The 69,417-nt window shown below is 45.0% G+C and overlaps 4 protein-coding genes and 1 long non-coding RNA gene across 10 annotated transcripts in view; 1 reads left to right on the top strand and 4 right to left on the bottom strand.

Moving 5' to 3' along the window:
• LOC115503060 (cytochrome c oxidase subunit 6B1) overlaps positions 1-6,962 on the bottom strand; it is a 9,052-nt gene extending 2,090 nt beyond the window's left edge. The window contains exons 1-3 of the mRNA XM_030299049.1: positions 6,856-6,962; positions 4,884-5,000; positions 2,995-3,095 (exon numbers count right to left, since the gene is read on the bottom strand). Coding sequence (XP_030154909.1) covers positions 2,995-3,095; positions 4,884-4,989 — 207 coding nt within the window. The 5' untranslated portion in view covers positions 4,990-5,000; positions 6,856-6,962. The remainder of the gene's footprint in view (positions 1-2,994; positions 3,096-4,883; positions 5,001-6,855) is intronic.
• Positions 6,963-8,698: 1,736 nt separating this feature from the next.
• Positions 8,699-11,098, bottom strand: ETV2 (ETS variant transcription factor 2). 3 transcript variants are annotated; one of them, XM_030298495.1, is made up of 6 exons: positions 11,029-11,098; positions 10,821-10,958; positions 10,497-10,556; positions 9,777-10,256; positions 9,176-9,288; positions 8,699-8,917 (listed from the first exon to the last, which is right to left on the bottom strand). In XM_030298495.1, the coding sequence occupies exons 1-6, from the start codon at positions 11,096-11,098 to the stop codon at positions 8,717-8,719; spliced, it is 1,062 nt and encodes a 353-aa protein (XP_030154355.1). In that variant the 3' UTR covers positions 8,699-8,716. The 3 variants fall into 3 exon arrangements, with proteins under 3 accessions (XP_030154355.1, XP_030154356.1, XP_030154357.1); XM_030298496.1 differs by having other exon boundaries at positions 10,497-10,571; positions 10,854-10,934; XM_030298497.1 differs by lacking the exons at positions 9,777-10,256; positions 10,497-10,556 and having other exon boundaries at positions 10,857-10,934.
• Positions 11,099-14,707: 3,609 nt separating this feature from the next.
• On the bottom strand, positions 14,708-22,852 carry RBM42 (RNA binding motif protein 42). Of its 4 annotated transcripts, none has more exons than XM_030298064.1 (10): positions 22,629-22,852; positions 22,250-22,394; positions 20,941-21,025; positions 20,758-20,832; positions 18,899-18,964; positions 18,644-18,819; positions 17,881-18,213; positions 17,432-17,549; positions 15,044-15,238; positions 14,708-14,951 (listed from the first exon to the last, which is right to left on the bottom strand). In XM_030298064.1, exons 1-10 carry the CDS (start codon positions 22,754-22,756, stop codon positions 14,839-14,841), a joined length of 1,434 nt encoding a protein of 477 aa, XP_030153924.1. In that variant the 5' UTR covers positions 22,757-22,852; the 3' UTR covers positions 14,708-14,838. The 4 variants fall into 4 exon arrangements, with proteins under 4 accessions (XP_030153924.1, XP_030153925.1, XP_030153926.1 ...); XM_030298065.1 differs by having other exon boundaries at positions 18,644-18,798; XM_030298066.1 differs by lacking the exon at positions 18,899-18,964.
• Positions 22,853-23,127: 275 nt separating this feature from the next.
• On the top strand, positions 23,128-40,347 carry LOC118517778. The gene is made up of 5 exons (XR_004908363.1): positions 23,128-23,362; positions 33,570-33,700; positions 35,866-36,014; positions 39,204-39,383; positions 40,128-40,347. It is a non-coding gene; the product is annotated as an uncharacterized LOC118517778 (long non-coding RNA).
• Positions 24,997-35,484, bottom strand: HAUS5 (HAUS augmin like complex subunit 5). Its single transcript, XM_030298063.2, has 19 exons — positions 35,330-35,484; positions 34,502-34,564; positions 34,377-34,409; positions 34,219-34,243; positions 33,503-33,608; positions 33,218-33,377; positions 32,059-32,128; positions 31,875-31,957; positions 31,292-31,349; positions 31,016-31,140; positions 30,750-30,813; positions 30,508-30,638; positions 30,123-30,285; positions 29,826-29,906; positions 29,579-29,724; positions 29,207-29,318; positions 28,997-29,129; positions 26,866-26,998; positions 24,997-26,707 (listed from the first exon to the last, which is right to left on the bottom strand). Exons 1-19 carry the CDS (start codon positions 35,425-35,427, stop codon positions 26,590-26,592), a joined length of 1,902 nt encoding a protein of 633 aa, XP_030153923.1. The 5' UTR covers positions 35,428-35,484; the 3' UTR covers positions 24,997-26,589.
• Positions 40,348-69,417: the final 29,070 nt, after the last annotated feature.

The raw sequence follows: 69,417 nt of genomic DNA, 5'->3' as shown, positions 1-69,417 counted from the left end.
ACTTCTCAGTTGCTGGGATTGACCCTCTCTCCACCTCTCTCTTTTTAAAAAATGTTTATTTTTGAGAGACAGAGATAGAGCTCGAGTGGGCAAGGGGCAGAGAGAGAGAGGGAGACACAGAATCCGAAGCAGGCTCCAGGCTCTGCACTGTCAGCACAGAGCCCGATGCAGGGCTCGAGCCCAGGAACCATGAGATCATGCATGACTTGAGTCAAAGTTGAATGCTTAACCAACTGAGTCATCCAGGCGCCCCTCTCCATCTCCTTCTTTTTTTTTTTAATTTTATTATATTTTTTAAAAATTTACATCCAAATTAGTTAGCATATGAAACAATGATTTCAGGAGTAGATTCCTTAATGCCCTTTACCCTCCTCTCCATCTCTTTTTAAAGGATCAGGTTGGTCTGATAACTTGGAAATTTCACTTTGCCCAATAATCCCACTTCATGGAAAGGAAACTAAGGGAACCATTCAAATAGAGGAGAAAACATTTCCCGGAATGGAAATGTACACTGAAGTATCATTTAAAATAGTGAAAAGATGTGAATCCAGCTAAAAGGGAAGGAAATATTTTATAACTATTAAGATGATGGCTGCCCAATAAGTGAGCAGATTGTACTGACATGGAAGTAGGTACACAATGCATGTTAAGTAAAAAAAAGCAAAGCACAAAACAGTGTCACGAGTATGACCCATATTAGTATTAAAAAGTACATAACCACGTATCTACACATACACACACATTAGCACACAGAAAAGGAAGTAAAAGATTTGTGCCAAATGACTAAGGAAAGTTAACTTTAGGATCAGAAGGGAATGGCTCGGGGGCTTTCACTTTCTACATTACATAAATCTCCTGTTTTGAAGATTCCACAAAAGTCAGTGCTATTTTTTCATAGAGAAACTCAAGATTTTTTAACCTGGAAAATAAAACATGGTTGGAAAAAATGTTTTAAATGCCCTTCCAAAATACACATACTGGGATTAGAGACTAATTGAAAATAATACACAGGAAACACCTGGAAATGCGACAGTATTATTAGGGAGGTCAGGAGGATGGGGAACATTTTTCTGCCCTTTCTCTATTTTTTAAGTTTTTGTGAAGTGGTTATATTTTTCATAAAAAACAAAACAGGGGTGCCTGGGAGGCTCAGTCGGTTAAGTGTCCGACTTCAGCTCAGGTCATGATCTCACAGGTCATGAGTTTGAGCCCCTCATCGGGCTCTGTGCTGAGAGCTCGTAACCTGGAGGCTACTTCAGATTCTGGGTCTCCCTCTCTCTCTGACCCTCCCTGGTTCATGCTCTGTCTCTGTCTCAAAAATGAATAAACATGAAAAAAAAAATTTAACAACAACGGCAGCAATAACAAAACACTTGTTTTTACTTCACCAAGTTTTTAAAATAAAGAAGCCAGGGCAGCCAGGTTTAAAAGGGACTTGGCAGAATACATTTATATTCAGCCCTAATAGGGCAGACACAGCAGGCACCTGAGGGTAGGAACCACACAATCTGCTGCTCCCAAGGTAAGGGCAGGCCCAGGTCCTGGAGAATGGGGCATAGGGCAGCACTGGGGCCGGAAGCATGCTTCCCAGGCCTCTGTCCAGCATGCACCCAATGGAGGCTCTGAGGCTGGAGGAGGGATGTTATGAATTCACAACATCATGCTACCCAAGATCACCCAGTGACAAGGAGAAATCCTGGAAGGGCACAGGGCACTCAAAGACACATGAGACACTGTGGCCAGAGAGGTGGGAGGAGAGCCAAGCAAGCTGAGGAAGACTGCATTAAGGCAATCTGTTCTCAAGAAATAAGCCCCAAAGGCGTATATCAAGGATGCTTCATATATACTGAAAAATTAGAACATAATCTCCATCAAAAGGGAATCAGTTAAATAAAAGCATCTGAAAGTTACTAAAACCTAAAACGGCAGATCTGTATGCATTATTATAAAAAAAGGCCTCAAGACACACTGAGAAGTCAAAGCAATTTGAAGACTACATCGTGTGACTCATCCATACAGAGGCTCCACAGGAAAAAGGGAATGAGTTAACACTAGTTACCTCAGGGAAGGAGCACTGGGGAGCACAAGACGGCTTCTACTTTTTATTTTACTGTACTGCTCACATTTGGCTTTTTTTTTAATAAGCACTATGACTTTTGTAATACTACCATATTTTGATCCTAAAACACAAGGTTTTTGCATTTTAACATCTCTGAAATTAGCATTAATTGCATTCCTTTCTGGCATTTAAAAAAAAGATTTCTCAATGTTTCTTGCAGTCAAGAGGATCTTTGATTTGAGGAAATAGTACAATGTTAAACATAAATATTTGGGAGGTGGGGGGCTCAATCAGAAGGACTTGGGCCCCTAAAGATAAATTCTTTATTTAAAGAAGTGTGTGACAGAGTATTAAATAGTGACAAAAGGTCTGGTCAATCAGGGCTAGCCAGATTGCCTCACTGTGTCCGCATCTTCTAGAGAAGCACACGGAAGTAGGTAGGGGTAAAAAGACATGTTTGAGATTTCCTTCAGAATACTACAGCAAAGAAAAGGGGACAGAAGAAGGGAATGTGGAAAAATCTTGAAAATACTCAATTTGGGGAGTGGGTATACGTGGAAGGTCACTGAATTATTCTCTCTACTTTTATGTATAATTTGAATGTGTTCATAATAAAAGGCACAGAACTGCACAAGATGGCGAGCCCCACAGGGACAGGGAGCCGGCCATACGCATATTTGTGGGCTCCGTGAGCAAGATGGATGTAGCATGGAGACGGCCCCAGCTGCCCCAGCTGAGAGTCCTGACTGGCTGAGAGTATCATTAAAAAGAGAGAAGGAGGGCAATTCCACAAAGCAAAGGTCAAGTCCCATGGACAGTGCGATGCCCTATGCTTCCTCTGCCTCTCACAGATGAGCCCCCACCGAGTTACTACACTCCCTTCTGCTAAGACCCCATCCAGCGAAGTTCCAAGGGCCCCAGCAGGCAGTACATACCCAGGATATGGGGCAGAGGGACTTGTACACACGCCGGTACCATTCACACACGGAGACATCACCCCCTTTAGCAGTCATCGCCTTCTCACAGCGGTGGAAGTCTGTGAAGAAAGGGGCTCAGGTTCAGCCCAGACCAAGGACTGGAACACATTTTTAAAAAATGTTTATTTTTGAGAGAGAGAGAGAGAGAGAGAGAGAGAGAGAACAAGTGGGGGAGGGGGAGCATGCAGAGAGAGAGAGAGAGAGAGAGAGACACAGAATCCCAAGCAGGCTCTGCGAGGTCAGTGAAGAGCCCAACTCAGGGCTCCAACTCACAAACTGTGTGATCATGACCTGAGCCAAAATCAAGAGCCCAACACTTAACCAACTGAGCCACCCAGTTGCCCCTGGAACCCATTTTTGATCAAAACTCAGAGAAATATTTTTCACTTCACAGCAGTTATGCATGTATACACACACACACACACACACACACACACACACACACACACACGTTTGACAAAGAATGTACATTCCTACAAATGTGCTGAAAAAGGCTAGACATGCCTCGCCAAATTGATCTCGTGGCCCTTAGAGAACTACTGTTTGACATGAAAATTCTGGGGTCAGGAATGAGGAGGTAACATGAGGGACATGTGCAGGGACTACGGAAGTCCAAAACCAGGGCAAGGGAAAGGGAAGATGATCTTGATGCTAAGATGCTGGCATCCTAAGACGGGAAGGGGATAATCTTGTTTTTAAAAGTAGGAAATTAGGGGTGCCTGGATGGCTCATTCATTCAACTATAGGTTTCAGCTCAGGTCCTGATCTTATGGTTTGTGAGTCTGAGCCTCCCCTTTCTCCCACCAGGATCTGTGCTGAACTGTGGGGAGGCTGCCTGGGATCCTCTCTCTTGGCCCTCCCATGTTGGGGCTCTCTCTCTCAAAATAAATAAATAAACTAAAAATAAAAACACCTTTAAAAGTAGGCAATTAAGGGGTGCCTGGCTGGCTCTGTCGGTAGAGCATGCAACTCTTTATCTCGAAGCTGTGAGTTTGAGCCCCACAGTGTGTGCAAAGATTACTTAAAAATAAAATCTTTAAAATAAATAAATAAAATAAAAGTAGAAAATTAATTTAAAAAAAAGAAAAATACTCCAAGTATTCTACTCCTGGGCACATTCTCTACATAACAAAAAACATTCATATGCACATCAAATTACACAGAACATTCATAGCATCATCATCCATAAAAGCCCCCAACTGGAAACCATGCAAGGGTCCAGAAATAAATTATGGAAAATTATACACGATGAAAATGACCAAACCATACATCATAGCATGGATGAATCTTCAAAACTGCCAAATGAAGAAATTAAAAAACTGAGACTATGTATAATGTCTATAAAGTTCATCAAGAGGCAAACCTAAAAGCAGTGATAAAACCAAAATGTGATTGCCTTAAGTCGGCAAAGTTACATCTCTAGTGGGCAGAGTAGGATGCTGTATTCAAGGCAAGGCATGCAGTAGGCAGGGAAGCTCAGAATGCTGGCCAGTATCTAATTTTTTATCCAGGTTATAGTTACACAGGGGAATCACTTTAGTATTATTCATTTAGGTGTACATTATGCTTTACATATTTCCTTTATGTATGTTACATCTGTCAAATATACACACAAATAGTCTTCAAAAAAAAAAAAAAATCATTATAGGAACCAAAGTTTGTGATCCTGACCTAGATCCTGGAACACAGCTGTGATGAGGGGCATGGGCCCTGCAAGGTGGGATGCCCACAACAACAAAAAAAGAGGCCTGGGATGTACAGATCCGGTAGGAGACAACAGATAAGTGACATGAGGTGAGGGACCAGGAAAAGGTCTGCATCCCCTCCCACGTCTGCGCCCTGCTTACCCAGGTAGTTCTGCCAGCAGTTCCTGGTCTGGTTCTGGTTGGGGAAGCGGCTGTCAAAAGGGGCAGTCTGGTAGTTCTTGATTTTGGTCTTGATGTCTTCTGCCATGGTGCTGAGTCCTGGAGGCATAGGCAGTGGAGGTTGGCAAAAGTTCTAAGGGACCTGGGCATGGGGAGGTCAGCCCACCCAGACACAGAATAATGGGGTAGGTTAGGTGTGAATCAGCCACCACCTTCTACCTCTCAGCATATACAAACAGAGGTAAAGTGTGGGGCAAATCCACACATCTAAGTGTGGAAGTCACAGCAGGGCTTGGCAGGGCGGGGGGATGGGACTCCTTAGCAAAATCGGGCCTTATTCGTCCCAAAATAACACTGGCTAACATTCACTGAGTACTCAGTATAGGCCAAGCACTGTTCTACACACTTTACTCCTGCAGCCACTCTAAAAGGTAGGAACTATTACTTATTACTATCACTGTTTCACAGACAAGGGACAGGGTGTCCAAGTGACTTCCCAAGGTCACACAAGTGGAGGAGCCACACTCCATCACTGACAGATCTACACGGTAGAGGTTCTTAATCTCCTTGGTACCATGAACTCCTCAGGGATCTAATGAACCCTTTCTCAGAATATTTTTTAATGCATTAAAAGATTGCATAGGACGATAAAGAAAACCAGTTGTATGTAGCAGAGGATTTATTAACTACCACAATTCTGAAGTAGTCACGAGTGAAGATGTATTCTGTGACATCGCAACCATAATGTGATATAAGATGACCTGTGATTTTGATTGCTGACAAAGCGACAGATGGATGCTAATATTACCAAGATTGATGCCTCCATTCTTAAAAGGAAATGCTACATTTAAATTAGAGATTAAGAAGAATAAAGGGGTGCCTGGATGGCTCAGTCTGTTAAGCCTCCAGCTCTTGATTTCAGCTCAGTTTGTATCTCATAGTTGGTGAGTTGGAACCCCGCATCAGGCTCTGTGCTGACACTCCAGGAGCCTGCTTGGGACTCTGTCTCCCTCTCTGCCCCTCCCCGCTCGCTTCTCTCAAAAATAAACAAACAGTTAAAAAGAAAGAAATTTTAAAAAAGGTTAGGAAAAATACATATGTAATTTTCCCCCCTTCAAGTACTAGCACCCCTTGCATTCTATGGACTTTGCAGACTGAGAATCAAAAAGCTCTGCTGTATCTCTTATGAGGTGACACACAGTTTTCTCCATGGAATGTGAAACTGCCTCTATTCCAGAGAATTCAAAGAGTAATGGGGTTACAAAGGCCCATGTAAATTCAAGGGACCCAAGGTAGTGAGCAGGCCAGTGTTAAATTCAAGGGACCCAAGGTAGTGGTGGGGATCTGGGGCACCACAGCAGAATCTCGGGGGGGAAAGGGTAGAGGCGCATGGGGAGGAGACGTAGAATACCAGCGCTGGGACACAGAAGAAGAGTTGTTCTGAAGTGTTGTTTTGGGGGGAGACCTGGGAGGGAGGGTGGTTCAGGAATGACTCTTAGGCCCTCTAACATTCAAGAGGGAGGAGGAACCAGAAACCTGGGTGCAAGGCCAGGCCGCGGCCCGGCAAGCCACGGGAGCCACGCCTGCCTACGGCCTGCTGATTGAGGGCACTACAGTCCTAACTACGGAATCCAAACCCCGGTCGCCGGCTAAGTAGCTTAATATCGCTGATCCTCAGTTGCTTCACTGTCAAAAAGGGATAATTGCGGGCCTTTCCTCATAGGGCTGGAGTGAAGATTAAATGAATTAATAAAGTCGCGTGAAACGTTACCTGGCATTAATTAAGGAAGACCGAAATAATCGTTAGCTACGAATACTGACAGAACAGGACCCTAGGAACCAGGGGGGGCCAGACGCCGCGGGCCGGAAACTCACTTCGTCCTCGGGGAAACGAGGGTCCGGTTCCTCAGTTCCCCAGGATAGGGTCCCAGCTTCCCAAGCCCTGGACACTCACCTAAAGACACCCCCGAAGCACCTCGCAGCTCAATGTGACCCTCAGCAAAGACGCCAGAGTCGGACCGGAAGCGGAATTGAGGCCGGCCGGAAGCGGAGCGAGTCAGAGTGTGTGAGAGTTTTCCGCGAGGCTAGAACGCCCGCGGAAAAGCCGTCTCTGGAGCCATTAAGGCCACGCCCATCCGGGAGAACTCCGAAATCCTATTGGGCTGAATGCCTGTTGATCATCACTTCCGGCCCAATCGTGAGCTAGCGTGCGCTTTTCAAAGGTCCGACCTGGGGCTTGAGACGCCTGGTTACAGTTTCTCATCTCTTGTTTTTACCTAGGGAAAGGCGTTTCGAGTCCTGGGACTATCTGTAGAGTGGTCCGAGGGAAAAGTATCCCAGCGGAAGTATCCTTATTCATGCAGGTATTGCTTGTTTAACGCTTACCCAATGCCAGGTTCTTCGATAAGGGTTGGGGATGCATCACTGAACAAACACGAGTCCCTACCCTCTTCATGATTATTACGGGATCAATTGTTAGGGGTTTGAAATCGAACCAGTCTTTCTCCCAGGGTCATTTGTCATATTGTGAGGAATATCCAGACTCCCACCTCCCTGTTCTTTACCGTCTTTCCCCAAACTCCAGAAGGCACAAATTAACACAGATTTGGGTGCCTGAAGGCTCAAACCAAAGTCCTGCATCACAGAGAGGAGGGGTTAAGAACATAAAAGCTTGGGTCTGGCAGAAATTAGTCCATCTTGGAAAGTGACACATCTATTCTAGTCACAGAGGTATCCCTGACTCTTTCTCTCACACCTCACAGCTAGCTGATCAAGAAATCTTGTCTTTGCCTGAAGCAATATATCCAGAATCTTCGACATCTGGTTCAAGCCACAGGCACAGCCAGCCTAGGCTATAGAAGCAGCCCACACCCTAGCCTCCTGGTTTTCCCACTGCCCTCCACAATCATCCACTCAGCCAGAGAGGCCCCGTTAACACCTCAGTCATCACTTCCCTTTGGCTTAGAACCCTCCCATTGGGTCTTGTCTGACTCTTTCAGTCAAAAGCCAAAGTCCTTATAAATGACCTACACAGTTTGGTCCCTCTTATACCCTCATTTCTTATCCTTTTCTCTTTATTCCCACTGCTCCAGCCATACTGGCCTCTTCCTGTTTAAACACGCAGTCTGGCTTCCCTCTAAGGGCCTTTTGTATTTGCTCTCCCCTTGGCCTGGAATGCTTTTTGTGAAGCTGGCTCCCTTCCTCACTTCCTTCAGGTCTTTGCTTTAATGTCACCTTCCTGGTGAGTCCTCCTCAGACCAAATATTTAAAATTGTCATTTTGTCAGTCCATAGGAGGACCACTCTTTAGGGACTCAGTGGTTCCCAGAATGGGGTAGGCTCTCCTTGGGATCTAGATCCAAGTTCAACCACCCTCAACTTGGGAGTGGTGAGACAGTAGGTGGTTTGGGGGATCTAGCACTAAGTCTAATTACTTAATGGTCCCAAGCACTGGAAGAACACACATAAGTCCTCTTTTGGAGTTTTGAGTCTTCTCTTCAGAAGGGACACAGCAGGTAAACTCAAACGTTAGTGATTGGGTCCGATTCCTTTACAAGTCCCAGCACGGGCAGGCACACAGTAGGCCCTAAAGGGACTGAGTTGATTCCTTTGAATATCCCATCACACAGTGAACACACAAGTAGGTCCCCTAAGGGTCTGGGTGTGTTTTAGTCACCGCGCGTCTTAAGATCACACAGGCCGGGGGTGGGGGTGGGATGTGAGTGTGGTGGTGCACACTTAGGGTCCTTAGTGGGTTTAGTCAGTGTCAGTGGGAAGGACGCAGGCAGCACACACGACTAATTTGACGGGGTATTTTTATTGGGTCGCTCCTCCCGGTCCACCTCCCGCGCAGTCGGTATGGACCAGGCCGGGTACGCGGCCCCCAAAACGGTACGTGTACTTGCGCCCACCGCTCTTGCGCACGATGTCGCGGCGGTAGTAGTAGCGCAGGCCTCGGCTCAGCTTTTCGTAGTTCATGCCGGGCTTCCTCTTGCGCTCACCCCAGAGCCGCGCCACCTAGGACGGAGGCTGGGATTAGTCTGAGAGTCAGGAGGGAGCCTGGCTAGGCAACAGACGCGCGGGGCTGGGGACGCGGTTTCGGGTACGTTTTGGGCAAGAGTTAGTCCCTTTAACTCCTGCGGGGGTAGAGATGAGTACGAGCTGGGGTGGGGTGGGGGAGGTCAAGTGCTAGGCAAACTGCCTCGGCTAAATTGAACTGAAGGAGACTGGGGCGAGACTGGGGCGGGACTTGGCCGGTCTGGGAAGCTGCCCCACCTCTCTGGGGTCACACAGCTGGAACTCGCGGCTGTTGCCCGTCCAGCGGATGCAGTTGCTACGCTCCCCGTCTCGGAGCAGCTCCAGGAGGAACTGCCACAGCTGAATGGGACCTGCGGAGTGCAGGCAGGTGAACACTCAGGCTTCCTAGCCCCGGACCAAGTCGCTTCGATGACCCATGTGTCCGGGCTCCCTCGCCTCGAAGGTCCATGTGTCCGGTTTTCCCAACTCGGGGCCCAGAAGTCCATCCCCTTCGGGCCCAGCGAGTCCGGATCCCCCCATATAAGGATCCCCAGCATCTGCCTCAGGGACCCAGGCAGCCGGGGCCCCCATCTCTGAAACCTAGGAGTTTGGGTGCCACATCTTGGAGACCCAGATATCCAGACCCTCACCTCTTTCCTCTCAACTAATCCAGGAGCCTAGGTCTCTTGCTCCCTGGAAGACTACCAGTGTCTTAGTCCTCTCCTCCCCCAGGACTCACCATCACCACCTCTCTCGGACTCTTAGGTAACAGCCTCGCCCCCTCACTTCCAGTTTCCTGGGTCCCGCCCCTACGCGCCTAGGCCCCGCCTCATTAGATTCGGGTCTTCGGACCCCTCACCTCGATGGTTACTTTTGGGGTAACAAGCCAAGGTTAGGTGGTCCGCCTGCTGGCTGGGTTCAGAGGACGTGGTGAGATCTGAAGCCTGGTATCCCTTTGAAGAAGTGGTGCAGTCCGTATGCAGCCCCGAGACCCAGGAGGTGGTAGAGTCTGAGACCGCAGGTCCAACCCACGAAATGGTAGAGTCCGCGTGAGGCTCCCCGCGGAGGCCCTTGCCCCAGTAGGTGGCGCCGTCGAGACCAATAGAACTGTCCCAGTTGGTGGAGCTGGGGGCGGCCTGGGCACAAGACCACGAATTGGTCCCTCCCCCGGAGGTGGCACAGTTCTGATCCGTTGTCCCCGCAGAACCGGCGAAGGGGGCGGGGCCCAGGCCGGGAGGGGCGGGGCCCGGGGCCTGGGAGAAGCCGTTCCAGTGGTCCGAGCCGTTGCACGTCAAGTCCGTCCAGTCTCCCGACCACGGAAGAGCCTGACGGGCGGGATCTGTGAGGAGCAACAGATCTCAAGTGAGGGGAGCCTAGGTGTCCCGGTCTCTGGCCCGGGGGTTCTTGGAGTCTAAGCTCTAAGCCCTGGGGCCCTGGGCTCCCGGATCTAGGCCATGCCACCTCGAGGACACAGGTGTTTCCCGTCCTAGCCCCGTTCCCCTCAACGATCGAGTAGTTTAAACCTCCAGCTACGGAGGAGGACCCCAGTCCCTTCCCCCGCCTCTGTGTACACACTCACCCGCCCCCCATGTAGCTTCTGGATGCGTTAACGTGGAGCCCCAGTCCAGCGGTGAGAGCCCTGCGAGGGATAAGAACGAACAGAGTTTAGGGAAGGTGTGAGCAATGACTAGAGACGTCCCCTCGACCACTCACGCAGCAGTCTTTATTCTTCAGGGAATGAGTTATTACCTCCAGCCCCTACTCACGCATACCTAGAACTCAGGACCCTGGCCTCGTCCTCTTTCAACCTCAGGACTTCAAGCCCGCAGCCCTCCCCCCATTTTGCCTCCGGAGTCCAGGAACACACCCTTCCTCCCTCAGTCCCAGCAGCCCAGTCTCTCACCTTCCTCAGCTCCCAGGGGTCCCAGCCCACAACCACCTTTCCAGCGTGTCTCCACTGTCAGCGTGTCCCCTGGGAACGCCAGCTCAGGGAAATAGAAGCCGAGCTCAGCTCCTTCTGCAGGCAATGAGGAGGTTAGGGCTGGGTCGGGGTCAGCAGAGACCCCCACCTGTGCACCCTCCCCATACAGTGACTCAGTGCAGCAGCCTACCCAGCCCTGAAAGCCTGTTCCCTGGGGGCACTTCCTGCGGTGAAGCTTCATCCCAGTTCCACAAGTCCATGGATGCTCCTTGTGAATGTTCTGGGCAGGGGAAAAAAGGGGAAGGGGTGAGCTGGTGACACTTAGGGACCTTGGAGTCTGGCTGGAGACTCCCTCAGACCCAGAAGTCCAGGCCTTTTGTTCCCTTCTTCCCCGAGACCCTGGAATCTTGGCCTCCAGTGTCCTTTTTTCTCAGACTAGGAGTAAGGGACCTCAGCCCTCTCCCTCCCTCAGACCCAAGAGTCCAGACCCCCAGACATCCAGTCCCCAGTTCATGGCTCACCTCTGGCGGGTTTCTCTGTCCCCAGCCAGGGGTCTCAGCCCCATTTCATACCATGCACCCCCTCCCCTGGGGGCCGGGGCAGGGGGGGAATTTTCCGAGACGTCAGAGCTGGGGGTCGCAGCTGGGTCGAGTTGCAGGGACAGAGGCGGGGCCAAGCGTCGTCCCCCCCCCCCCCCCCCCCCCCCCAGGGATGGCCGTCCGCCACCTCCTGACAGCTCCGGCTATCCTGTTGCGGGGATGGCTTGGACTTGGATAGGAGCTTGGGGAACAGCGGGCTGCGCGAGACCCGGGGTGCCGAGGGGAGTTTACGGGGTGATGGGGGTGGGGCGGGGGGCTTGCTGGACAGGTTCTCCGTCTTGGGTCTTGATCCTGCGACATGGGGGGGGGGGGAAAGGGGGGAGGGTCTGGGGTCAGTTGGGTTGCGCCAGGCTTATCTACAACAGGAAGGGGGATTTCCGGCCAGACCCCAGGTCGGCCTACGTCACAATCTGCAGGGGGACTGCGTGGGGGGTGGGGAGGAAGGATATGGTTGGGGGAAGCTGACCCAGAATCCCCAACTGGGCAGAGTTCTCCCCTTCGAGGGCTTTGAGGACGACATTCTGGGGCTGCTCTTGAGGAGTGTCAATCATGGTAACAGCATCAACGATACAAATAATGACGACAGTACTTCTAATAGCTAACATTTATTGAGGGCTCATTGCCTGCCACCAACTGTGTCACTGGGTTTTCACTTAATCCTTTTATGAGGTAGGTACTAGTCTTCATTTTATGAAAGGGGAAATTGAAACAGACTTCCTTCCACTTCTCTTCATGTCCAGAATCCATGCCTTTCCATGCTATAATAGTTTGAGACAAATGGGGAAAATTTGAGTATGAACTGAATATAAGATATAGAATTATTCATTTTCTTAGATGTGATCATGGTATTATAACATGAAAGATGTCTCTATAAGGAAATGGACACATATTTAGGGGCGAAGTGTTATGATGTCTGTAACTTACTTCAAATGATTCGGCATCCCCCCCCCCCCGCCCCCCACGTATACATATACATATACATCTAAACATGCAATAGTTGGGACATACTTATACTAAAAAATTATTTGTTTATTTGAGCTTCAAATTTAACTAGGTGTCCTGTATTTTTATTTCCTAAATCTGGTAACCCTAAACCCAGGTAGCTTGGCTTCAGAGCCTGTGGTTGTACCCATTATGCTGTATTAGTAAGTGTTTACCATTAAAAATAACCTCCTTAATAATGGGCATTTTTCAATACTCACCCTGCTTGACCATTAACCATTTACCATTCTGAGGGTAGGAGGATGGAGGTGTGAGCACTACTCTTCTGTTGGTGTTACATGAGGAAACTGGGCTTGAAAGGGGAGAGCCACTTCCCAGGGCACATGGTGGGTGGGTGGTGTTGGGATTGGCTTCAGCTTTGGGTGAGCAAAGAGCTCCCAGGCCACTGCTCCACCATCTATCTAACCCAAGGACCTGAAGGGTACCCTAACCTAGTGTTCCCCACCATGCCCCAGGCCTCCTCCCCCTGAAGCTGGTCTCTCTCCTGTGTGTCAGTCTCCGTGACTCCCTACTCTAGGTTGGTGTCCCTGGCTCTGGGTCTCTGTTGCACCAGGCTTGATCCAGTGAGGCCTTGTCACCCAGTCTCTCCTGCTGAATCTCAGTCCCTTCCCTTCTCTCTCCTTACTTCCTTATCTCTCAAGTCTCCATCTCTCTCTCTCTCTGCGTTTTCTCCCCATCTTCCCTCCCATTGTACTGCCTTGACCTGCCATTCTCGCCTCTCCATCTGTCTCTCTCATCTCTGCTTGCCACATCCTCTCCATCTCTGTCCATCTGTCTCCCAACCCCACCGAGCTTTCTTTCCCTTTCCTCAGGAAGACTTAAACACACACATTTAAAACTTCATTTTTGGAATCATTCCCTCTTCCCATCTCCTCCCTTGTTGCCCTCCCTGACTGAAGTGAGCAGAAGGGGGTCAGGAGCAGGGAGGGCTAGTGATGTGGGGATAGGGTCTGAGGGTCCTGGGGCTGGGTTGTCTGGCCCAGGTGACAGGGGGCTGAAGGACACTTCCTGTGAGGGAGGGAGACCCTCACCCTTCTAACCAGACTGGAAAATGTGACGTCAGAGAGGGAGCAGTAAGGGAGGAAGGCGGGAACAGAGGAAATTTGACACCTCTCCTGGGTAATCAGCTTCCTGAGAGGCCTTGGCATTGTTTCCTTCCTCCTCTGAGTGCCCCTTCTCAACCCAGGGTTCTGCTGGCTTTGGCCCTGGGAGACCCTCATCCCCTCCCCATGCTTGAATCATGGAGTATCCCTCTTCTGCCTGGTCCCTGCCCTAGCCCCTTTCAGACCTCCAGTCCACAGCACGGCAGTGTCAGGGCTGTTTGTAAAGTGCAAATCTGATGCCAGTCCCCGCGTGAACTTGGTTTCAACTACTTAGGGCTTGCTGCTGCCTTCAAGGCAAAGTCTAAGCTCTTAGCCTAGTGTTCAAGATTCTGCTTGGACACTTCAGACAGGCAGAGTCAAGCTTGGGGCTGGGAAAAGAGAGACCTGCAGATGCAGAGAATAGAAACTCAGAGAGATACAGACACTTAGAGACAAGAAACAGAGGGGCACTCACAGAGACATTCAGGGAAATAGACACAGAGAAACACTCGAGGACGCCCACACAGATGTACGGCAAGAGAAGTTGGCTGGGGTTTGGCAGAGTGAAGAAACTGGAAAACAGTCTGAGATCCAGAGGATGAGAACTGCAGAAACTGGGAGAGAATGACACGAAGAGCATGAGACAGACGCAGAAGTGGCGAGTTCCTTCAGGAAGCCCTTCCTGACTGCCAGGTCAGCACCCTGGGCTCCACTATCCCAGTCCCGACCACTCTGGGCTCTCACTGTGTGGCAGTGGGCCTATCTTCTGCCACTGGACCATGTGCTCTGAGGGAACAGGGCCTGAGACTGCTTCAGTCACCATGTCCCCAGCACTGGCTAGGCCTTCGGTGAGGCTGCTGAATGGATGAAAGCCTGGAAGGCTGTGGGCTCCAGAAGGCCTGGCCCAGAAGACCCCCTACCTTGGTGCTGAGAACACAAGCTGGAGTGAGAAGACAACGGGTCTGAGTCGCAGCTTGGCTTTGGCCTTGCTAAAAGCCTCTGCTTCCTCCTTTGTGGAATGGGCTGTACTCAGCACACACTTAGGAGGTTTCAGGAAGATGTGACGGGCACTGAAAATGCCCATTTACATGTTTGGCTAGGTAAACTTATAAAGCTCCCCACTATTTCCAGGTCTGGGGATGTCAAGCCCTGCTCCCCAAAGAGTGCTTCTAAGCCCAGCCAGGGATGGAAATAACGTAAATTTATTGAAACTGGTTTTGGGGAGGGTGGATGGGTGGATAGTTGGGGATCTTCCAAAGAGAACTGGGGGAAGAGCCAGCGCCCGGCCAGGTGGGAGCGGGTGCCTGGCCACAGACCCTATCTTAGGCCCAGTTTCTTCTTCTCCTTCTGCTTCTTGCGCACCACATCCAGGTTCCGGTCCTTCCACATACTCTTGCGCAGCTTGATGGGGCGCGAGCCCACATACTTCCCTGTGGGAATGGAGGGTTCAAGGTCAGGCTTGGGGTCAGGCTTAGGCCAGATGCTGGTCACACCCACTGTCCCTAAGAGAGGCTTCACCTACCATTCATCTCACGCATGGCGCGCACATAGTCACTGGGGTCCTTAAAGCTGACGAAGCCATAGCCCTTGGTCTTGCCTGTGCGCTTGTCTCGGATCACCTTAGCCTTAAGGAAGGATGGGAAGCGGCTGAAGGCGCGTGCCAAGATGTCATCGTTCACTTCATTGCCCAAATCCCCACAGAAGATCCGGAAATCATCTGGGGTTGGGAGAGAGGAGGTCAGAAGATGCAGATGCCTGGCCCCATGTCTGCCTTATTTAGATAGCCCCACCTTCTCTGAAGGCATCCCCCAAACCCTCCTCCCTCTATCCCCAGCGGTCTCTGCCTGGGGCCCTCTCAGTAACAACAGCCAACACCTATATGCTATTTACCCTGTGCTAGACTCTGCTAAGCACTCGTGAGGTTTTAACACATCCGGCACTCCCAACACCCTTTAACACAGAGGCACAGAGAGGTCATGTCACCGGCCCAATGTTACTCAACTAGGAAGTGGCAGAGCTGGAAAAAGAACTCTGGTACCTGACTCCAGAGTCCTCGCCTTTACCTCCCCACCCCAGAGCCATGTTCTCCATTCCCATGAATTAAGGCTCCAACTTTGTCCTAGCCAGGCTTCTCCTCTGAGCCCCTAGCATCCCTTGGTCCCCATGGATATCCCCTGGGCCCCTCACACCCATTTGCTTTAGAGAAAGCCCATTCTAATTCCCCCTTGAGTCTCTGAAACGTGAACACACTGTCAGATCCTTCTCCAAGGCTGACCTCAGCTTCCATTCCTGGGCATACCCTCTGGGCTGGACCTGAGCCAGACTGAATGTACTCAAGCCCAAAGAATCCCTTCTGCCACAAGGCACATACTATTATTATCCCCTTGTTGGAGTGAGGAAAGGATAGAAAGGCTAAGTGACTTGCTCAAGATCACAGAACTAGGGGCTACAGCCCGCACCAACCATACCTAGGCTGACATTGCCATGCCCTGGCCTGGAGCAGGTAGACAGTCCCAAAACAAGAGGCAGAAGTCAAGGACTCAGATGGGAGGTAGGGCTGTTTTCTCAGCTAGCACTGTGGTTGCCCCACAGCTTCTGTGGTGATTAAGGACACTCTCTAAGAACAAGTTAGGCCACTCTAAAGAGGAAATTATGTGGCAAACTCAGAGGGAGGGGCCTTCTTCAAAACAACTGGGCTGGACACTTCAAAACACTGTTACATATAAGACAAAATGGTAGGAGGGAAACCATTCTCCTTAAGAGATAATCTAGAGACCTAAAACAGCATGCCTCCTGATCCATGGGAAAAGATGGCTACAACAGAATTTAGGAACAACTGGGGAAATTTAAATATAAAGGGAATATGAGATACCATAGAATTATCATTCATTTGCTTAGGAATGTTAATGGTATTATGACACAAAACAGAATGCCGCTTTTTTTTTTTTTAATTAAAAAAAATTTTTTTTTTTTAATTAACGTTTTATTTATTTTTGAGACAGAGAGAGACAGCATGAACGGGGGAGGGTCAGAGAGAGAGGGAGACACAGAATCCGAAACAGGCTCCAGGCTCTGAGCTGTCAGCATGGAGCTCGATGCGGGGCTCAAACTCACAGACTGTGAGATCATGACCTGAGCCAAAGTCGGACGCTCAACCGACTGAGCCACCCAGGCGCCCCCAGAATGCCACTTTTCTTAGGAGAAGAATACTGAGGTATTTAAGAGTGAAGTGAGAACTTCATTTATAACTTGCTTCAAATGATTGAGCAAAATCCAAGAAACACACATACACATAGAAGGATAAAGTGAATACAGCAAAATGTTAATTGCTGAATCTAGATGGTGGTTATATTTGGCTGTTCACTGTTAAATTCAGTGTTTAAAATTCTTCATCAGAAGGGGTGCCTGGGTGGCTCAGTTGGTTAAGCATCCGTCTCTTTGGCTCAGGTCATGATCTCACAGCCCCATGTCGGGCTCTGTCTGGGCTGATAGCATAGAGGCTGCTTGGGATTCTCTCTCTCTCTCTCTCTCTCTCTCTCTCTCTCTGCCCCTCCTCTGTTTGCACATGCTCCCACATGTTCTCTTTCTCTCTCAAAATAAATAAACTTAAAATTGTTTTTTTCATAAGTTGGGAGAAAAAAGAGCGTTCTTTTATCTTTAGCAACTCAGGCAGAGGTCAGAAGGTTCTAGGTGCCAATAACCTCTACCAAATTCTGTCCAGTGGCTTAGATGAGGGACTGCCCTTCAGAGCCAATGTTTAGCCCTCCATGAGGTAGGCAAATAGCATGTGCCTGCCTTACAGAGAGGTGGCAGTTGTGGACCTACCCAGCTTACCCTCCCTGAGTCTGCCCCAAGGAGACCTTGGTGTGTCCTGCACCTGGTGCCTGGCCCTGCACCTGGGCCCACTTACCTGCGTCCCACTCCAGCAGGCTGGGGTCCTCCCAGCTGCTCCCAGCTGCTGTGCGAATGCAGCGTTTCAATTTCTCTGGCTTCCCTTTCTTCTTGTCCTCACCCAAGGGCTCTGGGACCTGCAGAGGAAAGGGGATGGGGTGCAAAGGGCTTGGTGTTGGGAGTCTCCTGGACCGATATGTCCCCTTCAGACTCTCCCACTTTCTTTCACCCCTTGCCCTCCTACTTCCATAATTAAACAACTAGATGTGCTTCTGGATGTGAGGTACATGTGTCTGCCTCCTTCTCTCCCATGTCCTCCCAGCCCTTCCAATTTCCTGGTTCCCTCCTACCTTCATCGATAGAGGACTACATGTCTTTCTGGGTATAAAAGGCATGGGTTCCTGCCTGCTCTCCCAGCCCTTTCTACTTGCTGCCCACCCCTGACTGCTATGCTCCCTGAAAGCTTACCTCAAGAGCCATGAGGCCAGGGGGTGGCTCAGGCCGTGGGGGCCGGGGTCGAGGACGCAGGGACAGGAGCTCAGGAATGCGCAGTGGGGGCAGTAGGCCTCGTACAACCTCCAGTGGGAGGGGCAGTGGCTCAGGCTCCGGCAAAGGCATGGCCAGGGCCAATGGCAGGCTGGGCCCAATGACTGCAGGGCCGGTGGGGGCACCTCCTGCCCCAACAGCCACTGCTGCGCCAGCCTCCTCCAGCCCAGCTGCCGCTGCCACCACTGCCTCTTCCTTCTCTTTAAGGCCCAACCCCAGGCCTAGGCCCAGCTCTCGGGGTGTTGCTGGCTCTTCCTGTGGGCAAGGGCAGACAATGAGGGATGCCATTTCACAGGCTCAGACCTAACTCCCATCCTATACAACAAAGCAAGGGCCTGAGGCCAGAAAGCAGACAAGAGACCTAAACAGAGAAAGGAGTCTCTAGTCAGAGACAGACACAGGGACAAAGACATCAGGACAGAAAAACAGAGAAGGACAATCAAGAGAAAAATAGAGACAGAATAGAATAAAAACAGAGACAGAACCCATTGCATGTGTTTCTCTCTCTATTTTCCTCACAAAAAGAAAGAAAAACAGACTCAGTCACCAAAAGAAATAGGGAAAGACAGAGACTGAGACAGAGTCAGAGAGTAAGAAGGCAGATTTAGACACAGCCCACCAGGCCAGGATTGAGCATCTCCCCACCCTTCACACCTTTGACCATTAGCTCCCTGTCCATACTTACCAGAGGAGGCCTCAGAGCAGCCATGGAGCCCAGGGGGGGCCCTGGGGCCCGAGCCATCGGTGGCAGCATCATAGGTGGTCCAGGGGGCCCAGGCAGAGGGGGCCCCACAAGGGCTTGGTGAGGGGGCCGCAGGGCCATAGGGCGGGGACCACCTGCTGCAGAAGAAAGAGCAGAATCTGTCAGGGTGTTAGTGGGGGAGTTGGAGGGCTGAGGGGGGAAGTTATGTGGCAGGGATGATGACCCTGGCCCCCTCACCTGCTCTCTGTAGCACGTGGGGGACGAAGGCCGGACGCAGGATAGGGGCCCTCTGGGGGGCCACAGCTGTGGGAGAGAGAGATGGGGGTGTGTGTCATGGGGGACCGGGGCACTTGAGGTGAGGTGTGTGTGTGTAGGTACTCTCAGAATCCAAGAAATCCTGGAGAAGAGTCTGGGGAACCTTCTGGGAGATCAAGAGTCTTTCGATTTGTTCATTCAGCAAAAATTTACCACGGAACATCTCCTCTGGGCCGTCCCTGTTCTGGACAATAATAAGGACACACCAAAAGACCAAAAACTCTCAGGGATCTTCTGGTCCAGAGTAGGAGGGTGACACCCAGTGTGTCTCACCAGAGGGTGACAGCCCAGAGTGATCAGGGCCGGGATGGGGTAAAGCCCAGGCAGAGTGATCGGAACTAGAAGGGGGAAACCTGGGGAGTGGTGGGAGCCCGGAGGAGCCCTCTGACTTAGCCAGGGCAACTAGAAGCTTCCTGTGAGCTGAGACCCAAAGGATAATAAAGACCCAATTGCCTTTGGTCAGGCAAAGCGTGACTGTAAAGACTACTGGCAAGAAGAACATTTACAAACAAATTTTTTTCCCTTTTCAGTTTAGTATAAATTATAATAGCAGAAGTTGCAGTTTGGAGGGCATCATAAGAGAATGGTCAAGAGGACAGTAGGCATCCAAGAATAGTCTCATTGGCTGGACCATGAATGTCCTCCTGAGGGCACCAGGGAGCCATAGCAGGACTGGAAGCTGGCCAGGGTGACTAAATCAGATGTGCATTTTGATCAAAACCATACCAAAGAGTAAGAGATGTTAAGATTTCTCAAACGTCAGACAAAAAAGTTTAACAGGATTTAAGTAACACAAGTTTGATCCAATACAGATCGTACCAGAACTTTACAGAACGTATATTTTTTTCTTACGTATAAGGAAGTAGTGTCACAAAAATTGACTGTAAAGGTCACCTCAACAAATGTAAGAATGACCCGTGGAGAGAATAGGGTTTAGTTGATTTTGGTTAACTTGCTTCTGATTTGGGCAATAGGCTTTGGAAGATTACAGTTGGGTGGCAGTGAGCAGGAGAGAGAAGGGAGGTCAACAAGAATACTGCGGGCATATCCTAGCAATGTTTAGGGCTCCTGGGGAGTATGTGAGAGTCTCTCCATAAGGGGCCAGATGATGTAGGGTCTTGACTGCTAGGTGAGGAGCTTGGTGCTTGTTTGATGGTTTATTTATCCCATCAACAGATAGTACGTAATGCTTACAATGTGGCAGACATCAAGACTTTCGTCCCTCATGAAGCTTGTATTTTAGAGGAAACAAAAGAGGATAGCCATAATGGGTAAACTGTATAGCTTGTTACGGGGTGCCTGGGTGGCTCAGTCGGTTAAGCATCTGACTTCAGCTCAGGTCATGATATCATGGTTCATGAGTTTGAGCCCTGCATCGAGCTCTGTGCTGACAGCTCAGAGCCTGGAGCCTGCTTTGGATCCTGTGTCTCCCTCTCTCTCTGCCCCTCTTCTGCTTGCGCTCTCTCTCAAAAATAAATAAACATTAAAAAAAAAAAAAAAAACCGTACAGCTTGTTATAAAGTATTAAGTGCTATGGAGAAACACAACAAAGAATAAGGATTAGGAGTGACAGTAAGGAAGGTGGTTTGCAATGGTCAAGTCAAGCTCTGCTAAGGCCAAACTGATGAAGTACATGATCAGGTTTGTGCTTTAGGAAGATGGTAATGTCAGGGTGGGGATGAAATTAAGCAGGCGAGTTAGCGCAATGATGTAGGCAAGATGCTAGAGTAGTCAAAACAAGAGTGCTTCATTAAACGTGGGGTTCCCGGCCTGAGACCTACCTGCTCGACGCAGGAACATAGCTTCTCGGGCCTCTGGACTATCCAGGTGACTCCGATCACCAGGGCCAAAGCCAACTGTTGGGATGGGAAGAGACAAGGATGGTGGGAGGAGAATCCCAGGCATCCCATTTTATCACCTTGCCTGATCCCCTGGCTCCCTCTCCTCCACCACTCCTTACTTACCTGGACCTACAAAAGGAGGGCCACCCACCATGGGAGGAACCACCGTGGCTGCAGCAGCTGCCCGGGCCTCCAGAGTCTGTTGAACCTGTTGGGGAAGAAATTGGGGTGAGGGGCCTGACTCAGTGCCACCAAGCTGCCCTGGCTGGCTTACCCTGGGAGACCAAGGGTTTCATTCTTTGCATTCTATGTAGGGCTGGCTATCTGTCAACATTAAGTCTAAGCTAAACTGTCACTTTTCAGGGAGGCTTTTGGGATCACACTAGCGAAAACTGTCCTTAGCCCCTCCCAGGAGCAACTCATCTTGTTATCCTGTTTCATCTTCCTCAACGCATCTCACACTATCCGAAATTATGTCCAGCCTGTCTTTCTCATCTCCCATGCTACCACCCTGGTCCAAGCTATCATTATCTCTTGCCTAGATTATTATGGTAGCCTCTTCAGTCTCCTCGACTCTGCCCTAGCCCCCTTACAGTCTGTTCTCCAAACACAGCCATGATTAATTTCTAAGTTGGACCCTATTACTCCTCTGCTCAAAATCCTTCCACAGCCTCCCACATCAGAGTAAAAACCAAAGTCTTTAAGGTGGCCCACAAGGCCCTACCAGGTCTTATCTCTATCACCTCTCTGTCCTCATCTCTTCCCACTCTCCCCGTTGCTCGCTGTACTCTAGCCACACTTTTCTCTGCTCTTCTTTGAACATGTCAAGGATGCACCTGTGTCACAGCCCTTGCACTGGCAGTTCTCTCCGCTGGGAACGCTCTTCCACCAGATATCTCCATGGTTCCCCGTATCATGTCCTTTATATCTTTGCTTAACTGTCACCTCCTCAGAAAGGCCTTCCCTGACCATGCTGATAAACCTCTGCTTTTCTTACTCTTTGACCTGCCACTCCCCAGTACAATGTAAGCTACAAAAAGATAGTGATTTTTTTTGGTCTATATTGTTCTCTGCTATGTGCTTAATGCCTAGAACAGTGCCTGGTGCATAGAAGGCACCCCATAATTATTTATTGACAGAATGAACCAGTTTCATTTATTTGTCTTCTTTTTAGTAGTCTCCCTCTCCACTAGTTATATACAACTTGCTATTGAGCATGTGAATGTGACTAATGAGACTGAGGAACTACTGAACTTCAATGTAAACTTAAATAGATACAGAACATTTTCATCATTGCAGACAACTTTCTGGACAACAGGCTTTAGAATATAAGCTCCCAAAGGGCAGAGATATTGTTTGCTTTAGTTGTTACTATGTTCTCAATGCCTGGCACAAACATTGTGTTCAAGCACTGTGCTCAGCTCAGTCGTACCTGCTGATAAGTGTTGGTTGCGATAATTGGGCGGATCACAGGAGCTGCTGGGACCTGCATCGCTTCTACCGTGGGGACCGTGGGCACCGCAGGCACAGCAGTCGGGATGCCGGTTACTGGAGCCCCCAGAACTTCCTGCTCAAACCTGAGGAGGCAAGACCAACAACACAGCTCAGGACCTTCCATTAATTCTGAAACGTTGGGTACACCGCGATAGAGCCTTCACCCCTGCCAATCTCTTCTTACTCCCGCCCGCACAATCCCGAAGGTCCCATTTTCCCCATGATAGAGCCATATCGGGATAAATGCGGCCTGGAGGCTCCAAGGCTCGGTGGCTCTGACTCTGAGGGCTTTTATCGCGCCTTGCCAAGGGCCTTACAGGGCCATCTCCGCCTCCATCTCCTTCAGGCGTTCCTCTCCGCTCTTGCCCGGCATGCCGGCGCCAGGGCCCGGGACCACAGGTCCTCCTGCACCCGGGAGTCCCGGGGCTGGCCCCGCCCCGGCCATCGCTGCTGCCGTCGCTGTCGCCGCTACTACCGCCTCGGCTCAGCGGCCTCCACCAGTTCCGCTGTCTACTCTCCGGTCTTGTCGGGTTGGGCGCCCTCGAATGACGTATCAGCGAAAGCGACGGGCGCTGGTGCATGACATCATACGCCAACGGGGTCTCGCCTTCGGAGCAAGGCCAATGAGAATCTGGCCACACCTGGAGGGCCCACCCCTAGAAGGAATATAGACCAATCAGAGTGCGGGAAAAACAAACCAATGAAGAGCCTGGGTCTAAGTAAGTGAAGGCAAATGAGGTGGCCACGCCTTCATTGGAGGAACGAAGGCTAATGAGAGCGCTGTAAAGTAGTTGGCCCCGTCCCTACAGAGGAAACTGGGCCTTTGAGAGCTCAGAAAAGTTTGGAGGCCCCGCCTGTGCCACTGAAGCTCGTTCCGGAAGTTTTAAAATGCATCGAAGTCCGCGTCAGCCCAGGGATGTTTGAGGCTGGAGACTGCTGAATACCGTAGCCTTCCCAACTGGGATAGACTGACACCGGTGACTCCCAGAAAAACCAGGAACAGGATGTGGGAAACTCATAGGGGGCGCCTGACCTTCTCCAGGAGGAGAAGGTAACACCTGACGACTTCTTGCTAGATGAAAATGGAGAGAGATGGGAGGAATCGTAAAGGCCTAGAGTAGTAGAATGCGGCAACTCAGAAAGTCGTGTGTAGGTTTGGTCTCTGTGTCCTTTCTTGGGACACAACTGACCCTTCCTTTTCTTCCTAGTCCTCAATAGGTTTCATTATGAATATTTAAAATACACAACACTAGAGAAGAATATAACGAGCTTCCATGTACCTCTCAACAATTACTAATATTCTACCTTGTTTCATCTATACTTCTCCTCCCTCTTCTTGTTGGAGTATATTAAAGCAAATTCCAGACATCAATTCCTCCACAAATACTTCATGATGTGTGTCTTAACAGATAAGGCCTCTTTTCACGCCCAAGAAAACTAATTTCTGATTTCGTTCTCGGATTTCGGTGCGCGCGCGCGCGCACACACACACAGGCACACACACGGGGAAAAAATTAACTTTTTTGGTGTCATCTTACACCCAGACTGTTCAATTTTCTCTGCCTCAAAAAATTTGTATAAAATCAGGCTACAAATAAGGTATGCACATTGGGTTTGATTGGTTGGTCGGTCTTTTTTTTTCTGTCAAAACTTTTGTTGGCTGTCTTGGTTTCTTGAAGTTCCAAGATTAAATCAGCACTAATGAATGATTTGTTAAAATACTGGCTTTTGTTTGCTTCTTTACAATAGATGTGATAAGAGAATAGGACGCTTTTTCTTTTTTAACATTATCATTAACTAGAGTCCATACTTTGATTTTCTTAGTGTTTAAGCTCTTCTGTTCGTTCATTGCATCCAGGATACATTGCATGTAGTTGTCATATTTTCTTAGGCTTCTCTTGCCGGTGACAATTTTTCACACTTGTTTTTCATGAATTTGTTAGTTTTGAGGAGTACTGGTCAGGTATTTTGTAGAATGTTCCTCGTTTGGGATCTGCTATTTTCCTCATCATTAGGCTGGGGTTATGCATTTTGTGGGGGTGAGGGGAAATGCTGCAGAAGTAAAGTGAAGTTCTCATCATGTTGTATCAAAGGTACATTTTATCAACATAACTGTTGGTGTTAACTTTGATCTCCCAGCTGGGGTACCATTTGTCAGGTTTCTCCACTATACTTTTCTTTTTACTCCCTTTCCATGCTCTTTGGAAGGAAGTCACTATGCCCAGCCTACACTTAAGGGGTGGAGAGTTAAATTCCACCTCCTTGAGAATGGAATATTTACATAAGTTATTTGTAATTCTTCTGCACAGATTTGTCTATTCTCCTTTTATTACATCTTTTTTATCAGTATGGACTCATATTTTATACTTTGGGTTGTAATTCAGTATTACTTTATTTTGTTGCTCAAATTGTTCCAATTTTAAAATCTTAAGTCTTGGGGTGTCTGGGTGGCTCAGTCAGTTAAGCCTTGGACTCGTGACTTTGGCTCAGGCCATGATTTCAAGACTCGTGAGTTTGAGCCCCACATTGGGCTCCACACTGACATTACATAGCCTGCTTGGGATTCTTTCCCTCCTGCTATCATTTGCACGCTCTCTCAAAATAATCTTTAAAATCTTGTCTTTTAGTCTATAAATTTCCCTCCCTCTGCCTTTTTCTTCCTTCCTTCTTTCTACCCTTTCCTTCTTTTTCTTGTTTTTATGTTTTCATCAGTAATTCCCCTTACTGCATCTGGATTTTGAATTATATTTAGGCAAGTTTGCCCAACTTCTAGTTTATAGAGAACTTCACCTTCATGGAACTCATATTCTGTTTGGAAGACAATAAAGGATAAATAAAGTAGAACATAAAGTATATTAGAAGACGTACTACAGAGAAAGATTAAGCAGGGAGGGGGGGCAAGGGCCCCCCATGTTCAGTCTTGGCTAAGAGCCAAGATGAAGGGGGGGGGAACACTAAGGTGGCACATTGTAAAGCAAACATGTTAAAGACACAAAGATGTGAAATCTCCCTCATTTGTAAACTCCCTGCAACCCCGATAAAACCCCCATCTGTGTATTTTTTCTGGAACCAGGTAAGTTGGGTATAAAGTTTATTTCATTTTGGAAAAAAAATTAGCAAGAGGGAAACCTTGAAAAATTAGAGCAAGACAGCAACAGCCATTTCAGATACTAAAACATATTTCAAAATCTTTATAATCAAAACACTGTGGGGATGGCATATGAGAGTCAGACAAACAATAGGCTTGGAGAGAGTCCAAATATAGCCTGATTAATCATGGAAACTTATGAAGAGGTGGCATCTCAGATCACCTGAAGTTTTACTTTATATAGGTGGGTAGTTTTACTCTATAAATTGAAGAATAATTTACAGTGAAATGCACAGATCTAAAAAGTATAGCTAGATGGGTTCTGACACCTACCCTTATTACCTTCAACATATAATCCACTTCCAACTCTACAAAGTTCCCTTGTCTCCTCCTTGGTTGATCCCTGCTACCCACCTCTCCTTCAGAGGCAACAACTGCTCTGAGAATTTTAAGAAGTGCTATTGGGATACATGTAAAATACGACAAAATTGGTTCCATTTGGATAAATTCCAAATGACTTCAGAGATTTAGATGTAAAAAAAGGAAACTACATAAAAACTAGAAGACAACCCCCCGCCCCCCGCCCCTGCCCCGTCTCCTTGACCCTCACTCACATTGGCATGTTTGAGCTCAGGACTGTTGCTAAGCTGCAACCTCCCTCCCACCCCTGACCCCCACAAGCCCTCCTCAGACACCCACATGCTTTCCTCTCATTACCTTTACAGAGTGTGTGTGGCCTTCTATGTAAAGTTGCACCTCTTTACAGCTTGCTTTGTTTTTCTTCAGAGCAGTTACCTCCCAACATACTAGATATTTTGCTCACTTAACTTGCCAGGGGTCCATTTCCCTGTCCTAGAATAACAGCTTCCTGAAGTCTGGGACTTCTGTCCATTTCGTTCAGTGCTGGATCCTCAGTGTTTAGGGCAGGTGCTCAATGACGTTTTGCTAAGGGTGAAAGTGATGAGGGGAGTTTCAGGGGGACTTAGGGTGGGGTCCAGAGAGCCCACTGCCTTGGCTTTGATGGGATGAAAGGACAGGTGCAAGGCAATTGAGAGGAATAGAACAGCCTGTGAGGGGGACAGCAGTGTGGGTAGAGACGGTGGGTTGATATATCTGGGCGATGCTCCCTTCCAAAGGTCTTACGATGGGGTGAACAAACGAAGCTCTTGAGTTCTGTTTGGGCCCCCTTTTCATCTGCACAGTTGTTGCAGGATGCCTTGGGCCTGGACCCAGCGCAGCCGCCACTGGGGCAGGGACAGGCCCTGGCAGAGCTCCCCGGACAGGGCGGCTTGGCCTGGCTGCTCCCACCTGGGGAAAGGGGACAGTGTCACAGGGAAGGCCCGGGACTCTAGACACTCAGTGGCCTCCACACCTCCCCCCAACACCTCCTCCCCTGCCTGCACCCCCAGGTCCTGCCTGGTCCACCCAGCTCAGGACCCTGCCCCCACCATCGTGCCCCCTCTCACCAGTCCCCAACAACCCCCTGTAGCTCGGGGATTCGCTCCAGCGCTTGTTTCAGCAGGTTCTCCAGCTGCTTCAGAGCCTGTCCCAGATTCTCTTTCTGCTCCTTTTCCCGAGCTGCCCGGATCTGCAGCAGCTCTGCAGGTGAGAAACCCGGGAGGCAGTACTGAGTCCTCTGGCTCCTGGGGTCTCACAGCCAATGGGTCACCAAGTCTCCAGTCACCTAGTGTTGACCTCACCTCTCCCACACCTCTCCTTCCTCCCACTTCCTCATCTCAAGGGCAAGCCCACCATCCCCCAAGCTTCATCCCGGATACCTTCCTCCCTCCCGGACAGACCATCAATCTTCTCGGCCCATCCCTCAGCTTCCTCCCCCTTCCCCCCTTCCCTACTCACCCCCCCCAGCCTCCCTCCTATGCTCCAGTCCTCATCCTCCCATTCTGGTCCATGCCTCTGGTACATGGCAGCCAGAATGATCTTCCTAAGGCATAAACCTGATCCTTTCCCTTTCCTGCATGGAACCCTCCAAGACCCCCCAGTACCCCCAAGAGAGAGTCTGAGCTCCTCAGGCCAGTACTTGAGGGTTGGCACTATGTGACCTCTGCTACTATCAGCCCTCACCTATCCCTCTGGGCCCATTCGAGACACCACTTTCCCCCTGGAAGCCCTTCCCAGCGTTCCCCACCCCAAGGCTTCCTCCTCAGACTGCTGTAGGTTCACTCCAGCAGTGTTGCCCTGGAGACTATGACTGGGTCTAGTCCCTCTCCATAGGCCCAAACAGGCCCATCTCAGAGCAAGTACAGATCAGCATTGTGGTCAGAGCCCTTGGGCCTGAATCCTGACTCCATTCCATCCTTGCCTTCTGACCTCAGGCATGACATGTGCCCTTTCTTCAGCCACTTCTGCAGTCAGGTGTAACTGAGCCACAGGCTAGCAGGGCAGTCTGCAGACTGGGGCACTCTGAAGCAGGACCTACAAGGCTTGTTGACAGGTTGAAGGTGGGGGGGCGGCTTAGGGTCCTGGGAGGAATTAGGATGACTCGTGGATTGCTGACCTCAGTAAGGAGGGTGAGGTCACTTTTTGAGGGAAGGAAACCAGGCAGAAGAAAAACAAAACTGCTTTTCAGAACAGGGGGAACTATGCTCTGTTACAGACATGCTAAAGCCCAAGATGCCCATGAGGTGCGACGATGCTGTGCCAGTCTTAGGCTGCTCCCGACACAGCTCCCTGTCACTGGAGGGGGAGGCAGGGAGCCTGAAACTCAAAGGCCCGAAAATGGCCTCTTCCTGCTTTGCTGATGGCACCTCGGTTCATTTCTCATCAATACACCTCTTCCACCTATTTATCCTTTGATTCTGCGCTCTTTGCTTCTACCACTGGGATCCCTGGGGCTGGACAGCTCGGGCGTCCTCTCCCCATTGAGCTCGGGGGGCCAGTAGCAACCCAGCAAGTGCTAGTTGAGGGAATCTAGTGATGAACAACTTTTCCGAGTTTCAGTATTTTCATCTGTAAATTGGTCTTAATAATCTCTACCCTTATGGTAAGGACTGAAAGAGACTCCACATGTGCAGACAAAAAGATCGCAACCACACCAGAGACGCATAGCGCTTACTGTATGCTGTGCATTGTTCAGTGCCCTGTTTGGGTAACCGGACTGAGTCTTTGCAGCAACTCTGTAAGGTGCTATGATTATGCTTACTCCACTGAGGAGGAAACTGAGGCACAAAGAGATCACACAGCAGGGAATAGGTAGGGCTAAGAAGAGTTTAACTCCACAGCCTAGCTTTTAACTACTCAAGTATCCTATTGGATGGTGATACATGAGAACTTTGCAATTTGATAGGCAGTGTCACCTGGTTAGGAGTACAGACACATGTCAGACTGCCTGGATTTAAATCCTAGCTCTGCTACCTAAGCAGCCACCAAGGCCTCCTGTCTTAGTTCTTGCCTCTGTAAATGGGGCAAATGGCAGTGCTAACCCCATGGGGCTGCTGTGCACATGAAACCCGTGAACATGCTTAAAGCTGACTCAGCACACAGTAGGCACTGTGTCAGCACTGAGTGTTTGTGATTTCTTCTGGAGGCTGATGGCCCTGGGAATGGGCAGGAATGCCACTTGTGAAGGCAAGGCCTTACCCTGGGTGGATGGTCCTGGGGGCAGGCTGGTCTTCATGTGGAGCAGATCCCAGGACCGGAGACTCTGCTGGTCCTGGAGAAACAGAAGTTCCTGACGAAGAGAGGCAGCCTTTGGGAGGAGCAGTTCTGGAGCCTGGAGGGAGGGGGAAGGACAGTCATTTTGGGAGGGGGTAGGAGTGGGAAGACAGGTCCTAGGGGACAGAAACTCACCTTCCCTGCAGGCAGCCCCAATCTGTGGCTCAGCACTATGAGGCTGGAGCTCCTTGGGGACGTGGGATGCAGCTGGTAGATGGATGGCAGGACCGTGGGCAGGGGCTGTAACCTGGAGGGAAAGTCCAGGTTGGGTGGGGCACTGGGAGGAGGCTTGGGTTCCAGAGGTTCCGGGGGCTGAGAGGTGGGCTCAGGAGGCCCAGGAACTTGCAGGTGGGTCTGGGGACTAGGATTCCAGAGTTAGGACTGAGGACTTGTGGGCGAGGTCTGGCAGCTTGGGAACACTGGGGGCCTGGGATTATTTTTTTGGAGTAGAATCAGGGAGTGATAGTCATCGGTGGGAGGGGATATAAGGGGTGGCTCCAGTCTTACCCTCCAGGGCTGTGCCGAAGCAAGGTGTCCAACAGAAGGTGGGGAAGATGCCGGGCTTCCTCCTCCAGACAACGAAGCAGTTTCTGGGACTGTGGTGCCACCGCTTCAGATGTGGGGACCACTTTTCGCTGAAGCAGAGCCAGTACCTGTGGGGAAGGAAAGGGATGGGAAGGGCAGCCTGGAGCCACCCAGCCCCATCTGTAGGAGCCCTAGCCCTACCCAGACCTTGCCTCAACTCCCGTCTCACCTCTGCAGGGCTCCGGCACAGGCGCGTCTTGCTGGCCGAGTTGCCTTTGATGAGCAGGCGGATCTGTTCCTGTGTCTCCTCCTGGGTAACCATGAGGCCACTGAGATGGGCTGCTTTTACTTCCTACCTCCCAGCTTCTGGCCCTGCCTGCCCCTTTGTACAGGTCCTGCTTCCTCTTGGAAGACTCATCCTGGGCCCCTCCCCACCACCAGAGGCCCAGTTCTGGATCCTAAGGCTCCCAGCCTCTCTCTGGCCCTCCACGCAGCACTGCCACTTCCCCTGAGGCCCGCCTCTCACCACCAGCCGGCGCCAGTGCAGGATCCGTTGCTGTTTGGCCTGTAGCTCCTGTAGCAGAAGCTGCCGGCGCCCAGCCACCTCCTCCAGCTCCTGGCTCTGAGCACGCAGGGCCTTGAGCTCTGCCCACAGGCCACAGCCTCGGAGTCCCAGCACCAGTGCCTGCCTGGGGCGCAAGCAGAAGAGAGCAAGGGAGAGGAAGGTGACTAAGACTCATAGTGGAAGAGGGAAATCAGATCTACGAGGATGCACAAGGAGCCACAAACACGGAGACAAACCAGAAGAGCAGGGAGGCAGAGCTGGGAGCCACAGGGGCAGAAAAAGTCCAGTATTCTGAGACTTCTGGGAGAGAGATGGCCTAGAGTCTCTGCTGAGAGAGCCCCCTCACCTCTCGCTGGATTCCAGGGCACATTTCTTCACCTCCTCCATCAGGCCTTGGAGGCGCTGGGTCAGGATTTGATGCTCCTTCAGCAGGGGGCCCCGCTGTGCAATCAGCATACCCACGTCCCGCCAGCCCTCCTGGGGCAGGGGTATAAAGTCAGGGTGGGTATGATCCCTGGGGGTGAGGGGATTAACTGGGGCTTGGGATGGGAAGGAGATGGAATCCTGGGAAGGATGCCTGGGGGTCACCTGGATGAGATGCACCATGGACGGCAGGGCCCGGCTGGAGTCTGGCTGGTCTGGTGCCTGGGACCTGGAGGTGGGATAAAACTGCTGAGGGAGGAGCCCTCTCCCCTTCCTGAGTTCTCAGGGATGGCCAATGTCAGCCCACCTGCCAGACTGATCATTGGGCTTCAGCTCCATCCCCATCAGCAGGTGACTGTGCCTGGCCCTGAGTCTTCCGGCTTAGCCATCCCCTGGCCCTGCCCGACCCTCAGGAGCACTCCACTTCACACCTGGTTATCTCCGTATCTTGGAGCCCATCTGGACTGCACAGGGACCGAATCTCTGCCTCCCGCTCCTCAGCCAGGTGCTCCAAGGAGGCCAGGATGTGGCCCGGAGGATGGTTTGTCAGTAGTGTCTAGTGGGGGAAGGGTAGAGTAGGGCTGGATGGGTGTAGGGCTGTGAGCTAGGACCCATGGTGATGAGGCAGGGATCAAGAGTTAGGTTCTGGCACCCTGAGGTTCGCTCATGGGGCAGAAGGTGTGGCCTTTCCTGAAAGCCCCCCTCACCTCCACTGAGCTAAGCCACTGCTGGTAGGAAGCTCCAAAGTGGTCATCTCGAGGGGTTCTGCAAGGTTAGGGAAGGGGACAGAGAATATTACAAGATCATGTCAACACTCCCTCTACTGATTACCACTACCCCTAAGGTGGGGGCTATTGTCCCTATTTTAAGGATGAGGAAACCAAGTCCATCAGGAGTCCATGCCTCCTAGACTTGAGTTCCCTGCTTATACCAACTAGCTAGACTTAGGGCCTTTCACATGTGCTATTTGTCTAGAATACTCTCTTAACCTTTTACCCTCGCTAAGCCTCCTCACCAGAGAATCTGTCCTCCCTGACTCCTTAGCTGAGTAGTGTCTCCTTTGGGTACCTGGAGTTTCTCAGGCTTCCCCGCCTCCAACATCCCTAACCACCTGGTTGTCACTATCTGTGATGGATTTGTCTCTTCCTTGTCCCAGCCTGGGAGCCGTCAGGGCAAGATCTGCAGCTGACATAGTCCAGAGGCTCAGTGGCTGAGGAATTAACAGATAAGTGACTCCCCCCTCAAAGCCCAGGTTCTTGGCAGGGTCTGTGGGGCCTGGATGACACTCACAGGATGCTGCCTCCCTTGGCCTGAGGAACTAGGAGGTTCTGCAAAAATTGGGTCCGGAGGGTACAGGCTGTTCGGACATCACCCTGGGAAAAAGAGGATGGGGCATGAGAGGAACCCAGACCGACCCACCCACCCACCTGACCCCAGACTCTCCACCTCTTTCCCCATGGCCCAGGACTCTTACCAGGACCACAGGCTCCAGTCCCAGGGATGCTGATGATAAGGGTCGAAAGGTTATATCTACTGTGGCCTTCCTGGAGAGAAAAATACAGTTGGGGTGGGGGTCCCTGGGAGAAGAGAGCTAGGAGAACAGATATCTGTGTCTCCTCCTGCTGCAAGGCTAGTCACAGGGATCAGTGAGCCTGGATCTCAGGGGCCACCTCTAAAATTAGACCACTGTCATCTCCTGGCTGTATTAGCTTCCTCACTGGCCTCTGCTCTTGGCTCCTGTGGTCTGTTTCTATCTAGTAGTTAACGATCCTGCTAAAACCTGACACGTCATGTCACCTTTCTGCCCCAAACCCTTGAAAACAATGTGTTTTCCCACCACATTCAGAATAGCAACAGTGGGTATCAGAAACTCTTTTAAGCATTCTGCGTGATTTGACTCATTAATTATCATACTTACCCTATACAGTAGGTTTAACATTATCCCCATTCTACAGTGCTTACAAACTGAGGCACAGAGAAGTTAAATCATTTGCCCAAGTTCATAGAGAAGTGGACAAGCTAGGGCATGAACCCAGCCTCAGAGGAAAATTCCGATGCTTCCATAGCACTCTGTCCCTGTCTCTGACCTCATCTCATGCTCTTCCTTTTGCCTGTGGAACTTAAGCTGAACTGGCCTCCTGGCTGTTCTTCCCACATGCCAAGCTCAGCACCTCTGCTCTTGGTGCCCCTCTCCATGGAGATTCCTCCCCCAACACAAATGTCACCTTCTCAGAAAGGTCTTCTCTGACCATCCTACCTAGAGTAGCATCTCCCTCTCCCGTTCTCCACGCTACCCTTTTTATCATAGCATTTATGTCTCCCTGCGATTATAGAGTTTGCTTCCTAATTTACCATCTCTCTCTTCTGCATCAGAGTATAAGATCCATGAGGGCAGGGACTTATCCCTTATTTACTGTTCTTTCCCCAGAACATTCCCTAGGTATACAGCTGGCACCATTCTAGGCACTGGAAATGTAAGTGGCTAAGGTGACAAAATTTCTTGGCCTCACAGACTTTAAATCCTAAGGAGTGGAGCTCAGAATTGTGGAACCCAAGAAGGGGTCAGAGTCTCTAAGGAAAATGTCTGTGCACCTGGCCTGGTGAACGCTGGTCCCTGGGAACCTGAGGCCTACCTCTCTATGTCCTGCAGACGCTTCAATTGATTCTGTAGCCGCTGCACGGGATCTTGAAGCCCACGCTGCTGTCTTCGCATGGCCCCAGCTTGGGCCCGGAGGAGGAGAGCACGACGCTGGGTGTCTTGAATGCTCTGCAGGGCCTGCTCCATGGCCATGTCTGTAAGAGAAATGGGGTGGCCATCAGCACTGCTGCTCATCTTCTCAGCCCCGTAGGTCACCCTGAGCCTCGGTCTCTCGCTCCATCAGCTCCAGGCTGCTCATCTTCCCAGCCCCATAGGTCACCCTGAGCCTCGGTCTCTTGCTCCATCAGCTCCAGGCTCTGGTCTAACTCCTGGATCTCTGCCCGCAGGCGAGCAACAGTGGCTTCCAGCTCCAACTTCCGACGGGCCTGGTGGGATCAGGTACAGAGTCAGGTGCATGGCCTGGCTGGGGCTTGGCCTGGCTGCCCTTTGTGGAACACCAGTCTCCTCACCTGCACAGGTAGGTGGCAGGGGTTTTTTCCTAAGCAGTTTCTGTGTCTGATTCTCTAGGCCCAGAAGAACACTAGGGTACCATCTGTCTTCCTCCTTCCTCCTGGGATTGCCTCACCTATCCTCTTAACCTGTTTCCTGTCTCTGCACTGATGACACTACAGCTGTGCCCTAGTTCTCATCTCCCCACGAAGAGCCAAATCTAGGAGTCCCAAGGTCTTCTGGAATCCTCCCCCAGATGTCACCTGGGCCTCTTGCGCACAATAGGTCCTCCATTGGCCTCAGTATATCTCCTAAACCAGTCCCTTCTCCCATCTCCCCTCATCAGCTTTGATGCCTCATATCCACGTCCCCTCAACATCCAGCTCATGCCTGTCTCCCCTGGACTGTAAGCCCTGAGTGTCGAGATCAGAGCTGGCAGATCAACCCAGCATCCCCAGCATTACACAACACGAAGCTGGGCCTAGAGCAGAAATCTACAAATCCTCTTTTTGGATGGAAGAAAATCTTATAATACATGCTTCTCACCTCTGGACTGTCCTGGTGGCCATACCTGAGGAAATGAGGCCAGAGTTAGCGGGTGACGGGACTTCCAGGGGGAGACAGGAGGTGTGAGGCTACGGGTGAAAAATACAGCTGGATGGGAGTAGGGAAAATAGGAAGGAATAGCTTTTAGAACCAGTTACCAAAGTAAGTTTCCTCGGATCTTCTTGACATTCCTACAGTGGAGAGGTAGAAGGAAGAAGTGTTACTGTGAGGTTTGCCTGTGTCCCCTCCCCTGTCACGGCCTCCCTCATGCAGCCAGGCTCACCTCTGGCTATGCACATGCCGCAAGACATAGGCCCAGATGTCGGCCCCCTGGCCCAGACACAGTCTGTGGAGACAGTGTGTAAGGGTATGCCTGGGGCATCACAAAGGTTGGGGGATCCTTATTCCCAGGGTGGCAGTGGTGGGGAAAGTCTTTACTAGGGAAATGTCGCTTCTGGGGGGAATGGGGATGTGTCCACAGTGTTTGGGGTGAGATATTCCTTCCTGGGGAATTCTTGGTCACTGAGTTGTGGGCTTTTCACTGGGTGTGGATATTCTCATTCCCCCGGGGGCGGGGGGAGGGGGGTGCGGAGATTCCTTTCTCTGGGAGAGGGCTATCGCTGGTCACTTCCAGAGGTGGGAGTGGAGAGTATACTGCCAGGAACTGCTCTCTCATTACCAGATATGGATCATCACCCTTCTAGATTCAGTCTCCAGTGGGGTGGTCTTTGCTGACCTGGAGTCTCCTCACTGGCTTGGGACGGTAGGGGTGGTAGGTGCTGTAGGGACAGTCTTGCTCCAAAGATCTCACTTCTACATAGTTTGGGGGCTTTACTAACTCTCAGAGGATCCTCACTGGTGCCTCGCCCTCACTCTGGGTGGTCTCACGGGGTGGGGGGTGGGAGTGGGGGGGGGTCTTCACTTAATCCGGGATCCTCTTCCCAGATATATTACTGGGTGTGTGGGTGGGTAAGGGGGACGCCCTCGGGGGTTATTCTCATTGGGGGCAGAGGTGGGGAAGACGAAGGAGGGTCTTCAGTGAGGGGTGGGGTTCTCACCCCCGGAGACTATCTCTAAGGTATGGAGTCCTCACTGTCAGAGCGTCCCTCACCTGCGCAGAGTTGACTCCGGGGCCCGGGCTGCCGCGGGCGCCCCCATCTCTTCCGCCGCCCAGCAGCCCAGTTCCCGCGCTTCCTGCACTGACTCCATGTCAGCGCGCCGCGGCGGCCGCTTCCCGCACCCTCTTCAAGTGTGGCGCCGGCCTCTGGCGTCACGGGCGCGCCGTCAGTGACGCCATCGGTTGCCAGGCAGACTGGGGCCTCGAGGCTCTTCAGCGTCGCGGAGCAGTCCTGCGTGTCTGGCTCCTCCTGGATGGGTCCCTTCGAGTGAAGACGAAAGGGGTGTGGAGAAACGGTGAGGCCTCTTCGCTTCCGGCCTCCTCCCGCTCACTACCAAGTGTCCCCAAGAGGCAAAAGGTCTCAAATGCCTCCCTCGATTTTCTTGACCAAATGGGACTTTCATCCTTGGAGGTCAGGCGCGGAGATGCCAAACTTATGCTCTTTGATTTCAGAAACAGAGTGTTTCCGGTCTGAGGGATAGGGGGCCGATAGCAGGACCCTAATATTTCCCTGGCATGCATTCTTCCAGGTATTCGTTCGTCTTTACCATTCCATACATAACATTCGTGAGCCGACGCTGCCGACCCTGCCCTGGGGACATCGCGGTGGAGGAGACTGGTCCAGTCCCGTGTGGAGCTCACAGTTCAGTGGGGGAGTTAGACGCCTCACCACCACCAGGTAGGGATGGTAGAGTATAAACTGCAGGACTGGGTCACTTGGGGACACAGGGAGTGTGCGAGGTCTGTCGGCCGCCCCTGAAAGCACAGGATACTGGGGCTGGGGTTCTGGAGAGCCCACTCAGCCTCAGACAGGCCCCCGAGGAATGGCAACATTCAGGGACCTTTTACCGAGCATGCATGCCAGCTCACTACTCTGTCCTCGGTGTCCAGTATAAAGCCTAAGTCTCTAAGTAGTTATTCAATAAACAAATGAGGGGAGAGGTGGTGGGGTGAGAATAAAGCTGGGGACTGAGGGACGAGGGTGGGGCAGGATGAGGTGTGGGGGTCGAGGGCAATGGTGGGTGAAGTAGGGATGCGGAGAAGAGAGGAGGACACTGAGTGGGTCATGAGACTGATTGGCTGTAGAGGGCGGGGTATCCAGAGTGAGGTCCCAGCTCTGGGCTGGGGATTAGATGGAGCAGACCTTGAAATGCTGATGTGAGAGAAGGGACAGCTTTGGGGGAGATGGTGATAACAATGTGGGTGTGAGGAGTTAAGGGGACATCCAAGGACTGGCTGAGTCACTGGCCCAGGGACAAGGGGACATGGCATCACCACTGAGATAGCACATTTCGGGGAGAAGCTGAGTCCAGCTTCTAAGTGCTTCATAAGGGCTGAGAAGCAGAAGGGGGTGCCAGGGGCTGATGTAATCCAGGTGGATTTCCTGGAAGAAAGATTAGCAGCTACTGCTCCACAATGCTTAATTCTCAAAAGGTGCCGTTTCTCTCGAACATTGCCAGCCTTCTGCCTTTTGTAGGGTGTTTTGCTATTAAAAAACAAAATCAATTAGCATGTCTGCCATTGGTCTATGAGCCTCTCCAGGGGCTTTAAAAAGTACTGTCCAAATGTCCATCGACAGATGAATGGATAAAGAAAATGTGGTATATATATACAATCGAGTATTACTCAGCAATCAAAAAGAATGAAATCTTGCCATTTGCAACAACGTGGATGGAACCAGAGGGTATTATGCTAAGCAAAATTAGTCAGAGAAAAACAAATATCATATGACTTCACTCATGTGGAATTTTAAGATACAAAACAGATGACCATAAGGAAGGAAAGCAAAAATAATATAAAACAAGGAGGGGGACCGTATATGAGACTCTTAAATACAGAGAACAAACTGAGGGTGGGAGGATGGGCTAAATGGGCAAGGGGCATTAGGGAGGACTCTTGTTGGGATGAGTACTGGGTATTATATGAAGGGGAAGAATCACTGGAATCTACTCCTGAAATCATCATTGCACTCTATGCTGACTAACTGGGATGTAAATTAAAAAATAAATAAATGAAATTTAAAAAATTAAAAAAAGAAAGTACTGGTTGTTAGGAGAACGAAAAGATAAATCACAGACTGGCAGAAAATATTTGCAAAACATATACCTGACGATGGACTTGTATCCAAAATATACAAAGAACTCTTAAAACTCAACCATAAGAAAACAAATAATCTACTTAAAAATAGACAAAAGTTATGAACAGATATCTCACCGAAGGAGATGTACAGGTGGCAAATAAGCACGAAAAGTTGCTAATACCATGTCATTAAGGAATTGCAAATTAAAACAATGAGATAACTCTACCCACCTATGAGAATGTCTAAAATCCATTTAAAAAAGTGGTACCAAATGCTTTCGAGGATGTGGAACAACAGGAATCTCATTCATTGCTGGTGGAATGCAGAATGATACAGCCACTTTGGAAGACGATCTGAAAAGATCGTCTGTATGATTACAAATATATAGCATTCTAGAAAAGGCAAAACTAGATCAATGGTTGCCAGGAGATCATGAGGTGGGGGATAGGGATGGAAAGGTGAGGCTCGGCATTTTTTTTTTTTTTAAGTTTATTTATTTATTGTGTGTGAGAGAGAAAGAGAACACAAGCGGGGTAGGGCAGAGAGAGAGAGGGAGAGCCAAGAATCCCAAGCAGGCCCCATGCCATCAGTGCACACCACTGTGAGGTCATGACCTGAGCCAAAATCAAGAGTTGGATGCCTACCCAATTGAGCCACCCAGGCGCCCCGAGGCTTGGCATTTTTAGGAGCGTGAAACTATTTTGTGTGATACTGAAATGGTGGGTACATCACATTATGCATTTATAAAAAGCCACAGAACTGTATAATACAGAGTGAGTCTTAATGTGAAGCATAGATTCTAGTTAATAATGTTTACTCTTGGTCATCAGTTGTAACAAAGGTACCTGCAAGATGGTAATAATAATAAGGGAAAATATGTGTGGAGGGACAGGAAGTATATGGGAACTTTCCTTTCTTTTTGTGTAACTTTCTGTAAGCATAAAACTGCTCATGAAAAATAAAATCTATTAAAAAAGAGAATTGGCTGAAAGTTGGAATATTATCTAATGAAACATCTATAACCGTGACCTAATGGTAACTAATCAGATACACCTTGACTGAAGCTATGGCATAAAAGGATTCTGTATGTTTTGGAAGAAAGGCTAAAACCAAATAAGAGATAACTACTACAGTTTCCCCTCCAACTCTAAAGAAATGCCACCCGGAAATTATTAGAAACATCCACTCAAGCTGCTTATGTGACCATCTCCCCGGCAGTCACTGATGAGCTTCTCACCACTCTCCTCCAGTCTCTGTGCTGTGGCTTTGTAATGTGTCAGCTTGACCAGGCTGAACGAACTGTATCTTGGAATTACCTTCTCTGTATGATTTCAATTAGGATGGACCCATAGAGAGCCTTGGGCAAGATTTGGTGGGCAGAAGTGAAGCAGCTGCCGTTTTGTAGATCACACAGGTTGTCACTGGCTGGCTCTGCTGGGTCATCACGTTTGCACAGGGCAGCAGCCGGGCCAGCAATTGTTTCACCTTTTCCTGGATCTTCCTCCCAGCTTCTCAGCTCCTGGGCCAGGTGTGGGTTTATCTCCGTAATGAAGGATGGCAGCTGTTCCTGTGGACGTTCACACCACCAAGGGCAGAGGCCCCCTTGTCGAGTTTCTCCCCACTTTATGTCTGTCTTCCTTTCCTAACTGCCTGCCCTGTGCACTTCAAGTGCCAGCATCAGACCCTAAGACCACAATGTTAGGGACTGCTTCATAACTCCAATTGCATAAGGTTAAATCCCAGTTCATCTGCCTATCTATCTATCCGTTCATCTATCCATCCCCCCAGTGGGTCAGCTTCTCTGATGGAACCCTGATACACTCTGTAAGCAGAGACTCTGGATGCCTGTGGAATTGCTGTTACCTCAAGCTGTCGTTCACGGAGGAAGTTGCAGTGGCTTTCCTCTTCCTCTCTTACATAAGAAGAGGATGTTTTTGTCTCCACCCTCCAAAAGGCTGATACAAAAAGGTGAGATTGGCATCTTACGGAAGAAATATAAGTCCCCTCTGTACCCCTACTGTGTTCGGTCTGTTCAATATACTTGACAAAATAATTATCATCACCTGTATTCTGCTCCTGGTCCCTGTTTGACAAGCTTCAAGCTTTCACATTAGTGTCTGTAATTTGCTGCTGTATTACAAGGTGTTCAAAGACCAGCATTCTCCAGGGGCTTGTTAGAAATACAGAATCCCTTGCCCCGCCACTCCTGGACTTACTGAATCAAAACATGCATTAAATTTTTTTAATAAACAATTTTTTTAATGTTTATTTATTTTTGAGAGAGAGAGCGAGAAAGCGCACATGAGCTGGGGAGGGGCAGAGAGAGAAGGGTACAGAGGGTCCAAAGCAGGCTCTTTGCTGACAGCCGAGAGCCCGATGCGGGGCTCGAGATCATGACCTGAGCCAAAGTTGGACGCTTAACCAACCGAGCCACCCAGGCGCCCCCTAAACATGCATTTTGATCAAATCTATCAGTGATTTGTATGCATATTAAAGCTTAAGAAGTGTCATCTATAGGACACTACTTTTGGGGGATAAAACCTTCTTTAGTAGCATTAATACCCAGAGATGGATTCTTATCATTTGCCTCTTGGACATAGTGTTTTAAAATTTGTGATCAACATCTGGCACATTTTAGACTAGCCTGTCTCTAATTTCCTACTAACAATTGACCTTTTATGACCATGTCAACTGAAACATCAACTGGACCAGGTGAGAGACCCAGAAGGTGAGTCTTGGAAGATGAAGAGCTGGAAAGATTTGGCAGAAGTCACTAAGGACTACTACATGCCCAAACGCAACAACTCTACACCATCAAGTGTGTCCACATCCATTGAGTAAAAGTACAGAATACACATAGAATTTGCTTACGGCAACATGAGTTTGGTGGTTTCTTTCAGGGATGGAGGGAGGGAAGAAGAGAACAGAGGAGAAGGGGGAGGCATTTAATTTGTACATACAACATTTAATTTTCAAAAAGGAGATCTGGTGCAAGTATAGGAAAATGTTTACATCTGCCAAATGTGGATGTCACACGGGGGCTAGACTTGTTCTTCACAGTTTGTAGATTTGAAACACTTATTTAAATAAATTATGAAATTAAAAGTTAAAAAAAAGTGGGAGGAACATTCTGGGTGTTCTGTAGATGGTGGATCAGAGGAGGAGACAGGCCAGGGCCAGTAACTGGGGCAGGCGATGACAGAGTTGAGGTTTAGCAGAGGGCTGGTGGGAGAGATGATTGGGCTGAGTGGAGGACACTTATCCTTAGGTTAAGACCTTTCCAGAGAGGAAGATAGTGTTCTCACTGGGGCATTACCTGTCAAGGCTCCCTCCTTCCCATCTCTGGGATTTTATTCCTGCTGTGCTCCCTACCTCCATCATCCTTCATTATCTTCAATGGCTACCTCCTCCTCAGTCTTTTAAGTCTTATCTCAGATGTGCCCTTCCATGCAAGCCTTCTCTGACTCCCCCTACCCCTGACCCCAGATTGGTTGGATTACCTCCTCTGGACTCTCACAGCTAAGCCTCTTTCTGGTTACAAATGTCCCCAAACCCAACTCAGTGTAGTGTTTTTCCTCCCAAATAAGAAATATCTTGGTTCATGTGATTTAAAAGAGGTACTTCCTTGTCCTGGTTCAGGTGAGGTGTAATCCAGCAGCTCAAACACTGAAAGGCAATTATCACGAGCAAAAGTTCTGCAGTCTGACTCATTGGGTTTGAATCCTCATTCCACCACTCACAGGCTAAATGATCTAGGGCAAGTCTCTCAATCTCTGCAGCCTCAGTTTCTCATTTATGAATTTGGGACAGTAATAATATCTGTTTTTAGTGTTGTGGGGTTTAAATGAGACAACATGCATGAGCTCCTTGAACAGTGCCTGCAAACAGTTGACGGCTCAGCGACTATCATGATGTTGATGATGATGATGTTATTGGGGACCCAGTTTCTGGCTCCTCTTCCTCGCGCTTGCTTCTTTTTTGGCTCCTCCTTCATCCTAGTAGCTTTAGCCTCTTCCACCTGGCTGCAGAACAGCTTACCCTGCACCAGCCGAGGTGGAGGAGAAAGATGTGGTCTTAGAAGGTAACATGGAAGAGGTGGGCTGCTTCTCTCTACCATAAGCTCCAGAAACCATTTATCCCATTTTCATTTGCTCAGGCAGGGTCACATGCCCACTGCTGAACGAGCCTGCAGCCAGAACATTGGCTCCCAAACCTTAGAATGACCATTACAGTGTAGCTCCCCAGACTTGTTTCTCTCCCACTTCTCCAGATCAGACAAGGGCAGCTCTGTGATTCCAGTTCCCAAGGCCAAAATTCCTTCTTTCTCTTACACCCATATCATGCATCAGCAATTCCTATTTGCCTTTAAAATTCATCAAGGCTTTTCCCTTTCTTCTTCCCCATTCTGGCCTAATATTCTATCACCTCCCATCTGGAATATCACATGAGTCTCCCTGCCGTCACCTGTGCACCAAAGTCTCCTCCCCTCCAGAGTTGGAAAGAGACTATGAACACCTGAGTTGGCACAGGTCACTTACCTTTCCAATGTCTGTTCATGTCACTCAGCGTAAAGTAAGTTCTCTTTGATCTATGTTACCTCCCTGATTGCATCTCTAACCATTCCCTACATTACTTCACTTCAGCTATACTGGCCTCCTTACTGTATCTCAGAAATATTAGATGTGCCCCTCCCTCTAGGCCCTTGCACTAGTAGTTCCATCTGCCTGAGACTCTCGCCCCAGATACATGTCTGGTTCTCTCTCCTAAGTGCTGCAAGTCTTTGGTAAAAGTCAGATCCTAATTGGGGCATTACCTGCCTCTCTATTTCAAACTATAGCCCCTCCCCTATCTCTAATACTTCTAATCACCCTTACCATGCTTTATTTTTATTCCCCAGTACTCTTAATATTTTCTTAAGTTTATCATCTTTCACACACCACCAGAATGGCACTGTAATAAATGAACAATAGAACTTCACTGAATGAAAGAATAAATGAAAGAACAATTCACAGCTCCATCTGGTGGTGGCCTGTCTTCTCCACTGGACTGCAGATGTCCTGAGGGCAGGGATGGGGTCTGTGTTGGTCACTGCTGTATCCCCAGCATCACCCAGGGCAGAGCCAGGCATGGAGGGGGTTGGAGGTCCTAAAGATAGGCAGCCGTATGTCTGCAGATTCCTGTGAGCAGATCTCTTGTCAGACTGAGGGTAAAGGACAAGTGTTGGATTTCCTCTTCAGGAGAGCTGGGATTGGGGGTCATCTTAGGGACCTTCATAAGCACCTACAAGGGTTCTTACAGGGAAGAGAGAACCCCACCTGCTTTGGAGAGTAGATGTGTGACATTACTGCCACAATGGCCTCCTTTTTGTTCTTTGAATCTCCAAGCTCATTCCAGCATTAAGGCTTTCTGATTGCCATTCCTACTCTGGGAACCCTGTTCTCACAGTTCTTGGAGCAGCTCTTACACTTGGGCTTCCATGTCTCAGCTCAAAGAACATCTTAGAAAGACTTTCTGTGGCAAAGCCAGCTAGGTGTCTATTGGCTGTGCAGTCTAAGACTACATTTTCCAGAGACCCCTGCAACCAGGTGAGGCCATGAGATTAGCTATGTCCAATGGGCTGAGAGCAAGAGGTGTATGTCACCTAGCACCAAAGCTTTATTTGTTATTGAGGTATAATTGACAAAAATGTAACATATTTAAGGTATACAACATAGTTATTTGATATATACATTGTGAAATTATTACCACAATCAATACATCCATTACCTCGCACCTATTTTTTTTTTTTTTTTTTTTTTTTGGTGAGAATGCTTAAGATCTACTCTCTTAGCACGTTTTAAGTATACAATACAGTATTGTTCACCATAGCCACCATGTTATACATTAGATCCTAAGATCTTACTCATTTTATAACTGAGTGATGTATCTTTTTAACAGCCTGTCCCCATTTCCCCCAGCCTCCACCTGGCAACCATCATTCTACTTTCTGTTTCTGTCAGTTTAGCTTTTTTAGATTTCATACATAAGTGATACCATACATTTTGTCTTTCTCTTTCTTATTTTACTAGCATAATGCCCTCAAGGTCTATCCATATTGTTGCAAATGGTAAGATTTCATATTTCTCATGGTTTAATAATATTCCTTTGTATATGTATTGGTATATCCTCTTTATTCCTCTGTCCATTGAAGGACTATTTCCATATCTTGGATGTTGTGAATAAGGCTGCAGTAATTACGGGAGTACAGATATCTCTGAGACAGTGATTTTTATCCTTTAGATATATTCCCAAGGAAGTGAGATTGCTGGATCATGTGGTACTTCTATTTTTAATATTTTGAGGAGCCTCCATATTATATTTTATAGTGGCTATACCAGTTTACATTTCTATCCAAGAGTGTATAAGGATTCGCTTTTGGGCTAAGGATTTTAAGAAGCAACTGGGGGTTCTCTAGTCTCTCATCTGCCTAGGTTCAGAAGACTCTAAGCACTTATGATGGTGGAATTACCAAGTGGAAGGAGCCTGGATCCCTAACTTAATATGTGGGCAACCAGAAATGCCCACTTTGGGAGGTTCTTTAAGTGTGAAGTAAGCTATTTTGTGAGCTACTGAAATGGTGGGGTTTATTTGTTACAGCCACTGGCATAACTCTAAACAATATACTCCTAGACCTCATTCTAGCTTAGTGTACCTCGAACTATTTGTGGTTGCAGAGTAGGACTCATTTTTTGATATCTCCAAAATGTCATGTACGGATAGATTCTTTTGGTCTATGTCCTGTCCAATAAGACAAGTCTGTTGATTCTATTGTTGGATGTCACGGCCATGTCAAATTTCTGTGAGTTTTGAACTGCTTACTAGAAATTTCTGCACTTAATCTTGTTGCAGACCATCAACAGAAGTGAACCACTAGTGGCACTGCTTTAGCTTATTGCCCTATTTGATTTCTCTCCTTATCATTTACCACTCCCTGTAATTATTTACTTAGAGGTCTATTTGTTTATGGTTCTTCCCAGTACAATGTAAGCTCCTTCAGAAAGGAGACTTATCTTGCTCTGTTGAATCTCCAGCTCCTAGTACAGTGCCTGATAAGTCATAGGTGCTGAGAAATTATTTGTTGAATAATGAATAAATGACAAGCTTTGGTGGTGAGGGGGGACACGAGGCCATCATAACTGTAACAGAAGCTCTCTACAATTGTAACTTGACCTGAATTCTTATCAGTTCACTGACAGCTGCTTGACTTCCTGGCTTTCTGGTAGACCACAAGTACCCAAGATTAGGTCAGACCTCTTACAACCGTCCTCTCTAGGTTCACCCTACTAGAGATTAGACCGCACTGAACTATCACTCTCTGATGATATGTCTATCTTTACCTGATTTATAAGTTCTGAGAGGGGTGTGGTTGGATCTGAAGTGGTCACTGCTGTATCTCCAGAGTCAGGTTGCAGAGCTAAGGTCCTTGGCATGAACAGATTTATGACATGAATGCATGATGTGAGCAGGAGGGGAGACTTCCCTGGGGAAACAGTGGCATACCCTGCCTCCATGGCCCCCATCCCTTGGCAAGATCCCAGGGTTGGTCCTGAAGGTCCAGTGGGCTGCCCAACCTGCCCCTTTCTTGCCCCATCAACTACCTCAAGGTGCTGGCTCAGGCTGTCAACAGTTGGCAACCAGACATTTTGGAACACGTGTCCCATTTGGCCCAAATGGATACTTAGAGCCAAGGTATGTAACACTGTTATATATTTTTAGTGGTTTCCTGAAAAGGAGGTTAATGAGAAAATAAGTCCACCATGAGGAAAATCAAGATGGCGAATGTGATGATGCTTCCCAAGACAATCCCCAAGACTGCCATGTAGTAGACTTGCTGGGACGTCTCAGCTGCCAAGGCTCGGTTATTCCACTTGTTGCTGTGCCTTGTCTGATTAGAGGGGAGAGGCAGGACAGGAATAGTTGGCTTCAGTGGGTTATTGTAATGGGTGAGCTATGGGACTGTAAGGACCCAGGTGGGGATTTGAGCCCACAGGAGGGACAAAAGAAAGAATTTGAGTCAGGGTCAAGGCCAGGATGAAAAGGAAAGGAGGAGAGGATTAGCCTGATGCAGATTCCCACCTGGAGAGAGGAGATCAAGGCTACAATGCCTATGGGAAAACACAGGAGTAAGGCACAAATGGACAGGCACATGTGGTCTCTGGGGGGCTTGTCCTGCAAAATTTCAAACGCCTGTGGGGAGGGAGTGGGTTATGGCTCAGTATGGCTTCTGTACTGTGCTGTCCCCTCTGACTCCTTTTCAAGATATTTGGCTGTATAGATTCTTCTTTGATTTCCTTAAAAACTCTTACCAACCCCTTCTAACTCCTACCATGTGCCCTCTAATCTGTTCTTATTCCAATACCTCCTTCTACCTGGATCTCCCAGCATCCCTCCACCCCTATGCTCTATAATCCCTGCCCATTCCCTGTCTCCTATAACCTCTCCCTGTCTTCTATAACTGCCTTCAGGTCCCTACAGCATGTCTCACTTGGCCCCTAACACCACCCCCACAAAACCCTTACTGACTCTGATGACTCTCACTTGTCCTCCGTGAAACCTCAACTGAGTTGTTAACAAACTCTGTTCCTATAACACCCTCATGGTCCTCCCAAAGCAGCCTTCTTTTTGCCCCTATAAAACACCCTAATAGGAAGACCCCTACTCAACACTTGAACACTCTCACTTTCCATCTGTGAAACTTCCTTTGTTCCCTCATAAAACTCTTACCCTATAAAACTGTGAATGTCTCCAATAGCTCTCTCCTTATCCCACTTGTAATATCCCTCACTTTGTCCCCATGAACCTGTCGTGGTCCTGTTATGAGCCTTACTGTTCGCCCATAAACTTCTCTCTTCCCCTTCCCCCCACCCATTACCTCTCTGTTGGCTCCTCTTAAGACCTTCTTTGACCAACTCTAAACTCTAAGTCCTCTCCCTGTCATAGTCTCATAGCCTCTTTTTGTTCTCTTATAAAGGCCTGCCCTTTCTCCCTCTACCACCTTCTCTCCACCTCTGAAACCAGCGTCCTGACCGTCTGAACCTCTCCTTCCTCCACTCATAGCAGCCTCCCTGTTCTCCTAAACCGGTGTTCCCTCTAAATAGTTCTCTTCTTATAACACCCCGTCTGCCTTCTGAAACCCTTCTTGCCCCCTCATTCTGCCGCTACCCATGCTTTCTCCCACCCTATCCCCCCGTAAATTCCCTCCCTGCCCCTTCAAACACCTCCCATCAGGGTATCTGGATCTGGGTACAGGGAGGCTCTCCCTCACTCCAACCCGCCATGGGTTACCGTGGAGACCATGCTGGACCCGCCTCCTATCTTGCCTTTCTATTACTATTGGCTGATTGGAGGTTGTCTGTGATAGGGTGGGGAATCCAATACTCATGTGGCTACTGATTGGTCTGAAGGAGTGCAAGCTCTTCCTACTCTCTTAGGTGATTGGTCAATTCTGGGAGTTGCTTTTTATTACAGTTTAGTTTTGAAGGTGATTTATATATTTTGGATAGAAGTCCTTTCTCAGGTATGTGATTCGCAAATGTTTTCTCTGGGTGTTTGGATTATCTTTTTTGTTTTCCAACAATGTCATTTGGAGAGCAAAGTTTTTAATTTATATTAAGCCCAAATTATTTTTTAATTTTATTTTATGGACGTCCTTTTGGTGTCATGTCTAAGAATCTCTTCTTAATACAGTGTCAGGAAGATTTTCTCCTATGTTTTCTTCTAAGTGTGTGATAGACTTACATTTTACATTTAGATCTATGATCCATATTGAGTTCATTATTTTATAAGAGGTGAGGTTTTAGATGAGATGGTGATGATGATGATTTTCATTTGGTTTTTCAATTAATTAACACCATAAAAAAACCTGTTCGTTCTCTGATAAGTTGCACTGGCCTTCGTTTGAAAGTAAATTGTTTGTAATTAGCACCATTTAAAAAAAAACAACCTGTTTGTTCTCTGGTAAGTTGCATTGGCCTTCGTTTGAAAATAAATTGGATATATATATCTGTATATATCCAGAAAGATATATATATCCATCCAATTTATTTTCAAACGAAGTCCATATATATGTATATATGGGTCTCTTTCTGGACTTTTTATTCTGTTCTGTTGATGAGTGTGTCCGTTCCTTTGCAAATACCATGTTCTCTTATAATGTAGCTTTATAGTGATTCTAAAAATTGAATGAGTATTCCAACTTCATTCTTCTTTCACAGAATTATTTTGACTCTGCTTGTATAGATCTACAAATCTTGTTGGTCTTTTAATAGGAATTGCATTAGAATTTCAGATCAATTTTAGGAGAGACATTGAGCCTCCATTTCACTGTAATTGGAAGCCTCTCCATTTATTTAGTTTTTTTTCTTTCTTTTTTTCAGCAGCTGCAGTTTAAACACATGGCTGATACACATAATAGTTTAGATTTATGCCTAACTACTTGCTTTGCGGGGCTATTGAAAATGGTATTATGATTATCATTGTTTGCTAGCTGTTATTTATTTTTATTTACTATTTTGATGGAACTATAATTAACGTAGTGTTATATTAGTTTCAGGTGTACAATGTAATGATTCAACAATTCTATGTATTACTTAGTGCTCATCAGGATAAGTGTATTCTTAATCCCCTTTATTTATTTAAATTTATTTATTTATTTTGAGAGAGAGAGAGAGAGAGAGAGAGAATCCCAAACAGGCTCTGTACTATACAGAGCCTGATGTGGGGCTTGAACTCATGAACTACAAGATCATGACCTAAGCGGAAGTTGGACACTTAACCAAATGAGCCACCCAGGCACTTCTCTATTTGTGTAAATAAATTTGATTTCTGATTGTTCATTGCTAGCATAAGGAAGCACATTAGATTTTTGTGTGTTGATATTGCAATCTGTGATCTTGCTAAACCCATTTTTATCAACTGTAAGAGGATTTTTTTGTTTTTTGTTTTCTGAGTTTTTTGTAAATTCTTTGGGTTTTTCTATATAGACAATCATGCCATTTATAAATAAGGGTAGTTTTATTTATTCCCTTAAATCCCTATGACATTTCTTTCTTTTTCTGACTTATTGTGCATATTAGGACTTCCAGTCTGATGTGGAATAGGAATAGGAATAGGAGAGATGTGGAATAGGACATTCTTGCCTTGTTGCAAATTTTAGAGAGAAAACTTTTCCCTTCATTGTTATGTATGATTTTAGATAGGTTTTCTGTAGATGCCCTTTATCAAGATGAAGAAGTTCCTTGTTAGTCCTGGTGTGCTGAATTTTTATGGTGAATTAATGTTGAATATTTCCAAATGACTTTTCTGTATCAGTTAATAACATGGTTTTCCTTCTTTAGATGGTTAATATAGTGGATTGCATTGACTGATTTTCTAATATTGAACCAGCTTTGCATTCTTGGGAGAAACCCCAGTTGGTGATGGTGTATTTTTTTAAGTTTATTTATTTATTTTTGAGATGGTGGGGGGCGGGGCGGTGGGGGAGCAGAAAAAGAGGAAGAGATAGAATCCTGAGCAGGCTCCACGCTGTTAGCGCTGAACCCGACACTGGGCTCAATCTCACAAACCATGAGATCATGACCTGAGCCAAAATCAAGAGTTGGATGTTCAGCTGACTGAGCCACCCAGGCACCCCAGCAATGGTGTATTCTATTTATATACTTCTGGTTTTGGATTTCTAATACTTTATTGAGAATATTTCTGTCTATATTCATGAGAGATATTGGTCTATAGTGTTGTATGCACAATCTGCCTTAAGATAATGCTGGCCTCATAAAACATATTGGGAAATATTCTCCCCTCTTCTGTTTTCTGGAAGAAATTGTGTGGAAATGGTGTTTTTTTTTTGTTTTTTTTTTTGTGTGTTGTTTTTTTTTTTTTTTTTTTTTTTTTTTTTTGGTATAATGACCAACGAAACCATCTGGGTCTGGAGATTAATTTTTCAGAAGATTTTTAGTTTCAAAATCTTTAATAGATTTCTTTAATAGATACAAATAGATACAATTTCTTTACTAGATACAAAACTACTTAATTTCTTTTTCTTGATTAGTTTTGAGTTTTTGTTTCTGAAGGATGGGCCAATTTTCACCTTAGTGATAGAATTTATGTGTAAAGACTTGTTTGTAGTTGTCCTTTATTTTCCCTTTAGTGTCTCAGGCACATGTAGTGGTATTCTGTCCCTCATTTTTGATATTGGTCATTGTGTCTTCTGTCTTATTTTGTCAGTCTTACAAGAGGTTTATCAACCAGTCATTTTCAAGAACCAGCTGTTGGTTTCATTGATTTTCACCATGGTTTCATTGTTTTTCCCTGTTCAATTTCATTGATTTTTACTCTTATCTCTTCTGGTTTTCTTTGGGAGGGGGTGTTTATTTTGCTCTTATCTTCTAGTGTCTTAGGTTGGAAGCTTAGATCGTTAATTTGAGACATTTCTTATTTTCTAACATAAGCATTTGAGGTTGTATATCTTCTAAGCACTGCTTTAGCTGCACTCCACATATTTTGATACCTTATATACTTCAGTTTTGGTCTGAAATGTTTTAGAAAACATTTTCTAATTGCCCATGACCCATGAATTACCCATGGGGAAATTGCATGTTTTTTCCCTAAGAATTGGGAGATTTTCATGTCATCTGTCTGCTATTGATCCTTGCTTTACTTTTATTATGGCCAACACATCAGCTTTATATTTCTATTTAACAAATTACCATACACTCAGTGACTTAAGACAATAGCGATTTATTATCACACCGTTCTGTAGGTAAGAAATCCAGAAACTGTATGCCTGAGTTGTCAGGATTTCACCAGGTTGAAATGAATATGTCTACTGAAATGTGTCCTCATGTGGAGCTCTGTTCTCATGCTCTTCCAAGCTCATGTGGTTGTGGCAGAATTCAGTTCTTTGTGGTTTGGGAACTGAGGGCATTCTCTTTTCCTTGCTGGCTATCAGCTAATATCTATTCTCGGTTCCTAAAATCTATGTGCATACTTTGCTTTGTGGTCCTGTTCATCTCAGAGCTATCGAGGGAGAAGCTCCCTCCATCAAAGTCCCTCTCACACTTTGAGTCTCTGACTTCCTCTGTCTCTGACCTCTAGGCCCAGATATAAAGGCCTCATGAATTTAGGTTAGGTCCACCTAGGTAATGTCCCTTTCTTAGAGTCAGCTGTGCCACATACCTAACCTAGTCACAAGAGAGATATGCCATCATATTGACAGTCACAGATTATATAGGATAATACCTCAGAGTGGGCAGGAATATTGTTATGGGGGCATATTAGAATTCTTGAAGCACAGTCAGATAATATGACTCCATGTGGTTTGCTTTGTGTGGTTTCATATGCTTTTTATAATTTTAATTCTTGGAAATTTGTTAAGTTTGTTTAATGAGAAAGGATAGTTTCTATATTGATGAGGTCCCATGTGTACTTGAAAAGAATATGTATCTGCCTTCTTTGGCTAGAGTGTTGTATAAATGACAGTTAGATACAGATGGTTGATAGTATTCAATTTTTCTACATCTTTGCTAATTTTCTGTTTACTTGTCCTACTAGTTATTGAGAGAGGAATGTGAAGTCTTCAACTATAATAGTGGATTTGTTTATTTCTCCCTTTGTTTTATTTATCAGGTTTAACATGTATTTTGAAGTTCTGTTGTCAGTGCTCATACATTTAGGATTCTTATGTCTTCCTGTTGAATTGTCTCTTTTATCATTATTTAATGTGTTTCTTTATCCTTTTTAATTATCCTTGCTTTGACATCTACTCTGTCTGATGTTATTATAATCACCCATCTTTGTTTTGGTAGTGTTTTTTAAAATTTATTTTTTTAATGAGAGAGAGAGAGAAAGAGAGAGAGAGAGGAGCACGCACAAGTGGGGGAGGGGCAGAGAGAAGAAGAGACAGAATCCCAAGCAGGCTGTGCACCGTCAGCACAGAAGCCTGATGTGGGGCTTGAACCCATGAACTGTGAGATCATGACCTGAGCTGAGACCAAGAGTTGGACACCCAAGTGACAGTGCCACCCCAAGCACCCTTATTTGGTAGTGTTTTCATGTCTTTCCCCCAACATTCTTTACTTTATTATCCTACATACATCATTATATTTAATGTGGGTTTCTTATAGACAGTATATAGGTGGGTCTTGTTTTTTAATTTTAATACATTCTGAAAATCTCTATATTATAACTTTTGCATTTAATGTGATGATTGGTATATTTGGCCTCAATTCTGCCTTTTTATTATTTGTTCTCTATTTGTTTCTCTGTTTTTCGTTTTCTTTCATTTTTCTTTTCATTTTCCTTTTTCTTTCCTGCTTCTTTCTGGATTTCTTGAATATTATTTTAGTACTCCATTTAAGTTATCTCTTGTGATTTTTGAGGATATATCTTTGCAAATTTTGCTAGTTGTTGCTATAGAGATGACCATAAAGGTAATTAAAGTTTTCATGGTCTACCTAGAATATTTTACAATTTCAAGTGGAATATAGCAACCTGCCACAATATTAATCCCTCCACCTTGCCCCCTTTATATTTTAGTTTCTATATGTATTACATCTACACACATTGAAAAATCTCATCACTGTTACCATTTTTGCTCTCAACTGTCACATATATTTTCAAGAACCAAAAGAAGAATAATATTTCATGTTTGCCCAGATCTTGACCATTTATATTGCTTCTACTTCTTCCTGATACTCCAAGTTTTCCTCTAGTATCATTTCCCTCTTCAAGAATTAACTTTAGCATTTATTTTAAAGTAGGTCTGTGACAATGTATTCTGCTAGTTTCCTCTCACCTTCATTCCTGAAGAACATTTTCACCAGTTTTGGAATTCTGGGTTGACAGTTCTTTTCTCCCAGCAGTTAAAAATATTGTTCCCCTTCCTTTCGGCAGTCAAGATTTCTAGTAAGACCTTCACAGTCTTTTGAATTTTTGTTTCTTTTTAGGCATGTGTAATTTTTTCCTTGGATGTGTTCATAACTTTTTCTTTGCCTCTGGTTTTAAGCTGTTTGAGTAATATGGTCTGACCATGGATCTTTGAGTAGATGATTTTTTTTTGAGGGTCATTGAGCTTTTTGAATATGTAAATTTAAGCCTTTTGCCAAATTGGGATGTATTTGATCATCCTTTCCTTCTTTGTAAAAACTTTTTTTGAAGATACTATATAAAGTTCCCTTCTGGGACTCTCATGGTATGCACATTAAATCTTTTAGTACTGTTTGTTTCCAGTTCCCTGCGGTTCCGTTAATTTTTGTTTCAATGTTTTTTCTCTCTCTATTGTTCAAATTGTGTGATTTCTATTTTCAAATTCGCTCTTCAAATCAACTATTTCCTCTGTCATCTCCATTATTCTATATAGCCCCTACATTGAGTGTTTTTATTTCATTATTATGTTTTTCAGTTCTATAATTTCCATCTGATTCTTCTTTTTATTTAGAAATAAACTTTTATTTATTTTAAAAATTTCTTTTTTTTAAATATAATTTATTGTCAAGTTAGCTAACATACAGTGTATGTAGTGTGCTCTTGGGTTTGGGTGTGGATTCCATGATTCATCACTTATATACAACACTCAGTGCTCATCCTAAGAAGTGCCCTCCTCAATGCCCATCACCCATCTTCTCCTCCCCCCTGCTCCCCCATCAACCTTCAGTTTGTTCTCTATATTTAAGAGTCTCTTATGGTTTGCCTCCCTCTCTGTTTAAAATTATTTTTCCCTCTTCCCCTCCCCCATGGTCTTCTGTTAAGTTTCTCAAATTCCACATGTGAGTGAAAACATAGGATATCTGTCTTTCTCTGACTGACTTATTTCACTTAGCATAATACCCTCCAGTTCCATCCATGTTGTTACAAATGGCAAGATTTCATTCTTTCTCATTGGCAAGTAGTATTCCGTTGTATATATAAACCAAATCTTATTTATCCATTCATTAGTCTATGGATATTTGGGCTCTTTACATAATTTGGCTATTATTGATAGCAGTGCTGTAAATATTGGGGTACATGTGCCCCTATGAATCAGCACTCCTGTATCCTTTGAATAAATTCCTAGTAGTGGTATTGCTGGGTCATAGGTTAGTTCTATTTTTAATTTTTTGAGGAACCTCCACACTGTTTTCCAGAGTGGCTGCACCAGCTTGCATTCCCACCAACAGTGCAAGAGGGTTTCCCTTTCTCCACATCCTTGTCAACATCTGTTGTTCCCTGATTTGTTCATTTTAGCCACTCTGACCGGTGTGAGGTGGTATCTCAATGTGGTTTTGATTTGTATTTCCCTGATGATGAGTATGTTGGGCATCTTTTCATGTGTCTGTTGGCCATCTGGATGTCTTCTTTGGAAAGGTGTCTATTCATGTCTTTTGCCCGTTTTTTCACTGGATTATTTGTTTCTTCAGGTGTTGAATTTGATAAGTTCTTTGTAGATTTTGGATACTAACCCTTTATCTGATATATCATTTGCAAATATATTCTCCCATTTTGTCAGTTGCCTTTTAGTTTTGTTGATCGTTTCCATTGCTGTGCAGAAGATTTTTATCTTGATGAAGTCCCAATAATTAATTTTTGCTTTTATTTCCCTTGCCTTCAGAGACGTGTCAAGTAAGAAGTTGCTGCAGCTGAGGTCAAAGAGGTTGTTGCCTGTTTTCTCCTCTAGGGTCTTGATGGTTTCCTGTCTCTCATTTAGGTCTTTCATCCATTTTGAGTTTATTTTTGTGTATGGTGTAAGAAAGTGGTTCAGTTTCATTCTTCTGCATGTTGCTGTCCAGTTTTTCCAGCACCATTTGCTAAAGAGACTCTTTTTTTTTCCATTGGATACTCTTTCATGCTTTGTTGAAGATTAGTTGGCCATACTTTTGTGAGTCCAATTCTGGGTTCTCTAGCCTATTCCATTGGTCAATGTATCTGTTTTTGTGCCAATGATGATTACAGCTTTGTAGTAAAGTCCGGGATTGTGATGCCTCCTGCTTTGGTTTTCTTTTTCAACATTACTTTGGCTATTCAGAGTCTTTTTTGGTTCCATACAAATTTTAGGAATATTTGTTCTAGCTCCGAGAAGAATGCTAGTGCAGTTTTGATTGGGATTGCATTGAATGTGTAGATTGCTTTGGGAAGTATTGACATTTTAACAATATTTGTTCTTCCAATCCATGGGCATGGAATGTTTTTCCATTTCTTTGTGTCTTCTTCAATTTCTTTCATAAGTTGTCTAATGGTTTCCAGTGTATAGATCTTTTACCTCTTTGGTTAGGTTTATTCCTAGGTATCCTATGGTTCTTGGTGAAATTGTAAATAGGATTGATTTCTTGATTTCTCTTTCTGTTTTGCTTCATTATTGGTGTATAGAAATGTGACCAATTTCTGTACATTGATTTTATATCCTGTGACTTTGCTGAATTCATGTATCAGTTCTAGCAGTTTTTTAGTGGAATCTTTTGGGTTTTCCCTGTAGAGTATCATGTCATCTGCAAAAAGTGAAAGTTTGACTTCTTCTTTGCCAATTTGGATGCCTTTTATTTCATTTTATTGTCTGATTGCTGAGGCTAGGACTTCCAACACTATATTAAACAACAGTGGTGAGAGTGGACATCCCTGTAATGTTCCTGATCTCATGGGGAAAGCTCTAAGTTTTCCTCCATTGAGGATTATATAGCTGTGGGCCTTTCATATATGGCTTTTATAATGTTAAGGTATATTCCTTCTATTCTGACTTTCTTGTGAGGGTTTTTATTAAGAAAGGATGCTGTATTTTGTCAAATGCTTTTTCTGCATCTATTGAAAGGATCATATAGTTCTAATCCTTTCTTCTATTAATGTGATGTATCACATTGATTGATTAGTGAATACTGAACCAGCCTGCAACCCAGGAATGAATCCCACTTGATCATGGTGAATAATGCTTTTAATTATACTGTTGAATTTGATTTGCTAGTATCTTGTTGAGAATTTTTGCATCTGTATTCATTAGGGATATTGGCCTGTAATTCTCCTTTTTAGTGGGGTCTCTGTCTGGTTTGGGAATCAAGGTAATACTGGCTTTATAGAATGAGTCTAGAAGCTTTCCTTCCATTTCTATTTTTTTGGAACAGCTTGAGAAGAATAGGTATTAACTTTGCTTTAAATGTCTGGTAGAATTCCCATTGGAAGCCATCTGGCCCAGGACTCTTATTTGTTGAGAGATTTTTGATAACTGATTCAATTTCTTTCCTGGTTATGGATCTGCTCAGATTTTCTATCTTTTCCAATTTGAGTTTTGGTAGTGTGTGGGTGTCTAGCAATTTGCCCATTTCTTCCACATTGTCCAGTTTGTTGGCATGTAATTTTTAATAGTATTGTCTTGTAATTGTTTGTATTTCTGTGGTGTTGGTTGTGATCTCTTCTCTTTCTTTTGTGATTTTATCTATTTGGGTTCTCTCTCTTTTCTTTTTGAGAAGTCTGGCTAGGGGGCTATCAATTTTGTTTATTTTTTCAAAAAAAAAACAGCTCTTAGATTCATTGATCTGTTCTACTGGTTTTTCTTTTTATTCTGTATTGTTTTTTCCTGCTCTATTCTTTATTATTTATCTTCTTCTGCTAGATTTGGGATTTCTTTGTTGCTCTGCTTCTAGTTCCTTTAGATGTGAGGTTAGGTTCTATATTGGGATTTTTCTTGTTTCTTGAGATAGGCCTGGATTGCAATGTATTTTCCTCTTAGTACTGCCTTTGCTGCATCCCAAAGTGTTTGGATTGTCATATTTTCATTTTAATTTGCTTCCATATATTTTTAAATTTCTTCTTATATGCCTATTTGACCCATTATTTCTTTAGCAGGATGTTCTTTAACCCCCATGCATTTGGAGGCTTTCCAAATTTTTTCTTGTTGTTGATTTCAAGTTTCATAGCGTTGTGATCTGAAAATATGCGTGGTATGATCTCAGTCCTTTTATATTTATTTAGGCCTGTTTTGTGACCCAGTATGTGATCTATTTTGGAGAATGTTCCATGCACTTGAGAAGAATGTGTATTCTGCTTTTGGATGAAGAGTCCTGAATATATCTGTCAAGTCCATCTGGTCCAGTGTATCATTCAAAGCCATTGTTTCTTTATTGATTTTCTGCCTAGATGATCTGTCCATTGTTGTAAGTAGAGAATTAAAGTCACCTACAATTACTGTATTATTATCAATAAGATTGCTTATGTTTGTGACTAATTTTATACTTGGGTGTTTCATGTTGGGGACATGAACATTTACAATTATTAGCTCTTCTTGATGGATAGGCACCTTAATTATTATATAATGCCCTTCTTTATCTCTTGTTGCAGTCTTTAAAATCTAGTTTGTCTGATATAAGTATGGCTACTCCAGCTTTCCTTTGACTTCCAGTAGCATGATAGATGGTTTTCCATCTCCACACTTTCAATCTGCAGGTGTCTTCAGGTCTAAAATGAGTCTCTTGTAAACAGCATATAGATAGATCTTGTTTGTTTTTTTTTTTTAATCTATTCTGATACCCTGTGTCTTTTGGTTGGGGCATTTAGTCCATTTACAATCAGAGTGATTATTGAAAGATATGGATTTAGCGTCGTTGTATTATCTGTAGGTTTCATGATTGTGGTGATATCTCTGGTCCTTTGTAGTCTTTGAAACATTCCACTCACAGAGTGCCCCTTAGGACTTCCTGCAGGACTAGTTTTAATCATCATGAACTCCTTCAGGTTTTGTTTGTTTGTCTGGGAAAGGCTTTATCTCTCCTTCTATTCTGAATGACAGCCTTGCTGGGTAAATGATTCTTGGCTGCATGTTTTTCCTATTCAGCACATTGAATATTTCCTGTCACTCCCTTCTGGCCTGCAAAGTTTCAGTGAACAGGTCTGCTACAACCCTTATGTGTCTACCCTTATAGGTTAAGGCCCATTTGTCCCTAGCTACTTTCAGAATTCTCTCTTTATCTTTGTATTGTGCCAGTTTCACTATGATATGCCATGGTGTTGACCTGTTCCTGTTGATTCTGAGGGGAATTCTCTGTGCCTCCTGGACTTGGACGTCTGCTTCCTTCCCCAGATTAGGGAAGTTCTCAGCTATAATTTTTTCAAGTAAACCTTCTGCCCCTTTCTTTCTCTCTTCTTCTGGACCTCCTATGATACAGATATTATTATGTTTCATTGAATCACTTAGATCTCTAATTCTCCCCTCGTGGTCTAGTATTTTCTTATCTCTCTTTTTCTTGGCTTCATCATTTCCCATAATTTTATCATGTATTTCACTTATTCTCCCATCCTTGCTGTCACTGCATCTAGTTTATTTTGCATCTCATTTACAGCATTTCTTAATTAATTGTACTTAATTAATTGTGCAGAGGTCCTTGATCTCTGCAGCTATAGATTCTCTGCTGCCATCTATGCTTTTTTTCAAGCCCAGCTCTTAGTCTCATGACCATTATTCTAAATTCTTGTTCACATATATTGTTTATATCTGTTTTGAGAAAGTCTCTGGCTGTCATTTCTTCCTGCAATTCCTTTTGAGGAGAATTCTTCTGTTTCATCATTTTGGCTAGTTTTGTCTTTTATGTGTCCTGCACCTGCTAGTACTACTGTATTCAAAAGGGGTCATACGCTGTCCAGGGCCTGGCCCTTCAGGAGGTGTTTTGGAGTGTCCTGTGTGCTCCCTGTTGTTGTGACTCTGGTTGCTTTATCTCCCTACTCGTAGTGATGGTTTGGACTTCCCACCAGGTGTGCTTTGATTTGTTCATTGAAGTAACCCTGGAAAAAATTTAAAAGGGGGGTAGTGGTGGAAGAAGCCTTATCCCATACAAAGAGAGAAATGACAGGGGCAGGGAAAAAGAAAAGAAAAAAATTGACCAGGCAGAGAATCAGAGAAACTATACGGCTTAATCTAGAGAGAGAGAGAAAGAGAGAGAGCGAGCGAGAGAGGAAAATAAAGAAGGAGATACAGAAGAGGTGTAAGAAGAATAGATTAAAAATGCCTGCTTAAACAAACCAACAAACAATCAGAATAGAGAAGGGAAGAAATAAGAAGAAAAGAAAAAAATATATATATAATAAGAATTGACCAAGAATCAAATCAGAAAATGCAAAACCACTGGACCAATGTCCAGTGGTGCCTTGGAACAAGTGGCTGTGCTGGTCTGGAGGAGGAGCCCTCTGGTTCAGTGTCAATCTTGCTCTGGTAGATATGCAGTTACCAGGCACAGAGGGGTGGGGTTTGGTGTAAGCAGGTCCGGTCTCCACTAGGGCAGCTGTCCTGTTCTCTGAAGCCCATCATGTTGGTGATGGGGAGAAAAATGGCAACATCCCTGTCTCTCCTCCCTGGACCATGTGTCCCAAACCACACTGTTAAGGCTGTCCTCACAGTGCCGGGGATGCGAGCAGGCCAGTTTGTTCCATTCCACAGTCTCCCATACCTCCCAGGTGCTGGGTTGGGATTCAAATCCCTATGTCTTAAAGGATTCCACTCTGCATGACCTGGTTCTGGGGTAATGCCACTCTGCCCAGCCAACAGAGGGCCTCTGGCTGGCACCTGCAGGTCTTTTGTCCTTGGAGCTGCAATATACCTTCTTCTTACAGTGTTCGAGAGAGGGGACTGCTCTCCCAATTCGCCTCTGAGCTAGCTACCGAGCCGGAGCTGGCTCCCCCACCCTCCACCCAGGGTAGCTGAGGTCTGGAGAAAGTCATGCCAACCCTGGATCATCACTCCTAAGGCTGTTTGCAAGTTAGAAACTGACTCCGTTTTTTCCATTCCCCAGACCTTGGTCCAGAGAGGTTTTTCTCTTGTCCAAATACAATTCCACACTTCCACAGCCTCTCTTTCTCTTCCTTTTGTCTCTCCACAGAAGGGGATCCCTCCCCTCTGTGCCTACACTGCCCAAGCTGTCCCTGTGGGCCTCTGGATATGTTTCTGTCACTCTGTAGCCTGGATTCCTGGAATTCCAAGTCTTCTGGCCTCAATACTGCTGTATTTGAGATGAGGGAACTTCGGGACCCCCTACTTCTCCACCATGTTGACTCCCTATCTGATTCTTCTTTTAAAAAAAATTTTTTTTTCAACGTTTATTTATTTTTGGGACAGAGAGAGACAGAGCATGAACGGGGGAGGGTCAGAGAGAGAGGGAGACACAGAATCGGAAACAGGCTCCAGGGTCTGAGCCATCAGCCCAGAGCCCGACGCGGGGCTCGAACTCACGGACCGCGAGATCGTGACCTGGCTGAAGTCGGACGCTTAACCGACTGCGCCACCCAGGTGCCCCTCTGATTCTTCTTTAAATCAGGATATTCAGCTTCTATTTCTGACAAAAATTCCTGGAACTGACAACAGTGAATGAAGTTTATTGTTGATACTATTGGCTTAATAGGAAACATCATAGATTTCCACAGCCTCTGGCCCACCTGGAAAGCCATATGTGGAGGTTTTTTTCCCAATAAATATATGTCCAGTACTGTAAATGCATTTTCTCTTCCTTATGATTTTCTTAACATTTTTTCTCTAGCTTACTTTATTGTAAGAATACAATATATGCTGCTTATAACATACAAAATACATGTTAATTGACTGCTTAAGTTCTTGGTAAGGCTTCTGGTCCATAGTAGGCTATTAGTAGTTAAGTTTTTGGGGAGTCAAAAATTATAGGTGGATTTTCACCTGCATGGGGGTCCCCCACACTGCATTGTTCAAGGGTTAGTTGTAGTTGACATACAATATTGTGTCATTTTAAGGTGTACAATGTGTTGATTTGATATACTTTTATATATTGCAATATTATCCTCACTGTAATGTTAGATAACACCTCCATCATGACAGATAATTACCATTTCTTTCTTGTAATGAGACTATTTAAGATTTACTCTGTTAGCAACTTTCAAGTAAGTAGTACAGCATTGTTCTCTATCATTACAATTTTGTGCATTACGTCCCCAGAACCTATTCTTCTTCTAATTGGGAGTTTGTAGTTTTTGAGCAACATCTCCCCAATACCCCCACCCACAGCCTCTGGCAACCACTATTCTCTCTGTTTCTTTGAGTTTGGATTTTTTTAGGTTACACATATCAGTGATATCATAAGATATTTGTCTTTCTCTGGCTTATATCACTTATGCTGTTGCAAATGTCGGAATTTTGTTCTCTTTCATGGCTGAATATATATCCAAATATATAACGTATAATAAATATATGTAATATATAGTCCAAATGTGTATTTGTATGAGTTTTTTTTTACCACATCTTTATTATCTGTTCATCCATTAACAGATACTTATTGTTTCCATGTCTTATCTATTGTGAATAATGCTGCAGTGAACACAGGAGTGCAGATGTCTTTGAGAGCCTATTTTCATCTCCTGTAGCTATATACCCAGAAGTAGATTGATGGATCATATGATAGTTTTATTTTTAATTTTTTGAAGAACCTCCATATTGTTTTCCTTAGCACCTGTATGAATTTACATTCCCACCAACAGTGTACAACATTTCTCTTTTCTCCATATCCTCCACCACTTGTTATCTTTTGTCTTTTTAATGGTAGCTGTTCTAACAGGTGTGAGGTGATAGCTCATTGTGGTTTTAATCTGCATTTCCCTGCTGATTAGTGACGTTGAGTGTTTTTTCATATACCTGTTGGCCATTTGGATGTCTTCTTTGGAAAAGTGTCTTTTCTGTTCTTCTGCCTATTTTTAAGCTGGATTGATTTTGTTTCATTATTGAATTGTATGAGTTCTTCATATATTTTTGATAGAACCCATTATCATGTATATGGTTTGCAAGGATTTTCTCCCCTTCCATAGGTTGCCTTCTCATTGTGTTTATTGTTTGCTTTGCTATGCAGAAACTTTATAGATTGATGTAGTCTAACATATTTATTTTACCCTTTGTTGTTTGTGCTATTGGTGCCATATCCAAAAAAGTCATTGTCAACACCAATGTCAAGGAACTTTTCGTTATGTTTTCTTCTATAAGTTTTACAGTTTCAATTCTTTTAAAAAAATTTTTTTAAAATGTTTATTCATTTTGAAAGACAGAGAGAGAGGACAAACAGGGGTGGGGCGGAGAGAGAGGGGGACACAGAATCTGACGCATGCTCCAAGCTCCTAGCTGTCAGCACAGAGCCCAATGTGGGACTCGAACTCACAAACCATGAGACCATGGCCCGAGCCAAAGTCTGACACTCAACTGACTGAGCCACCCAGGCGCCTCTACAGTTTCAATTCTATGTTGAAGTCTTTAATTCATTTTGAGTTAATTTTTGTGAGTGGTGTAAGATAAAGGTCCAATTTCATTTTTCTGCATGTGGCTATGCAGTTTTCCCAATACTATTTATTGAAGAGACTATGCTTTTCTCATTGAATATTGGCTCCTTTATCAAATATTAGTTGGCCATATATGCAGGGGTTTGTTTCTGGGCTATCTATTCTGTTCCATTGATATATATGTTTATTTATATGCTAGTGCCATACTGCTTTGATCACTTTAGCTTTCTGGTAAGTTTGAAATCAGGACGTGTGATACCTCCAGCTTTGTTCTTCTTTCTCAAGATTGCTTTGGCTATTTGGGTGAGTACGCCATACAAATTTTAGGAGTGTTTTTTCTATTTCTGTAAATTGTCATTGGAATACAGATTTAATACGGATTTCATGAAATCTGTAGGTGGCTTTGAGTAGTATGGTCATTTTAACAAAATTAATTCTTCCAGTCCATGAACATAGAATATCTTTCCATTTGTTTGTGTCTTCTTCAATTTTTTTTGACCAGAGGCTTATAGTTTTCAGTGTACAGATCTTTCTGCTCCTTGGTTAAATTTATACTTAAGTATTTTATTGTTTTTTTTTATGCTCTTATGAATGGGAATATTTTGTTTCTTTTTCAAATATTTCATTATTAGCATATAGAAATGCATCTAATTTCTGTATGTTGATTTTACATTTTACAACTTTAGTGAATTTGTTGATTAGTTCTAACAGTTTTGAGTCTTGGGGATTTTGCAATATATAAGTTCATACCAACTGCAAATAAGATGATTTTACTTCTTCCTTTCATTTGGATGCTTTGTATTTTTTTTTCCTGATTGTTCTAGATAGGACTTCCAGTATTATGTTGAATAAGAGTGGGCATACTTGCCTTGTTCCTGATCTTAGAGGTAAAGCTTTCCACTTTTCACCATTGAGTATGAAACTTGCTGTGGGTTTGTCATATATGGCTTTTATTGTGTTCAGATATGTTCCTTCTATATCAAATTTGTTGAGAGTTTTTATCATGAAATGCTGTATTTTGTGAGATGTTTTTTTTCTGCATGTATTGAGATGATCACACGATTTTTATCTTTCATTCTATTAATGCGGTCTATCACATTTATTGATTTGTGGCAACTACCTTTCTACTTTTGGTCTGTATGAATTGACTACTGTAGATATGTTTTAGTAATTGACCATGATGTTGCTTCCAATCCTCCCTACTCTTTAGTAATTCTCATGAAGGGTGAATAGTCTTAAATAACTTTACTTGCTCTGGACATATTTTCTTTTGCTGCAATAAAATATGATTTAATTAACTGACCATTGGTAAAAGCTTTCCTTGCTTGATGAACAAATGGGCCATTCAGAAACTTACTTTGGCTGTAGCCTCATTTTCATTTTTTATTTTTGTGAAGAAATTTGTGATGAGATATTCCACTTTACACATTCTAATTTTTCTGAACATTTCTTTCCAGTGGGTTAGGAATATTGCATAGGGGGCTTTATTCTGGTAATTTCAATGTATAGTGTGGTCTTTTAGCACAGTTACAGTGTTATTTTGTAATAAACACAATGTTTACCATATAGTTCATTAACACAATAATCCACACTTAAAAGCATGGCATTCGAAGCCATTTTTCTCTCTCTCCTTTTTTGGCTCATGACATTAAGAAAAACAAAAACAAGTCATGGTATGTGGATATATGTGGCACTTGAAACTCTCTTGAATTTTAACTGCATCGTGAGTGTTTGTAGTGTGCCAAGAAGCAGTGCAAAGTGATGAGAGCACGCATATGATCTCCATTGCAATTACTCGACTCTGCTGTTGTAGCATAGAAACAGTCATAGACAATAAGTCAGTACATAAAGGAATGTGGCTGTGTTTCAGACTACACATACTTAAATGTACAGTTTGATAAGTTTTGATGAATGCATGAAAACACTTGTGAAATCATGACCACAGTCGAGATAATGAACACCTCTATAACCCCAAAAAGTTTCCTCAAGCCTCTTTGAAATCCCTTTTCACCCCACACTCTCTGTCCCCATAACCCCTAGCATCCCCAGGAAACCACGGCTCCATTTTTTGTAATTATAGATTAGTTTACATTTTCTAGAATTTTTACATAATTGGAATCATAATATATGCTCTCTTTTCTCTGTTTTCTTTTCACACAACATAGTTATGAGATTTATCCATGTTGTTGTGTGTATCAGTAATTCATTCCTATTTATTACTGCTTAATATTTATTTGTATGGAAATACCAAATTGTATATAAATTCACCTATTGATGGACATTGGATTGTTTCTATTTTTTTGTCTGTTACAAAGAAAACATATATAGTAGCACCTGGGTGGCTCAGTCAGTTAAGTGTCCAACTCTTGATCTCAGCTCAGGTGTTGATCTCAAGGTCAGTTCATGCTCCACACTTCTGTAAACATTCATGTGCAAGTGTGAATTCATTTGTGTGTGAATGTAAGTTTCATTTCTCAGATGTAAATATCCAACAACTCAATTCTTGGATTGCGTATTTAGTTTTATAAGTAACTGCTAAATTGTTTTCCAAACTAGATATACCATCTTCCATTGCCACCAGCAATGTATAAGGATCAGGTTTCTCTGCACTCTTGCTAGTATTTGATGTTACCACTACTCTTTGTAAATCTTAGCCACTCTGGCAGTTTTGCAGTGATATCTCATTGTGGCTTTAATTTGCATTACCTTGATGGCTAATGAGTTTAACATATTCATGTGTTTACTTGCCATCTGTGTATCTTCTTTGGTAGAAGAATGGCCATGCTTTGGTCCATTTTCTAATTGGATTTTTAAAAAATATTTGGTTTTGGTACACTTTTTATATTCTTTTTTAATAATTTTATATATTTTTAAATTTACATCCAAATTAGTTAGCATATAGTACAACAATGATTTCAGGAGTAGATTCCTTAATGCCCCCTACCCATTTAGCCCATCCCGCCTCCCACAACCCCTCCAGTAACCCGCTGTTTGTTCTCCATATTTAAGAGTCTCATGTTTTGTCCCCATCCCTGTTTTTATATTATTTTTGTTTCCCTTCCCTTATGTTCATCTGTTTTGTCTCTTAAAGTCCTCATATGAGTGAAGTCATATGATATTTGTCTTTCTCTGAATGACTAATTTCGATTAGCATAATACCCTCCAGTTCCATCCATGTAGTTGCAAATGGCAAGATTTCATTGCTTTTGATTGCCAAGTAATACTCCATTGTACATATATACCACATCTCTGTCCATTCATCCATCGATGGACATTTGGGCTCTTTCCATACTTTGGCTATTGTTGATAGTGCTGCTATAAACATTGGGGTGCATGTGTCCCTTCGAAACAGCACACCTGTTATCCCTGGATAAATACCTAGTAGTGCAATTTCTGGGTCGTAGGGTAGTTCTATTTTTAATTTTTTGAGGAAACTCCATACTATTTTCCAGAGTGGCTGCACCAGCTTGCATTCCCACCAACAATGCAAAAGAGATCCTCTTTCTCCTCATCCTCACTAACATCTGTTGTTGCCTGAGTTGTTAATGTTAGCCATTCTGACAGGTGTAAGGTGGTATTTCATTGTGGTTTTGATTTGTATTTCCCTGATGATGAGTGATGTTGAGCATATTTTCATGTGTCTGTTGGCCATCTGGATGTCTTCTTTTGGAGAAGTGTCTATTCATGTCTTTTGCCCATTTCTTCACTGGGTTATTTGTGTTTTGGGTGTTCAGTTTGATAAGTTCTTTATAGATTTTGGATACTAATCCTTCATCTGATATGTCATTTGCAAATATCTTCTCCTATTCTGTTGGTTGCCTTTTAGTTTTGCTAACTGTTTCCTTCACTGTGCAGAAGCTTTTTATTTTGACGAAGTCCCAGTAGTTAATTTTTGCTTTTGTTTCCCTTGCCTCCGGAGATGTGTTGAGTAAGAAGTTGCTGCGGCCAACATCAAAGAGGTTTTTGCCTGCTTTCTCCTCGAGGATTTTGATGGCTTCCTGTCTTACATTTAGGTCTTTCATCCATTTTGAGTTTATTTTTGTGTATAGTGTAAGAAAGTGGTCCAGGTTCATTCTTCTGCATGTCGCTGTCCAGTTTTCCCAGCACCACTTGCTGAAGAGACTGTCTTTATTCCATGGGATATTCTTTCCTGCTTTGTCAAAGATTACTTGGCCATACGTTTGTGGGTCCATTTCTGAGTTCTCTATTCTGTTCCATTGATCTGAGTGTTCTTGTGCCAGTACGATACTGTCTTGATGATTACAGCTTTGTAGTATGGCTTGAAGTCCAGGATTGTGATGCCTCCTGCTTTGGTTTTCTTTTTCAAGATTGCTTTGGCTATTTGGGGTCTTTTCTGGTTCCATACAAGTTTTAGGATTATTTGTTCTAGCTCTGTGAAGAATGCTGGTGTTATTTTGATAGGGATTGCATTGAATATGTAGATTGCTTTGGGTAGTATCGACATTTAACAGTATTTGTTCTTCCTATCCAGGAGCATGGAATCTTTTTCCATTTTTTTGTGTCTGCTTCAATTTCTTTCATAAGCTTACTATAGTTTTCAGTGTACAGATTTTTCACTTCTTTGGTTAGATTTATTCCTAGGTATTTTATGGGTTTTGGTGCAATTATAAATGGGATTGATTCCTTGATTTCTCTTTCTGTTGCTTCATTGTTGGTGAATAGGAATGCAACTGATTTCTGTGCATTGATTTTATATCCTACAACTTTGCTGAATTCATGAATCAGTTCTGGCAGTTTTTTGGTGGAATCTTTTGGGTTTTCCATGTAGAGTATCATGTCATCTGCGAAGAATGAAAGTTTTATCTCCTCTTGGCCGATTTGGATGCCTTTTATTTCTTTGTGTTGTCTGATTGCAGAGGCTGAGACCTCCAATACTATGTTGAATAACAGTGGCGAGAGTGGACATCCCTGTCTTGTCTCTGACCTTAGGGGGAAAGCTCTCAGTTTTTCCCCATTGAGGATGATATTAGCATTGGGTCATTCATATATGACTTTTATGATCTCGAGGTATGATCCTCTATCCCTACTTTCCTGAGGGTTTTATCAAGAAAAGATGCTGTATTTTGTCAAATGCTTTCTCTGCATCTATTGAGAAGATCATATGATTCTTGTCCTTTCTTTTATTGGTGTGATGAACCACGTTAATTGTTTTTGCAGATATTGAACCAGCCCTGCATCCCAGGTTTAAATCCCACTTGGTCGTGGTGAATAATGTTTTTAATGTATTGTTGGATCTGGTTGGCTAATATCTTGTTGAGGATTTTTGCATTCATATTCATCAGGGAAATTGGTCTATAGTTCTCCTTTTTAGTGGGGTCTCTGTCTGGTTTTGGAATCAAGGTAATGCTGGCCTCATAGAAAGAGTTTGGAAGTTTTCCTTCCATTTCTATTTTTTGGAACAGCTTCAAGAGAATAGGTGTTAACTCTTCCTTAAATGTTTGGTAGAATTTCCCTGGAAAACGATCTGGCCCTAGACTCGTTTTTTGGGAGATTTTTTATTACTAATTCGATTTCTTTACTGGTTATGGGTCTGTTCAAATTTTCTACTTCTTCCTGTTTCAGTTTTGGTAGTGTATATGTTTCTAGGAATTTGTCCATTTCCTCCAGATTGCCCATTTTATTGGCATATAATTGCTCATAATATTATCTTATTGTTTTTATTTCTACTGTGTTGGTTGTGATCTCTCCTCTTTCATTCTTGATTTTATTTATTTGGGTCTTTTCCTTTTTCTTTTTGATCAAACTGGCTAGTGGTTTATCAGTTTTCCTAATTCTTTCAAAGAACCAGCTTCTGGTTTCATTGATCTGTTCTACTGTTTTTTTTTTTTTTTTTTTGGTTTCAATAGCATTACTTACTGCCCTAATCTTTATTATTTCCTGTCTTCTGCTGGTTTTGGGTTTTATTTGCTGTTCTTTTTCCAGCTCTTTAAGGTGTAAGGTTAGGTGTATCTGAGACCTTTCTTCCTTCTTTAGGAAAGCCTGGATTGCTATATACTTTCCTCTTATGACCGCCTTTGCTGTGTCCCAGAGGTTTTGGGTTGTGGTGTTATCATTTTCATTGGCTTCCATATACTTTTCAATTTCCTCTTTAACTTCTTGGTTAGCCCATTTGTTCTTTAGTAGGATGTTCTTTAGTCTCCAACTATTTGTTATCTTTCCAAATTTTTTCTTGTGGTTGATTTCGAGTTTCATAGTGTTGTGGTCTGAAAATATTCATGGTATAATCTCGATCTTTTTGTACTTGCTGAGGGCTGATTTATGTCCCAGTATGTGGTCTATTCTGGAGAACATTCCACGTGCACTGGAGAAGAATGTATATTCCACTGCTTTAGGATGAAATGTTCTGAATATATCTGTTAATTCCATCTGGTCCAGTGTGCCATTCAAAGCCATTGTTTCCTTGTTGATTTTCTGATTGGATGATCTGTCCATTGTTGTAAGTGGGGTGTTGAAGTCCCTTACTGTTATGGTATTCCTATCAATGAGTTTCTTTATGTTTGTGATTAATTGATTTATAGATTTGGGTGCTTTCACATTTGGCGCATAAATGTTTACAATTGTTAGGTCTTCTTGGTGGATAGACCCCTTAATTATGATATAATGCCCTTCTTCATCTCTTGATACAGTCTTTATTTGAAAGTCTAGATTGTCTGATATAAGTATGGCTACTCCAGCTTTCTTTTGTTGACCATTAGCATGATAGATGGTTCTCCATCCCCTTACTTTCAATCTGAAGGTGTCTTTAGGTCTAAAGTGGGTCTCTTGTAAACAGCATATAGATGGATCTTGTTTTCTTATCCATTCTGTTACCCTATGTCTTTTGATCGGAGCACTTAGTCCATTGATGTTTAGAGTGAGTACTGAAAGATATGAATTTATTGCCATTATGTTACTTGTAGAGTTGGAGTTTCTGGTGGTGTTTTCTGGTCCTTTCTAATCTTTGTTGCTTTTGGCTTTTTATATTCTCAATACAATATTGTCAGCTATCTTCAAACACAGTTATGTAGGGAGTTAAGGTTTCAGTATATCAGTTTTGTAGAACTACCCCATGATCCAGTAATCACACTACTGGGTATTTACCTCTAAAATACAAAAACACTAATTCAGAGCGATACATGCACCCCTATGTTTATTGCAGCATTGTTTATAATAGTTAAATTATGGAACCAACCCAAGTGCCCATCAATAGATAAATGGATGCAGAAGATGTGGTATGTGTATACATATATATGTATATATATATGTATATATATATGTATACATATATATGTATATATATGTACACACACATATGTATATATATGTATACATATGTATACATGTATATATGTATACATATATGTATACATATATACATGTATACATATATATATGTATATATGTATACACACATATGTATATATACATATATATGTATGCATACATACATATATATATACACATATACATATATATGTATACACACACACATATATATATGGTATGTATACAGATGTATATGCATATGCTAAGTGAAATAAGTCAGTCAGAGAAAGACAAATCCCATATGATTTCACTCATGTGGAATTTAAGAAACAAAATGAATGAGCAAAGGACAAAACAAGAGAGACAAACCAAGAAACAGACTCTTAGCTACAGAGAACAAAATGATGGTTACTAGAGGGGAAGTGGATGGGGGATAGGTGAAATAGGTGATGGGGATTAAGAGTGTGCT

Source organism: Lynx canadensis, chromosome E2 (genome assembly GCF_007474595.2).
Source record: "Lynx canadensis isolate LIC74 chromosome E2, mLynCan4.pri.v2, whole genome shotgun sequence".
Classification (NCBI taxonomy): Eukaryota; Metazoa; Chordata; class Mammalia; order Carnivora; family Felidae; genus Lynx; species Lynx canadensis.
This window is presented reverse-complemented; position numbering and strand designations above follow the sequence as displayed.

Coding starts and splice junctions, on each gene's coding strand:
- ETV2 (XM_030298495.1), bottom strand. CDS start 11,098: ATGGACTTGTGGAACTGGGATGAAGCTTCACCGCAGGAAGTGCCCCCA. Junction 10,257..10,496: donor AGAAGCTACATGGGGGGCGG/GTGAGTGTGTAC, acceptor TGCTCCTCACAG/ATCCCGCCCGTCAGGCTCTT. Junction 8,918..9,175: donor AGCTGTGTGACCCCAGAGAG/GTGGGGCAGCTT, acceptor CCTCCGTCCTAG/GTGGCGCGGCTCTGGGGTGA.
- HAUS5 (XM_030298063.2), bottom strand. CDS start 35,427: ATGGAGTCAGTGCAGGAAGCGCGGGAACTGGGCTGCTGGGCGGCGGAA. Junction 34,244..34,376: donor ATCCGAGGAAACTTACTTTG/GTAACTGGTTCT, acceptor TCATTTCCTCAG/GTATGGCCACCAGGACAGTC. Junction 30,639..30,749: donor CCATGGTGCATCTCATCCAG/GTGACCCCCAGG, acceptor CCCCTGCCCCAG/GAGGGCTGGCGGGACGTGGG.
- RBM42 (XM_030298064.1), bottom strand. CDS start 22,756: ATGGCCGGGGCGGGGCCAGCCCCGGGACTCCCGGGTGCAGGAGGACCT. Junction 18,965..20,757: donor TATGTTCCTGCGTCGAGCAG/GTAGGTCTCAGG, acceptor TCTCTCCCACAG/CTGTGGCCCCCCAGAGGGCC. Junction 15,239..17,431: donor CCTGCTGGAGTGGGACGCAG/GTAAGTGGGCCC, acceptor TCCCAACCCCAG/ATGATTTCCGGATCTTCTGT.